The sequence below is a fragment of the Peromyscus eremicus genome, chromosome 1 (assembly GCF_949786415.1).
Source record: "Peromyscus eremicus chromosome 1, PerEre_H2_v1, whole genome shotgun sequence".
Classification (NCBI taxonomy): Eukaryota; Metazoa; Chordata; class Mammalia; order Rodentia; family Cricetidae; genus Peromyscus; species Peromyscus eremicus.
Genome location: NC_081416.1, coordinates 185,481,257 through 185,545,782, shown reverse-complemented (window position 1 = coordinate 185,545,782; position 64,526 = coordinate 185,481,257). Strand labels below are relative to the sequence as shown.

The following is a 64,526-nucleotide window of genomic DNA, read 5'->3' as shown; positions in this document are numbered from 1 at the left end:
TCCTATCTGAATCCACCTCATTTCTATCTCTCATTGGAAAACAGTCAGGTTTCTAGGGGATAAAAATAAAAAATATGCTATGATAAAGAAAATCTAACACATTTGAATTGGTCAAAATAGGCAACATAAGGAAAAGAGCCCAAGAGAAGGCATGAGAATTAAACACATGTGTTTGTACATTCAGGAATCCCCCCTAAAACTTACCTTGAACCCATACCATTTATGCAGGCAATGTGTAGGTTAAAAGTGAGTAGAAATATCTCTATCTCTATCTCTATATATACATCTCATGACAAACCTGTAAAAGTGGGGACAAAGGGGGAACTCTGACACAATACTATGAGACAAAGACCTCCAATAATGAAGTTAACTGAATTTTCTGTTCCCATCTATTTCTGGGCATGCAGTCCACCCTTAAAAGTACTTTGATTCTCTACTGAGACTCCTTTGATGGAAAGTAAATTCTCATTAGCTGGTGATTATCAATTGGAGATTGCTTCTGTTTAGGGATAAGGCTTGTGATCACTTCTACTTTCAGGTCTGGGATTTAGTGCAACCATTTCCCCAGCTATCTTTCATCAGGATATTATTGTAGATCAAAGGGTTTTTGGATATGTTGGCATTTTCAGTTCTCATTTGGTAATGTCCAGTGTACATTTCAGTACCTAAGACACTAGAATACAGGGTAAAATATCAATTAAGGCACCATTTCCACATCTGCATGTTCAATCTGTTGTGAAAGTGAAGTTGTGAAGGTCTTATTAACGGGTCCTTGTCATCAGTCTGTGGAGGACAACCTTCAATCCTGGCCAGAGCCTGGGATGCCTGGTGACTCCCATGGGATCCTTTTAGGCAACAACTTGATTAGATGTGAACCAAACTTCATTTGGTGATGAAGTGGCCAGTTGGGGCTCTGTCTCCCTTATTACTTAGTGAATTCATTCAGATGTTCTTTAGGCATGTATATAATTTATGAAGCTCCTATTGTATTAGATTTACACAGTGCTCATCAAGTGGCCCTTAATTTTAGCCATCTCTCCACACATTTCTCACTCCTCCTTCCCCCCAGTCCCCTCCCTACTTGATCTTGTTTTAATTTGCACTTCCTTGGTGGCTAAAGATGTTGAACATTCTTAAGTGTTGCTCAGCCATGTGTGTTTCATCTTTTTGGAACTTTTAGTTTTCACCTTTTCAAAATTGAGCTAACTTTTTTCTTGTTGAGATTTTCCATTCTTTTACATTATAGATATGTTAATCTTTCATTCGAAGGGTGCCAAAAGTATATGTTTAGCTGCTGTGTCTTTTCCATTGGTGTGTTTTACACTTATGTCAAAGATAAGTTGGCTATATCTGTGCACCCTAATTATGGGTTTTCTTATCCATTGAAATAGTGTAGTATCAGTATATTATGGTCCTCTGTAACTATAACACTAGAGTGTAGTGGAACATAATTATTATAATAACTCCAGCTTTGTTGTTTTTATTCTTCATTGCTTGATCCATCCAGAGTCTGTTTTTCTATTTGAATTTTATGATGTTTTGTCATAGTTCTGATTTTTCTTTATATTATGGTGGAATTTTGATAGATATTGTACAAAATATTAGCATACTGTTCATGGTATAAGCATGTATTTTTCAAACATTATTAATTATATCAATCCAGAACATGAAGGATAGTTTGCATTGTCTGTCAGTTTCTTTCCTCAGTGTTATAAAATGTCCACCATGAAGTATCGGTGAAATTATTAAGCCACTCCATGTAGTTAAAAGGGAGGTTTATTTAGTGGCATAACCTACAAATGAAGGGATAGGTAGGTTGCAGTGTCTGGGAAAGATGTAGCACAGTCTGGCGGTGTTCTCTTGAGAACTCTGCTCGATCTACCTTCAGTGTCCAGGGTCCAGGAACCAAGCAAGGCAGCGCATCTGGATCTCGGGTGTTCAGGGTCCTCTCTTAGCCCTGCCTTGTAGGTCTGACAGTTACCGAAGCCTAAATGGGGGTTGGAACTTCCAGATCAAAGTTGGAATCGCTACCCACTACATCTCCTCCTTTTGTCTAAATAAGAAGGCTCTAACCTAATACAAGACTATATACAAAGGAATGGTTATCAAATATTGTCCAGGAATAATGAGGGATAATGACCTAGATAAGATGGAACTACAAAAAATGTGAACAATATCAGGCAAGAAACACATACTAAAATCCAGAGAAGTCTAGAGTGTAGGTAAATGGCATATTACAAAGATCATTCCAAAAGGTGTCCCTATCCTAAAGAACCTGAATCTAATACTTAATATGTTCTATCTAAGATTATATATATACTAAGTTGTAACTGTAGACAGCTGGCAGCCTGGATAGTCACCTAATGTTTCTCAGCATTGTTGGTGCATTCAAATTGACTACAGGCCCAGAGTATCTGACAGACCATTTTCAGAAGCAGGAATTCTGAAAGACCATCTTACCCTGTGTTGGCAGAGTTCAGAAGTCACTTTCCTTGTGTCCCCCTTGTCCAGAAGGACAGCACTCGTATATCAGCAGTTGAGGTAAGGACAGTTCTTTGCTCAATAGGCCATTTTGTGCCAAGAAGACAAACTTCCAAATGGAAATGTCTTAGAAGCTCAATGTTCTCTCGGGATCAAATTGGTGCTGTCAGGAGCAATTGTGTCTCATGTCAACAGAATTCTAAGTTATTTAAATGCCGTGTCCTCTAGGTCTATGAAGTGTTTGAAGATTACCTTTCCATCTGACCTATGTATCTATAAATCTGGATAACCTAATGTAACTATAGAGATGACAAGCATAGGTGACTATAAATCTGTAAGTCTTATCTACCGAAATAACCTAAAGACTAAGGCTTCATGTAAACCGTGTAAACAGTCTATAAGCAAATGCACAGTAAAGGACGATGACTACAAAATTGTGACAATACACAAGATATTCATAACAAAGGTAGGAATGTATAGTGTGATATGCAATACGACAATAATCTTAAATATATATCAATCCTAAACAGAAGTAGAACACACATACAGTATGACAGATATAAATTACATTTGTATCAATGTATATATATTTCAAATAAGACTAGAAATATATGTACATTATAACAAATATAGTTCTGTCTTTATATCAATATACAAATTACCTTAAACAGGAACATAAAAATAGTTTACATTTGTATCAACAGGATAGCAAATAAATACTTGTCTCATCATGTTTATTTCATTAATATTCAGAATATTCTAGATACGGAATCAATCTTTATGCCACTCAAAAGATGAGGAAATAGAAGATTTCAGCTAAAATTTTGTTATTTTTATTTTGATCTGTACAGAAATTCATTATTTTTATTTGCAATGATTTCTTAGAATTTTGATAGTTTTATTCCATCAATTACTATACTTAAATATATAAACGGTGATTTTTAACTAAGCCATATACACAGATTTTACAGAAGTTTAAGTAAATAGATTCTATATAATTCATAAATGCTTGGAACCAAAGTTAAATTAAACAAATAAGATTACTGGGTCCAGACTACTTTTAGACACATTGGAATTCAGAGGAAAATCTCACAGGATTTATTTACACACAATGTACTTATTCTCAGCCTGGAAATATTAAATGATGTCATTAGCAAGAAATGGGGCAGAATTGGGACGTCACCATGTTATCTAAACAGACAGACTCTAGAATTTCAGTCTTTTCACAGACTCTATATAAATTTATATGACAATCTGTGTGTTTGTGTGTATGGGATTGTGAGTTTGTATGTACATATGCTGGACTTGTGGATAGGTGTTGTTCAAACCCATCCACAAATCCAGCACTACAGAAAGCACTAGAAGGAAAATTCCAACCTAAGGAAGTCAGATACACCCACGTAAACACAGGCAATAGATAACACCACAGCAGTAAACCCCAAAGGAGAGAAGTACACACACACTACCACCAAAAGATAACAGGAACTAACAATCACTGGTCATTAATATCCCTTAATATCAATGGACTTAATTCACTTATAAAAAGAAACAGGCTTACAGAATGGATACAAAAGCAGGACCCATTTTTCTGGTGCACACAAGAAACACACCTCAAATTCAAAGATAGACACTACCTCAGAATAAAAGACTGGGAAAAGACTTTCCAATCAAACAGACTTAAGAAACAAGCTGTTGTAGCCATCCTAATATCCAGCAAAATAGACTTCACACTAAAATCAATCAAAAGACATCAAGAAGAACGTTACATACTCATCATAGGAAAGATCCACCAAGATGAATTTTAAATTCTGAACATTTATGCTCCAAACACAAGGGCACCCACATTTGTAAAAGAAACATTACTAAAGTAGAAATAACACATAAAACCCCAAATATTAATAGTGGGAGACTTCAACACCTGACTCTTACTACTGGACGGATCAGCCAAATTGAAACTTGACAGAGAAATAAGGGACTTAGCTGTTGTTATGACTCAAATGGACTTAGTAGATATCTACAGAACATTCCATCCTAACAAAAAAGAATATACCTTCTTCTCAGCACCCCACGGAATCTTCTCTAAAATCGACCACATACTTGGCCACAAAGCAAATCTCAACAGATGCAAAACAATTGGAATAACCTCCTGTGTTCTATCAGACCACCCTGGTTTAAAGTCAGATTTCAACAACAACAAAAATTACAGAAAGCCTACAATCTCATGGAAACTGAATAATGCTCAACTGAATGTGTACATGTGCATGTTTTTGTGTATGTTCACATATATGCAAATATTTTACTCAAAAATGAAGGAGAAGTAGTTTTTGAGAATTGAAGGCCTTAAGGAACTTGGGATAGGGTACCATGTGAATCCAATATAAGGAAAATATCACATTTGTGTCATTAATGCAAGATGCACCCACATAAACACAAACACATGTCATAAATTCAGAAGGAAACTATGTAGACTGAGGAATGGAATGAGTGGTAAGATGAGCAACAGATGTGAGTGAAAGAGGGGAAAATACCACAAAAAGGACATGCTACATGTGTCGCTTGCCAGAATATAAAGTATATTACTTTTTTAAAATAATAATTATTTGATACCATGCTAAAACTGTAGCATGGGAATTTTTATTTGCACTCTGCATGAAAGGTGAATTATCTGTCTTCCTACAAAAGACTCTTCCGGTCACATTTCTGTATTTTCACATCCAAGGCCCCCAGGATGCCTCATCATAGAACCATAGGTCATACAGTGTTTAAATGTTTATTATTAAATGAACAATAAGATCCACATGAGAACACTAAACCTGTGTGCCTTGTCTCCCATACTAAATAAGACACATCACTAACCCCAGTAAACACTGGCCCTACTTTGTTCTGCTTTCTGTGCAGTCCCAAACCACTGAAAAAGCTTCATCAGCCCACACTCATCAGAACACTCTCACACTGGCATTTCAGGTTCTAGAATGCAAACAAAAACAGAAAGCTAGGAAAATTTTATAAGAGCAATTTACAAATTAAACTGAGGATCACTTCAGAGTTTCTATTTACTTCTAAGATACTCAAAAAAGACTTCTATGCAGCCACTACCACTAGTAGATTTTAAAATGAACAAAAAGAATGTAGGAAATTAAAGATGAAGCAGAAGAAATGGGTCAACACATGGAATTAAACTATTAGGACTGAGGCTTGAGATGAAGATAATGTTTAGAAATCAAATATTTGCCTTATCTTCTGTTTAATAATGTTTGCATTGGAGGATCGGTGATAGATTTTATTTTGTATTTGAAATATATGACAGAACTTAAGAAACTTATTGAATATTTTAAAAATATTTTTGCAATGCTGTAAATGTAACAAAGGCTCTATGTAGAGCTGGATAGTTGTAGAACAGTAGGATTCAGGACATTTTGTAATTTGGCCTGATTATTGGTTCACAAAAGATTGGAATAACAGGATTTCGTTAGCTATCCTGTGACTGTCACAGGTGTAGCATAGGCTCCACTATGCAAGCTGTGTGGAACTCACTTGCTGTAAACATGGAGCTGCTTTTCCCTACAGGGCTTTTGTGCTACAATTCCCACTATGTAACTGTGAGTTCTAACTTTGTGAGTTCTCTCTGAACATTGTTACTTATCTCAATGTGGATCATCTGCCAAAATCTACTGACATCATTTCTGAAGGAATTAATATAAACAGATTGTTCAGACAATCCGGGGACCAAATTTTCTCAAAATGAAATCCTCCAAAGACCTTGAAATTTTACAAATATGAGTGATGTCATAAAACTACCTGAGGTCTCCTCATATATACTTATAAACCAAATTTAATCACATGGACATCAGCTGCAGAGCCCCAGGGAAGAGACTGTCATAGATTCCTACAGAGGGGCTGAATCATCTGGAAGAAAGGAATCATGAACACACAAGTAGCCTCTCCTACAGAAATAAAAGCAGATTGGAATATATAGGTGCCCATATAATGTGCTGATCTTAACAGCACTTCACAATACACACTGATCAGGCTTCAAGTTGGACAAAGATGTTCACTTTGATTTTTCTCTTCTTGCTCCTGAACATTCCACTTCTTGTGTCCAGTATCACCCATCCCAAGTGCTTTTGGAGAATGAAGCAGAACAATGACAAGGATGGAGATTTGTTGACAGGCTGTATCTTCTTCCTTTTCAGAGTGCAGTGGCCTGTGGAGAAAGATTATTTCAACCACATTCTGAATACACTGTAAGTTTCTTTCTATTTTCTATGTACGTAATCATGAATATTTCATGGTGGGGAGTAAGATGAGAATCAGAGAACGTTTTGAGTCTCTGTTCTGTTACTCAATCTGCCAACCAAGAAACAACCCCAGATTCTTTTAGAGACTCAATGCTCTTTTTCTACTTTTAATTTGTCCAGAGAGTTTTGTTATTCTTCCAGTTATCCTCCTACTTAACAGGCTGAAAGGGCTCTCTCAATTGTTCCATCACATGTAGCCCTCCTCTTGACAGTTTCCACAGCACAGTAGCTGGAGGTGTCTTACTGAAGGAAACCCCAATCTATTCAATGACTATCATTCTAAATGTAAGTAAATGACTGTCAAGTAGAGTCTGTGATGACCATTTGATCACCGTGTCACTCCTAATGCATGTGCTAGGACAACTAATATTTGTGGTACCCCCAGCCCCAGAGAATTTTTCCATAGCTATTCAGTTACTCTCTAAGATGCTCTGCATGTGGTCACATTGTGCCTTCTAAAGCTGCATCAAGAATGAAAGTAGGAGACCTGCCCACTGTGAACTTCACATGGGTTCCTGTTCCCCATTCTTCACCCATATACATGTATAACTACAGGCCTTTAATTTCAAAGTCTAGTTCTTCACTCTCTCTTTAGGGTAAAGAAGGAATGTGTAGACTGAAAACGACATGCTTGCATTCTTTGGAATGTAGGGTGAGTAATAGTGGTGATTACTTACTTTCTTTGTCCCTGGCCTGAGTGACAACAGTGGCATGTGATACTTGGCCACACTTGAGAACAGTTACCTACTAGTCCATCTTTGATATTGTTTAAGAAGCATGTGTCTCTTCTCCTTATGTCTAAGCTGTTTATTCTGTGATACTTATGTCACATTTAACTCATATGTTTCTCTTTCTGTAATTTTACTAGTTATAGCTGGCTGCATATTTTACCAATTTGGGCAATATACACATTTTGATTTTGTGTACTGCGGATAGTTTTTTAACGTAGCACTTTAGTCCAGTAGTTTGCTCTAACAGTTCAAGTAATTGATGTTTCTTAGTGTTTAGTGTGCAGGAGTTAGTGTTTGAGATTCATAAGTCACAATATCGAATTCTTGTTGAGTGTTACTGACAATTTCAATTATATTTTTCCATATAGTAATAAAGGATATAATAAGATAGTTTTTATTTAAAAATGCATAGATGTATGTCTGTATTTGTACCCAAAGATACCACAGTGGTACAATTTCTAAGTGGGATACAGATTGTATTTATCTCTGAGTGAATCATTCTGAATAAAAGAGTATTTCTGAGTTTGAAGCTTTTTGGTCAGATAATACGAAATGAGTTACAAGACAAGAGTGTTACTCTTCTTCCATACCCATAAGCATAAAATGATATTGTTCTATGCTTACTAACTTTATGACGATATTTATTTTCAAAATTCGTAAATATTTCCCATACATTGCACACTTTATAATCTTTTAGTATACAAAAATGTAATGCTGACACAAATAATTCTCACTTCAATTTCCAGAAGTCCCTAGTTTTCAATACAATGCCAGTGTTGTGCATTTGTAAGTTAAAAATATATACAAAATGTGCTCTCTATGAGATAATTTATGTTGGTCAGATATATCAAGTATGATTACATTGAACATACTTTTATAAACATAAAATAGGTGAACAGTACTGGAGTACATGCTCTTAATATCACCATTTGGGAAATGGAATAGGGGTATCCCTGTGCATTTGATGCCAGGCCAGTCTAAAGCCAATTGTCACTCAAAAGCATGGTATCTGTTGCCTCTTTATGGCCTAGATGAGTAGTTGTCACATCCACAAACACATAGATGCATATATTTACCAGACATACTCTGATATTTAAAATTATTATTTTAAATAAATAAATAAATCTTTTCAAAATTTTGTGCTTGCAGTCGACAAACAAGAAAAAAAAAAGAACAAGATAGGGATAGACATGAGGGAAAATGTTAACTATGTTACCAAATAATTATAATAAATTGTAAGGACTTGAGCCAAATATATCTCAGAAAGACTATTGTGCATTAAACTGTCATGTTTTGATGCCATATCCAATTGAGTTTATTTCATAAAAATTACCAGAAAGTTTGCTCATGTACCATATATATTTTTCACACTGTTCAATAATTTCAAAATGAATTCATGATCAGATTATCCATTTTGTCAAAGACTGTGCCCATGTATTTACCTTCTGAGCAAGTATGCAAAACCAGAGATGGGCAGCCCTCTCTGTGGAAAATGCAAAGTCTCATCTTATGTTTGATAGATGCACTCTCATCAACTTTTAATGATTTTTCAAACTTCCAGCTTCTCTGTCATTGCAATCTCACAACACAATATATTTATTTCAGTCATAGTAGATGGTTGGGAATACCATCCAGTACAGTATAAGCCCCATTCTGACTGCAAATGATCATCACTAGATTTCTGTCCAAAATAAACAGTGTTCCATTTACAGAGCACCAACTGTAGACTATAAGTTTGTTCTGGCCTTGACTATTTCTGTTGTTGAAGTCAACAGGAACCCTGAGCTTTTATAAAATATGACTCTATTATTTCCATACCAACAGGGGTATAATACTGTGTCACAATTACACAATTTTTTATTTTTTGAACAAAATTGTGAAACTCCCCCTAATTATGTCTCTAACAAAGACATCAGGTGTACAGTGGTACTTAAAGAACCTTACCGGGCAGCATCTGTCATCATTGGGACATTCCTAGAAATCTACAAATCTCAGCAGGTGAGTTTTATTTGGGGTGATTTTGTAAGAAACCCTGTATTCACTGGTGGCTTTCCCAGATGCCAAGAAGAACGTGAGGAGGAGACTGACTTCACAGTCATGTCCAACTTTGTAGTTCAAGGGTACAATTCAGAGACTTGATGGTGCTTCCACAATTCCTTGTGTGAAACAGATGATGGAAAAAGTAAGAAGTAAGGGGATTTTCTAGAATACTCAGCAGAAGTGTGCTTACATGTTTTTAGGTGTTCATGATACTTATGCTGCTTCCTGTGTCCTAGGTCATTTAGCTTACTTATGGACCCTTCCGTCCTATCCTGAATGATCATGATCACTTTTCCTGTCTGTGTCAGATGCCTCCCAAAGACACAGCTCTAGGAGAGGCCATGATCTCTTTGATGCTTTACTTCAACTGGCTCTGGATTTGACTGTCCATCTTAGAAAATGATCAGATTACTTTATTTCTTTCACATTTGAGAACAGACATGAAAAATATGTTCTGTTTCACCTTTGTGATCATGATCCCAGGCAAGAAGTAATTTTACATGTCAAGAGCTGAAGTGTGTTATAAACAAATCATAACATATCCATAAATGCAGTTGTCATTTATAGTGACACAAACAGTTTTCTAGCTGTGAGCCTTAGAATGTTGGATCTCTAGGTATACAAAGAATATGGGCTACCACTTCACAGTGGGATCTCACTACAAGTAAGAGAAGTTTCACACTTGACTCATCTCTTGGGACTCTAGCTTTAGCACACCACTATGCTGAGATTTCTGGTTTTAAAATTTAGTCAAGACATTGATCCATCTCAAATACTCAGATGATTACCTGGAAAGGCTGGGTGGATTAATTTTAACTGTGAGGTCTTGGAATCTGATTGAAAATCTAACTAAAAAGCTGCTCATCCAATGCCTAGTTGGAATGGCTAATGGTCAGGACTATTGACATGGCCTTTACTTGTGGCAATGACACTGTATACAATGCTGTTCATGCTGTGTCCCTTGCCCTGCATGCGATGCTTCTTTAATAAGAAGATAATCAGCCAATGGACAATAGCAAAAAACCTGTTATTAACTGTATTAAGGTAGTGTTTCCTCTATTGGGTGATATTTGGTCTCATCAATGTCATTGTGCTTAAGAGATTCTCAGATGCTCAAATCTAGTGTATTAAGAAATATTCACCAAATAGAAAGACTTCTGAACATTTTTCTTTCTGAAGAAATAAATCAAAAGTGTGCTGTAAGTCTCTACTGCAAAGCCAATTAAGTGGAAGAAACAATTTATCAATGGAAATTAGTGATTATGTTACAAAGCCTCAAATAATATCAGCCTATCCTAATACTGAAAATATATCAGTCCTTAGTTATTAATGCTCTCCATGTTGAAAAGATGAGCCCTCATATATTAATTCTCAAATATGTTGTAATCAGTTTAGGAGATGGTTTTTACAAGTGTCCTTATCTGATTCTACTCCCTTCTAGGCTTTGGGGATCTCACTTAGATCTCTGAGAGTAATTATGCATGAAATTGTGCTGTGATTCAGTACATGCATATTCATGTATGTGAATGGATGCTTCTCACTGTATGTATGTATGTTTGTGTGTTCCTGTGTGTCTGTGTATGTATCTGTATTGCTTTACATATATGTAGGTTTGTGTCTACCTGTGTATCTGTATTTGTCAGTGTATATGTCTGCGTGTACCTGTATAGGTATTTTGCATGTTTCTGTGTAGTGGTTGCACATACGTATGTCTGTGTTGGTGTATATGGGTGTGTATGTGCGTGTCTGTTGGTATGTCTTTGGATGTGGGCATAAATCTGTCTGTGTCAGTGTCTCTAAGTGTGGTTGTTTGTATCTGTGTATCTCTCTCTGTGTGTATATTTCTGAGAACATGCATATTTCTGTGGGCCTAGGTATGTTTTGATTGTTTCTCTTTTTGTGTGTCTATTTGGGTGTATATGTCTCTCTGTCTACATGTGCCAGTACGTTTTTCTGTGTGTCTTAGTATGTATGGAAGTGTGTGTAAATGAGTATATTGCTGTATTATGTATGAATTTTTGTATGGATATGAGTATCTCTGTGTGTAGGAATGTGTGTGTATGTGTATGTGTGTAGTTGTAACCTCTTGATCTAATTCAACAGTGTTACTGATCTTACTTAATCTTCAAATTTTGTATTGCATAGATATAGAAAGAATAGACAGCCTTGTCTTCTTCCTTATTTTAGTGGAATTGGTTTGAGTTTCTCTCCATTTAATTAGATGTTGACAACAGGATTGATGTGAATTGCCTGTATTATGTTGAGGTATGTTCCCTGTATTCCTTCTTTTCCCAAGACTTTTATCATGAAGGGCTGTTGAATTTTGTCAAAGGCTATTTCAGCATCTAATGAGATTACCATGTGGTGTTTTTCTTTCAGTTTGTTTATATGGTGGATTACATTGATTGATTTTCATATGTTGAACTATTCCTCAAAATCTGGGATAAAGTCTATTTGGTCATGATGGATGATCATATTGATGTGTTCTTGGATTCAGTTTGCACTTATTTGATTGAGTGTTTTACATCTATGTTCATAAGGGGAATTTGTTTGTAATTTCTTTCATTGTGGAATTATTTGTGGTTTGTGTATCAGATGAGTGTGGCTTCATAAAGTGAAATTAGCAATCATTCTTCTGTTTGTATTTTGTGGAATAATTTGAAGAGAATTGATGTTAGCTCTTACTGGAATGTCTGGTAGATATCTATCCTAAAGCCATCTGTATCTGGGATTTATTTGTTTTGGAGACTGTGAAAGACTGCTTCTATTTCCTTAGGGTTTTTAGGTGCATTTCTACTGTTTGTCTGATCTTGATTAAATTTGGGAAGATGTGTCTATTGAGAAAATTATCCAACTCTTTTATATTTTCCAATTTTTTAATTACAAGTTTTCAAGTATGACCTAATGATTATTCAGATTTCCTTGATGTCTATTATTATGCCTCCCTTTTAAATTCTGATTTTGTTAATTTGGATATGCTGTCTATCTTTTTGTTAATTTGATAAGATTTTTTTAAATTTTTTTAGAGATCCAATTTTTGTTACATTTACTCTTTTTATTGTTCTCTTTTTTTCTATCTTATTTATTTCAGACTTTAGTTTGATTATAATAGTGTCTATTCCTCTTGGACAGGGCTGAATTCCTTTTGTTCTAGAGCATTCAAGTCTGTTGTAAATTGCTAGAATCAGTTCTCTCCATTTTTTTTGTAAACAGCAAAAAAAAAAAAAAAAGATTTTTTTTTTTTTACCAGAACTGCCACTTTGTCCCATAAGTTTGGGTGTATGCTCTATTCATATTCATTTGGTTCTCAGGAGTCATTAATTTCTTTGTTCTTGCCTTAGATCCCTTAGTCATTCATTTAAGACTTCAGTTACAATGACATGGAAAGCTTTCTGTTTTTTCTCTTATTGTTGAGGTTCAGTTTTAATCTGTGTTAGTCTGATCGGATGCAGTGTCTTATTTCAATTTTCACACATCAATTAAGACTTGTTTTGTGACCATCCATGTGGTCAGTTTTGGAGAAAGTTCCATGAGGTCCAGAAAAGAAGAAATACTTTTTGTATTTGAGTGCAATGTTCTGTAGATATTTGTTAGGTCCTTTGATTTATAATGTCTAATAACTTGAGTATTTCTCGGCTTAACTTTTGTCTAGATGACCTGTCCTTTGGACAGAGTGGGATATTGAAATCTCTGACTATCAATGTCTAACAATGAATTTGTGCTTTAAATTTCAGTTATGTTTCTTTTACAAATGTGAGTGCCCTTGCATTTAGAGTGTAGATGTTGAGAAGTGAAATGTTATCATTGTGGATTTCTCATATGATAGATATGTAGTATCCTTTCTCATATCCTTTCATTAATTTTTGTTTGGAGTGCATTTTGTTAGATGTTAGAATGGCTTCACTATCTTGTACTCTAAGTCATTTTGCTTAAAATATTTTGCTAGTGATTAGCTCTGAAGTATGACTGTTTTGATTTTGAGGTATACTTATTATTTCCAGAAGAAGGATGAATAATTTTTTCCAAATCCATTCTGTCAGTCTGTATATTTTTTTTCGGAGTTGATATTACTGATATATCAACGACCAATTTTTTTGCTAATTTTTAAATTGCTATTGTTGATGGTAGTGTTTGTGTGTGTTTTGCTTCTTTGCTTTGCTGGTAAGAGATTACTTATTTCCTGTATTTTCATGGGTGAAGTTAACTTCTCTAGTTTGAGTTCTTCTATTACCTTCTGTTACTTTCTGTAGTGCTGTATATGTGGGTAGATATTGTTTAAATTGGAATTTATTATGGAGTATCACATTTTCTCCTTTTATGAGGATTGAATGTTTTGCTGGGTATAGTGGTATGGTTTATCATCTGTTATGTCTTAGCTTTTGAAGGAAACCTGACCACATCATTCTGGATTTTATAGTTTCCATTGAAAAGTCAGATGAAATTCAGATAGGTCTGCCTATATATGTTACTACATCTTTTTCATTGCAGTATTTAGTATTCTTTCTTTTTAGGTATATTTAATGTTTTGATTATTTTGCAAGGGCATCCGTTTTCTGTTACAATCTACTTGGTGTTTTTTAAATTTTTTTATAGGCTTCTCCTTTCCTAAGTTAGGAAAATCTTCTTCTCCAATTTTGAAAAAAAAAAAACTATTGTGGAGATTTGTAATGTGATTCTTCTCATTCTTCTACTCCTATTATTCTTATGATTGGCTATTTGATAGTGTTCAAGTATTCATGGATGTTTTGTGTCAATAATTTTTTTGGATTTAACATTTCGTTTGATAATTGTATCTATTTCTTCCAACATATCTGAATGCCTCAGATTCTCATCTCATCTCCTGTATTCTGTGGTGATTCTTATGTGTGTAGTTTCTGTTTGCTTACCTAGATTTTCCTTTTTCAGAATTAACTCAGTTTGTGTTTTCTTTATTATTTCTAATTCATTTTTCAGATTTTTTAAAAGAAATTATTTATTCATTTTACATACCATTGATTCCCTTCTCTTTCTTCTTTTTGCCCTCCAGCATTTCTCATTTCTCATTTCTCATTCCCTCCTCTGACAAGGTAAGGCTTCCTATGGGAAGTCAGCAGAGTTTGGTACATTCAATTGAGGCAAGTCCTACTCTCCCACCCCTTCATCAGGGATGTGCAAGGTATCCAACTGTAGGTAGTGGGCTCCATAAAGCTGGTCATGCATCATGGATCATCCTGATCCTACTGCCAAGGGGCCTCTTAAACAGATCAAGGTACACAACTGCCTTGCTTATGCAGAGGGCCTAGTTGATTCCCATGGAGGATCTACAGGTGTTGGTTTAAAGTTTATCTTGGTTTGGCAGTCTCTGTAGATTTCCCATCATTACCATGATGCCTCTTGCTCATAGAATCCCTCTTCTCATTCTTCAATTAGTCTCCTGGAGCTCGGACTTTGCTTGACTTTAAAGGATTTACTCATTTCCTACACTGCTTCATTTGTCTTTTCTTGTATTTCTTTCAGAGATTTATTAATTTCCTCCTTAAGGTCTTCAACCAACTCCAAAAAGATGGTTTTAAGGTCTTTTTTATTCTACTTCAGCTGTGTTGGAATAGTCAGGGCTTGCTGTAGTAAGATAGCTGGCATTGTTAGTGACATATTGCCTCAGCTGTTGTTGATTGTATACTACACTTGTGTCTAGGCATCTAAGTTTGTGGTGAATATAAGCCAAGATGCTTATTTATAAGTTCTTATTTGGATGTGTTTTGTTCCTGTTTCTGTTTTCTATTTTTTTCCCTCCAGTGTGGCCTGAGGTTCTTCAAGGCATCTCCACTTGATTTGGAGGAAAAAATTCTGGTGTCTGAATTGACCTCTGGTCCATCAGGGGGGACTCTTTCCAAGTTGGTGCTGGGGAACTTTGATGCACAGGGATTTGTGATCGTGGATAGAGTGGGACACCAACATGTGAGATAGTATAGAGGTGAGCCTCCAATATGGACATCTTATAGTCCTTCATGTTCTCCAGTTGAGCAGATACTCACTCACAGTGAGTCCCTGGGGCTTTGTGGTCTGGAGAGCTTTGGAGTCTGGGGCATTGTGGTCTGGACAGTTATGGATGGGTGATAGCATTTGGGGGACAAAAACAGTGGAAGTTATTCAAGGATGGGTGGCCTACCTAGAATTCTGGTGACCTTTGTTGACTCTGGTAGAGATGGTTATCTACCCCATTTGGGGGTTGGGATAAAGTAGAAACAGATATGGAAAGCAGGGAATAGACTAGGCTGTCACTAAGAGAGAGACCTGGAGAGTTCAACATGCAAGTGACCTACATAGATTTTTGCTGGCAGGCGTGTTAAAGGGTAGAGACTTGATTGACAAGTGTATGGTTGGGTTCAATCATTGACTCGCTCTGTCACTGGTGCTTTATCTGTGGTTAACAGTCATTCGTTCATTTGCCCAGGAACCCACAATGTTCAAAGTACATGTGAAAACCGTAAAACTTTTCTGAACAGTCAATTAGCAAATAGTAAGGAAATATTAAAAGCAAAATTACTCAGATGCTTCTTACACTGCTACACAAGTTGCATCATGGGATTATGTTACAACCTCTGTTATAAACACACATCAAGTTTACTTTGTACCATGTGTTCCTTTAAATCATGCATGCTAATAGACTAACTGCAGATCATTACCTTTTCCTCCATTCCAACAAATCCAATCCCACAATCTATTCCCCAGATCAGCAGCAGGCTACATGTTGGGCAATCAGTTCTCTACCTCTGCCCCTGTTGCCAGTGGAACTTAGAAATCTTCCCCTCCTAACTTTCCTCCTGTCATTCATTGCTTTAACACAGCCCCAAGTTTGAGGAGACTATCCCTAGATACTTATGGTGTATACTTATGGTGTACTTATACTTCCCAGGAAGGGAAGTATAACACCTAATCACAAATGTTCACCTCTCCTTCAGTTTCTCAAAATACCAATGCCATGTCATATACCCAGTTATGTAGCCAGGCACCTACTTCAGCCCAGCCACATCAACTTCTCTAGTGAATCACACAGATCTTCCCCACCAAACTTCCTTGTCAATACTCTATGCTTTTATCCTAGTCATGCAACCTGAGCAACAATACCTAGGAAACACTCAGAAAACTATGGCCAGAGAAGCAGATTGGCAATCCACAGGTATTCACCTCTCCTTCCATTCTTCCCCTGTCAAATCACACATTACCATCCTCAGTTTTATAACAGACTTTCTACTCTGGCCTTTCCTGAGTCTCTATTGTATTCATAGGGGACTAAGACACACTGGAGTAAAACCTAATTTCCTTGCTTGAAAGGAACCAACCCTTCCCATACCCCTACATGGCCCTTCTTCATTAATCAGTCTCACCTCCTGGTACCTAAAATATATTTCACATGGGAACCTCTGTGAACAGGCCTCTCAGGACAGCAGAAATTTTTCTACCAAGCAACATACCAAAAACAATGACAAAATCAAAGTAACAGGAAAAAAATACATTCCTGGGGCATCAGCAGGCTTTTTGGAATCCAATACCTATGATGGGAGACATTGCACAGCCTTGACCCAGGGGAAGGGGCTTGGACTTGCTTCTACTGCATGTGCCACTCCATGAAAGGCCTTGCCTTCTTGTGGGGGAGAGTGGGGAGTGGGTTGTGAGGGGGAGGCCAGGGGGCTGGAGCAGGGAAGAGGGGGATCTTTGATTCATGCGTAAAATGAATGGAAAAAATTTTTAATTAAAAAAACCATGCTCATTCATATCTCTTAATGGTAATGGTCTCAAATCCCTAATAAAAAGGGGCTGGAGAGATGGCTCAGAGGTTAAGAGCACTGGCTGCTCTTCCAGAGGTCCTGAGTTCAATTCCCAGCAACCACATGGTGGCTCACAACCATCTGTAATGAGCTCTGGTGCCCTCTTCTGGCCTGCAGGGATATGTGCAGACAGACCACTGTATACATAATAAATAAATAAAATCTTAAAAAAAAAGCCTCAGAATAATAGAATAGACCCATCTAATTACAGCATCCAACAAAGACTCCTCAATGTCAAGGACAGACATTACCTCAGGTTAGGAGGTTGGAAAAAGATATTCCTTAAAAATGAACCTAAAAACATGTTAGTTTATTCACTTCAATATATAAAAAATAGTATTCAAATCAGAACTAATCTGAAGAAATAGAGGAGGATGCTATATACTCATCAGAGTTAATACCCATGAAGGTGACATTTCAATTCTTAACATGTATGCCCCCAAAACTAGGGTATTTAAGTTTGCCAAATAATTACTACTATAGTTTCACATATTGACCCTCACACATTTATAGTGGGAGATTTCAATACCCCACTCTAAACAATGGCCAGGTCAGTCACACAAAAAATGAGAAATACTGGAAATAACAGACTTTTTATACTAAATAGACATAACAGATATTAACAGAACATTTCACACAAACAAAAAATATGAAGTCTACTTTTCACTTCAGAGATCTTTCTTCAAAATTGCCCATATACTTAGACATATAGCAAGTCACAGTACTTATAAGAAAATTAAAAAAAAAAACTCATTACATTCCTACGGATCATCATGAATTAAAGCTGGATATAAAAAAAAACCCAACAGCAACAACTTGAACCTTGCAATATCATGGAAACTCAAAAATTCTCTAATGAATGAAAAATGGATCAAAATAGAAATGAAGAAATTTAAGACATTCTAGCATTCAATGAATCTGAACACACACTACACCCAAACATATTGGACATAATGATAGACTTTGTAAGAGGCAAGTTTATGTCACTATGTGCTTGCCTAAAAAATATGTATTTTCATATTAGTTATTTAACAACACACTAGAAAGCTCTAGAACAAAAAGAAATAATGACACCAAAGTGTAGTAGACAGAAAGTCATAATCAAACTGAGAGATGAAATCAGTAAAATATAATCAATGAGAATAATACAAAAGGAATCAAGAGAAAGAGAAAAATCAATATGGTCAATACATATTCCAAATTATGTAAAATATAGAGAGTGTATATTGAAATTAACAAAATCAGAAATGTAAGTAGAGGGGTGTTAACAACAGATAATGAGAAAAATCCAGATAATCATATGGGAAACCTTTAAAAATCTGTACACCACCAAAGAGCAAATTCAAAATAGATAATTTCTTCAATACATTCATATAAAAAATTTATACAGGACTTAAAGAACTAGTGAAATAGAAGCAGTCATTAATATTCTCATAATCAAAAAAGGCTGAGCCAAATAATTTTAGTAGAGAATTCTTCCAGACTTTCAAAATGAGTTATTGCCAATACTCCTAAATTGTGCACAGAAGAAGGGACATTGCTCAATTCACCTTATGAGGTCACCATCACAGTGATAGTCAAATTACATTATGACATTAACAACTAAAAGGAATTACATACTAATTTACCTTATGAACATTGATACAAAAATACAATAACAAGTCTAGGAATACATAAAAAATATTTACTGTTATATTTAGTAGGCTTCTTCCCTGAGCTTCCAGGATGTTCCAATATATGAAAATCAATAAGTGTATTCCACAAAAGTGAAAAAACCGAAGTCATTGCATCAGTTGCAGAAAAGACCTTTGGCAAAATCCAACATGCCTTCATTACAAAAGTCCTGGAAAAATTAGGGATACAAGGGACATACCTCTACACAATAATAGTAGTTTACAGCAAGCCAATAACCTACATCAATTTAAATGGAAAGAAAATAAAATAATTTCCACTAAAATCAGAAAGAGGGCAAAGTTGTCCAATCTCTACATACAAAATAGTATTTGAAGTCTTACCTAGAACTACAGGAGATCTGAATGAGATTAGAGGGAAAAATTCAAATAGAAGAATTAAAGTAATTATTTGCTAATGCTATGAAACAATACGTTAATGACCCTGAAAATTTCACTGGGGAACTCCTACATCTGACAAACAATTTCAGCAAAGTAGGTGACATACAAAATTCGCAACAATCAGTAGCCCTTGTATACACAAATACCAAATGAGTCCCAGGAGGGATTAAGAAAGAAATCAGGGAAAAAATAACTATCACAATAGCAAAAAAAAAAAAAAACAACAAAACAAAAAACCCTGAAATTTCTTGGAGTAACCCTAATGAAGCAAGTGAAAGACTTGTATAATAAAAGCTTCAAGTCTTTGAAATAAGAAATTGAAGAAGGAATCAAAATTTAAAAAGATCTCACATGCTCATGAAATAAAAAGATTAACATAAAAATTGACAGCTTACAGAAAGCAATCTACTGATTCAATTCAATGCCCATCAAAATTTTGACACAATTGTTTCCAGATCTAAAGAGGAAAATTTAGGTTTTAGAAAGCCTGAGCTGACCTTCTCTGGTGATCAGATGGCTGAACACCCTAACTGTCATGATAGAACTCTCATCCAGTGACTAATGGAAGTAGATGCAGAGATCCATGGCCAGTCCCCAGGTGGAGCTCCAGGAGTCCAATTGGTGAGAGAGAGGAGGGATTCTATGAGCAAGAGATATTGAGACCATGATTGGAAAAAGCACAGGGACAAATAGCCAAAGTACTGAAAACTCATGAACTATAAACCAATAGCTGAGGAGCCCCCATGGAACTGTATCAGGTCCTCTGGATATGTGAGACAGTTGATTAGCTTGAACGATTTAGGAAGCCCCCAGACAGTGGGATTGGGACCTTAGTGCATGAGCTGGCTTTTTGGAACCTAGAGCCTATGCTGAGAAACTTTGCTCATCCTTGGTCTAGGGAGGAGGGGACTAGACCTGCCTCAACTGAATCTACCAGGCTGAGCTGAAATCCCAGGGGAGACCTTGCCTTGGAGGAGGTGGGAATGGGGGGTGTATTGGGGGAGAAGGTGGTGGTGGGGTGGGAGAAGGGTGGACAGGGGAATCCGTGGCTGATATGTAAAATGAAATTAATTATAAAATAAAATTTTAAAAAATTCAGAAAATTCAAGTTAGCTAAAATAGTTCTTTAAAACAAATCATGAAGTCAGAAATACCAACAGAAATAAAGACAGCATCCTCAACAAATAGTGCTGATCGACCTGGATATTTGTATGTAGAAGAATGAATAGTGATTCATCTTTAACAACCTTCACAAAGTCTAAGAATAAATGAATTAAAACTTCAAAATAAAACCAGATACAATAAAGCTGATAGAGGAGAAAGTGGGGTATAGCCTTGAACTCACTAACACAGGAGATGAGTTTTGAAACAGAATAATGATATGGCAGGCACTAAGATCAACAATTCATAAATGTAACGTTAGGAAAATAAAAGCATCTCTGAGGTAAATAACATTGTTATTCAGACAAAACAGTAGCTTACAGAATGGAGAAAAGGTTTTATCAACTCCACATCTGACAGAAGCTAGTGTCCAAAGTATAGAAAGAAGCCTACAAAAATTCCCAGGTAACCAACAGTCCATGCCTACCAGAAATCAAGGTAGAATACCTGCAGTCCTTATTTTTCTCTTTTTTTGCCCCAGATCCAACCCTCAAATTCTGGTCATAAGCTTTGCAACAGATCTCCTGTGGCAGACTTCACAGCCTCACTGTTTTCATTTCCTGTGAATCCCACAGATCTTCCCTTTCTAACATTCCTTTTACAGCTCATTGCTGTATGAGAGCACCCAAATACAGCAGGCATGTGTTGCTTAACCAAAGTCCACACCTCCCCAAATATCAGCAAGGTTTCCCATAAATCTTTTTCCTCCCATACTTCCCCCATATCCAATTACCCCAACTCAGCCTAAGATCTGCAGCAGAACATCCCCAGGTGCCTGCTCACTGACCTTCTGCTCCTGCCAACTATGCAAGCCAGAGATCTTTCACTTATAATCTGTGTAACCCCACTTGTAGTTCTTCATCAGCCTCCAACCTCATGTGGTATCCCCAGATAACCCAAAGTCTGCTTCTCCCAGGGTGAGTAGGCTGAAAGCAGACTCATAACTCTCCTACTACAGCTGAGATCAAATCACCCAGGACTTGTTCCTGCAATAGAGCTGAAAACTTGCTTTGGTCTCTGTTTTTCTTTTGGACCTCACCCTCAACATATAACAAAGGCTTTCTCCTCCAACTTTCTTAATACCAAGTTATCCCACTATTCTGTGTTGCTGTGCATGTGTGTGTCTGTGGGTATGTCTTTGGAAGTTGGCATAAATTTGTCTGTGTCAATGTCTCTCTGTGTAGTTGTTTCTATTTGCATATCTCTCACTCTGTGTATTTCGGCGATTATGCATGTTTGTGTTGGCCTGTGGATGTATTTTGGGTGTTTAATTTTCTGAGTGTCTGTTTGAATGTGTATGTCTCTCTGTGTGTGCCAATATGTTTATCTGTTTGTCTGGGCATGTACCTGAGTATGTAGAAATGAGTATATGCTTGTATTATTTATGTATCTCTGTATGGATGCCAGTATGTCTGTATGTAGCAGTGTGTGTGTGTGTGTGTGTGTGTGTGTGTGTGTGTGTGTGTGTGTGTGTTTGTAACATCATGATCTCCTTCAGTAATTTTACTGTTCTTGCTAAATCTTCAAATACTATCTTGAATAAATAGAAAGAGAATAGACAGCTTTGTCTTCTTCCTGATTTTATTGGGATTACTTTGGTTTTCTTTCTTTCTATTTAATTTGCTGTTGGCTATGGAACTGATGTAAATTGCCTTTATTATGTTGAAGTATGTTCCCTGTATTCCTACTTCCCCCAAGACTTCTTTTTGAGAAAAAATGTGTTTTTTATTCTGTTATTTGCTTAATATGATTAAGACAAATATTCCAATTGCATTTAATTTCCTACCAAAAAAAATCCACAAAAATTATCTTCATTTTTTTACTACTGAAAAACTTCATGCTTGTATACTATATTTTTCTCATTCAATTCTCTGTTGTTGGACACCAAGTTTGATTTACTTATTTATTTATTCACACCCATTTTAATACTTAGATTTTAAAAGGAAAATAAAACATTCACCAAGACTTTTAACATAATGCGCTGTTGGATTTTCTCAAAGGCCTTTGAGAAGCATCTAATGAGATTATTACATGGTGTTTTTCTTTCAGTTTCTTTACATGATGGATTACATTGACAGATTTTTCGGATATTGAACCATATCTCAATCTCTGGGATAAAGCCTATTTAGTCATAATGGATGATCTTTTTCATGTTTTCTTGGATTCTACTTGAAAATATTTTATTGAATATTTTACATCTATGTTCATAAGGGGAATTTGTTTGTAATCTTATTTTATGTTTGGATTATTTGTGGTTTTTGAATCAGGTGACTGTGGCCTCATAAAATGAAGGTGGCAGTCTTTCTTCTGTTTTTATTTTGTGGAATAATTTGAAGAAAACTGGTGTTAGCTCTGACTGGAATTTCTGGTAAAACTTTGTGCTAAAACCATCTGGCTCTAAGTTTTATTTGGTTGGGAGAGTATTACAGATTGTTTCTATTTCCTTAGGAGTTATAGGTGTGTTGCAATTATTTATCTCTTTATTTAACTTGGTAAGAGGTAACTATTGAGAAAATGATCCATTTCTGTTTGATTTTCCAATTTTGTTAATTACAAGTTTTAAAAATATGACCTAATGATTATTCAGATTCACTCGATGTCTAATATTATGTCTCCTTTTTCTTTTCTGATTACGTTAATTTGACTATTCTATTTTTATTTAACTTGGATAAGGGTTTGTCTATCTTGTTGATTTTATCAAACAATTCTTTGTTTCATTGACTCTTTTTATTGTTCTCTTTTTTTCTGTCTTATTGATTATAGACTTCAGTTTGATTATACTAGAGTCTATTCTTATGGACATGCTTTCTTCATTTTGTTCTAGAGCATTCAGGTGTGTTGAAAATTCCTAATATCAGATCTCTCCAATTTATTTTGTAAAAAGCTAGGTGAATGTAGAAGTAATCATCTTATTAAATAAGAAAAACAGAGCCAATGCAGAGATGAAAGCTCAAGAGGTCAGAACTAAGAGCCTTACCCGTCACTTCTGCAGCTATCCTCTTCAGCCCAGAGACCTACTTCCTTTGTGTTTGTCTTTGTATAGACTTTCTGTTCTGCCTTCTCATTGGCTGTAAACCCAACCACATGACTGCCTCATCACTGCCTGTCAGTACAGACCTCCAGTTCTTCTATGGTTGGTATTGAGATTACAGGTATGTGTCTCCAATGCTGGCTGTATCCTTGAACACACAGAGATCTACCTAGCTCTACCTACCAAGTGCTGGGATTAAAGGCGTGCATCACCACCGCCCAGCCTTTGCTATAGCTCTAATAGGTCTGACCCCCAGGCAACTTTATTTATTAACATACAAATCACATTTTAGTGCAAATAAAATATCACCATAAATGAACCTTATTTTTCCACCACTTTCACTTTGTCCTATAAGTTTGGGTGTATGTTCTATTCATATTCATTTAATTCTATGAAGTCTTTAATTTCTTTATTATTGTCTTAATTTCCTAGTCATTCATTAGAGAGCAGTTCATTTTCCATGAGTTTGAAACTTCTCTGTTTTTTCTCTTATTGTTGATGTTTAGGTTTAATCTGTGGTAGTCTGGTAGGATTCAAGGGGTTGTTTCAATGTTCTTACATTGTTTGAGACTTGTTTTGTGACCAAGTATTTGGTCAATTTTGGAAAAAGTTCGATGAAGTTCTGAAAAGAAGAAATACTCTTTTGTGTTTGAGTGCAATGTTCTGTAGCTATCTGTTAGGTATTTTGTTTATAATGTCTGTTAGCAAGAGTGTTACTCTGCTTTGCTTTTGTCCTGATGACTAGTCCTCAGGAGAGAGTGGGATTTTGAAATCTCCTACTATCAATGTCTAAGAGTCAATGTGTGATTTAAGCTTTAGTCACATTTCTTTTTCTTTCTTTTTAAGTTATGTTTCTTTTAGTAATGTGAGTGACCTTGCATTTAGAGCATTGATGTTGAGAAGTGAAATGTTATCTCTATGGATTTCTCTTATATAAATATGTAGTATATATTCTCATCCTCTTTGATTAATTTGGGTTTGAAGTGTACTTTGTTAGATGTTAGAAATGCTTCCCTATCTTGTTTTTTAAATAATTTTGCTTAAAAAATTTTCTAGTCATATTAGTCTATCTGTTACATTCTACGATACTAGAAACTTAACCCAGGACAGAAAAAGGACTTGACTCTGTCTGTCTATTTTAAAGAGTGAGACACTAAAAGATACGCTATAGCACTACAGAGGTTATACCCGTGTGTGATTGATTCAAGAATAGGAGAGATGATGAGCATAGAAGTTATAGTTGAGAAGCACAATCAAGCACGTAACGTATCACTATCTTACAATGGAAGCATGAAGTTGGGGGGAGTCTATACATATCCCTGGGTTCTGTTGTTTTTTGGGTGAGTGTTTGTTTGTTTTTTAATAGGGTCCTATTGTGCTGGCCTTGTGTTTCAGCCTTCTGAGCCTTGGGATTAAGGGCAGTGCTGTCATACCTGAGGAACCGGTACATTTTAACAAATAATACTAAGCAATTGGGACGCAATTTGAAGAAATAAGAAATTCATTCATAATATCATAAAACAACTCTAAGTGATTAAGGAATCACCTGGAGAACCAAATAAATAATAAGTTTCTAAACTGTCTCTAGACAAAAAATGTGGGACAGAGGAGAAAATTTCATTATCAAAGTAAATCGTGTCCATTCTAGAATATTTAAAACATACAGGGAAAGAAGGTGTGATGGAAAAAATAATGGCATTTTTTGGAAGCAAGAATTTTTTATTAAAATATTTATACACCTAAAAAAATTTTCTAGTTATTAACTCTGAGGTATGACTATCTTTGTTTTTGAGGTATATTTATTATTTGCAGAATAGATACTCTTTTCACATCCATTCTGGCAGTCTGTTACTTTTTATATTGGATCTGATACTACTGACATATCAATGAAAATTATTGTAAATTTCTGTTTTGTTGTTGTATTTTGTTGGTGATGGTGATGTTTGTGAGTGTTTCCCTTGTTTTGATTTTTTTGGTAAGAGATTGTTTTGTTTCTTGTGTTTTCATGGATGAAGTTAACTTCTCTTGTTTGAATTTTCCCTCTATTACCTTCTGTGGTGCTGCATTTGTTGATAGAAATCATTTAAATTTGATTTATAATAGAGTATCCTGTTGTCTCCTTCTATAAGGACTGAAAGTTTTTCTGCATGTAGTGGTATGGGTTGACATCTGAGCTCTTTTAGCATCTTCAGGACAACTGACCACATCATTCTGGCTTTTATAGCCTCCATTGAAAATCAGATGATATTCAGATAGGTCTACATTTATATATTACTTCACCTTTTTCCTCATACCATTTAATATTCTTCCTTTCTTCTGTGTATTTAATGTTTTGATTATATTGAGAGGGCATCCTTTTTCTGTTACAATCTATTTGGTGTTTTGTAAACTTTTTTGTACCTTTGTAGGTTTTTCCTTTTCTAAATTAGGAAAACTTTCTTCTATGATTTTGGGAAAAATATATTGTGGGCATTTGTGATGGGATTCTTCTCATTCCTCTATTTCCGTTATTCTTATGTTTGACCTTGTCATAGTGTTTGAGAGTTCCTGGAAGTTTTGCGTCAAGGATTTTTAGATTTAACATTTCCTTTGATAATTGTATCTATTTTGTCTCTTGTATCTCAATGATTTAGATTCTCTATTCCATCTCTTGTATTCCTGTTTGCCACCTGGATTTTTCTTTTCCAAAAGTTCCTCAGTTTGTGTTTTCTTCACAGATTGTTTCCTTTTTCAGAACTCATACAGTCTTTTTCATTTCTTTCAATTGAATGTTTTTCCTTTCCTTTCGTTAAGGGATTTACTCATTTCCTACTCATTTTTGTTTGTCTTTTCCTCAATTTCTTTCAGTGATTTATTAATTCCCTCTTTAACATCCTCAACCATTTCTAACAATTTGGCTTTAAGGTCTTTTTATTATGCTTCAGCTGTGTTAGAATAGTCATGGTTTGCTGTAGTAAGATAGCTGGCATTGGGAGTGACATAATGCCTCTGCTGTTGTTGATAGTATACTTACACTTTTGTTTCTAGGCATCTGAGTTTGTGGTAATTATAGGTCTAGATGCTTATTTATAATTTCTTCTTATTTGTATATGTGTTTGGTTCCTTTGTTTCTGTTTTCTCTTTTGTCTTCTGGCCAGTGTGACCTGAGGTTCTTCAAGGCATCTCCACACAACTTGTGGGAAAAACGTCTGGTGGCCAGATTGGCTTCTGTTCTAGAGGGGGAACTCTCCCCAAGTTGGGCATGAACACTTTGAAGCAGAGATGATTGAGATTGTGGATATGATACGGGTGGGGGCACCAAAATGTGAGATAGTAAAGAGGATGGCCAACAACGTGGACTTTTTACAATCATGCATGTTCTCTGGTTGAGTAGGTAAACACCCACAGTGTTACTGGTCTGAAGCACTGTGGTCTGCAGTGTTGGGGATGGGCAATAGCATTTTGTGGACAAGGAAAGTGGGGGAGATTCAAGGATGGCCTACCTGGAATTCTGGGGGCCACTGTGGTCTCTGGTAGAGCTGGGAGAATCTGACATCAGTGGACCTGTGATATCGTTGAAAGGGGAAAAATGGAAAAGTGGGAATGGGGTAGGCTGTCATCAAGAGAATGAAAGAACTTGGGGGGTTCACCATGCAAATGGCCTACATAGATTTTTGTTGGCAGGTATGTTAAAGGGTAGAGACTTGATTGACAAGTGTAGGGTTGTGTTGACTCATTGACTTGTTCTGTCACTGGTGCTTTATCTGTGGTGAATAGTCATATGTTCATCTGCCCAGGAAATCTTCACACAATGTTCAAAACACATGTGGCAATAACAAGGCTTTGTAAACAGTCAATTAGAAAAAAAAATTAAGTACAAATTAATTAAAAGTAAAAGTACTCAGATGTGCCTTATAGTGCTTCCCAAGCTGCTTTATGGGCCTGTGTTGCAACCTCTGTTATAAACACACATCAAGTGTATTTTGCACCATGTGTTCCATCAAACCTTGCATGCTATTTGACAAAATGTGGGTCTTTACCTTCCTTCTGTCCCACCAAATCCAATCTCACAATTCCTTCCCCAGCTCAGCAGCACCCTACCTGCTGTGGACTCAGTTCTCTACCTTTGGCCCTTTTGCCAGTGGAACACAGAAATCTTCTAATTATAACTTCCCTACTGTCACTCATTGCATTAACACAGCCCCAAATTCCAGGAGACGTTTCCTGGATACTCACAGCCCACTCCAGCCAGGGAAACATAAAAGGTAACTGTAAATGTTCACCTTTCCTTCAGCTCCTCAAAAAATGCAATGCCATGTCATGTGCCCAGGTCTGTAGCTGTATAACCTCTTCTGCTAGCCACATCAACGTCTCCAGTGGTTCACAAAGATCTTCCCAACCAAACCTCCTTTTCTATACTCTATGGTTTATTCCGGTCATGCAACCTGAACAACTAAACCTAGGAAACACTCAGGACACTGTGGCCAGAGAAGCTTACTGGCTATCCATAGATATTTACTTCTCCTTCCATTCTTCCCATTCAAATTACCCATTACAAAACTCAGTTTTATAACAGACATTCTGAGCTGCACTTTCCTGACTCTATAATGCATTCCTATGGGACAAAGAAATACTGATTGGAAAACCTGATATCTTTGCTTCAAGGGATCTCTTCAGATCCCCCCAAAATGTCCCATCTTCATTAATCAGTTTCAGCTCCCAATATCTAAAAATATATTTTACATGGGAACTCACTGGACAATTCTATCAGGATGTCCAAATTTTTTCTACCAGGCAACTCACAGCCTCCAAAAACTACAATGACAAAATCACAATAACAGAAATCAACACTCACTGCTTATTCATATCTCTCAAAAGGAATGGTCTCAAATCCCTTAAAAAGATACTCAGAATAACAGAATGGATGTGAAAATATGACCCATCTGTTTGTAGAATCTAATAAAGAATCCTCAATATCCAGGATTGGCATTACCCTAGGGTAAAAGCTTGGACAAAGATATTCCTAGAAAATGGACCTAAAAAACAACTGTGTATTCACTTCAATATAAAACAAAACAGAATTTAAATCAGAACTATTCTGAAGAAATAGGAAATGGCATAACATACTCATCAGAGGAAATACCTACCAAGATGACATTTCTAACCTTAACATGTTTGGCCTCAAAACAAGGGTATCCAAGTTTGCAAAATAATTACTACTATAGTTTCACATACTGACCCTCACACACTTACGGTGGGAGACTTCTATACCCCACTTTTACGAGTGGCCAGGTCAGTCACACAAAAGATAAACAGGGAAATCCTGGAGCTAACAGAATTTGTAAACCAATTAGACATAACAGATATTACAGAGCATTCACAAAACCAAAAAATAGTGTACACTCTTTTTGGAACCTCAACGATCTTTCTCCAAAATTGATGATATGCTTAGAAAAAAATGAAGTCACAACACATACATGAATATTAAAAAAAACCTCACCATATTCTGTCAGATCATTATGGATTAAAGCTGGATAGAAAACAACAGCAACAACATAAAGCTTACAATATCATGGAAACTTAACAGTTCTCTAATGAATTAAAAATGGATCAAAATAGAAAAATGAAACTGAAGACATTCTAGAATTCAAGTTTATGTCACTAAGTACCTACATAAAAAGAATTATTTTCATATTAGTTATTTAACAGCACACTAGAAAGCTCTAGAACAAAAAGAAATAATGACACCACAGAGTAGTAGACAGAAGACATAATCAAACTGAGTGATGAAATCAATAAAACATAATCAAAGGAAATAATATAGAAAGAGTCAATGAAAGAAAGAAAAAATCAGTATGGACCATCCATATTCCAAATTATGTAAAATGTGAAGCATGTATATAAAAAATTAACAAAATCTGAAATATAAGGGGAGGAGACTTAACAACAGATAAAGAGAAAGTCCTGATAATCATAAGGACATACTTCAAAAACTTGCAATCCCCCAAATATAACATCCAAAATAAATGGATAATGTCCTCAATGCATTTGTTTCACTTACCAGACTTAAATCAAAGTCAGATAAGCAGTTTATATAGGACTTAAAGAAATAGTGAAATAGAAGCAGTCATTAAAATTCTCCTAACTAAAAAAATGCAGAGCCAAGTAATTTTAATAGAGAATTTTACCAGACATTCAAAAAGAGTTAATGCCAATATTCCTAAATTATACCAAAACAGAGAAGGAACATTGCTCAATTTACTTTATGAATCTATAATCACAGTGATACTCAAACCAAATTAAGACATAACAATGACAGAGAATTACATACTAATTTATCTTGTAAACATTGATACAAAAATATTCATTAAAATAAATCCAAACCAAATCCAAGAATACATCAAGATATTAACTATCATGTTCAGTAGGCTTCATCCCAGAGATGCCAGAATGTTTCAATATATGAAAATCAACAAATGTATTCCATAAATCTCAGAAAAATAAAAACAAAGCATCATTGCCTCAGCTACAAAAAGGACACTTGACAAGCTTTCAACATACTTTCATGATAAAAGTCCTGGAAAAATTGGGGTTACATGGGATATACATCTACATAATGATGGTACTTTACAGCAGGCCTATAGCCCATAACAATTTAAATAGAAAGAAACTCAAATTAATCCCACTAAAATCAGAAAGAGGACAAAGTTGCATACTTTTTCAATGTAGCATTTGATGTCTTACCTAGTATTACTGGTAAACTGAATGAGATTAGGGGATAGAAATTCTAAATGAAGAATTTAAAAACAAATATTTGCTGATGATATGAAATAATACATAAATGACCCTAAAAATTCCACTGGGAATCTCCTACATTTGCTAAATACTTTCAGCAAAGAAGAAGGAGATATAATCAACTCACAACAATCAGTAGTTTTTCTATATACAAATGTCAAATGGGCTAAGAAAGAAACCAGGGAAACACTAACTATTACAATAGCCAAAGGTATAAAATTTCCTAGGGTAACCCTAAGCAAGTGAAAGACTTCTATAATAAAAACTTCAAGTAATTGAAATAAGAAATTGAAGAAGGTATCAAAAGGTCAAAAGATCTCACATACTCATGAATCGTAAGGATTAATATAGTAAACACTGACAGTTTACAGAAATAATCTACAAATTTAACTTAATCCCCATCAAAATTTGGACACAATTATTTCCAGATCTAAAAAGGAAAATTCTAAGTATCATTGAAAATATAGAAATATTATGATAGCTAAAACAGTCTTGAAAAATACATAATGAAGTCATGCTGTGGAATGTTGTTCTCTATGCAGTGAATATGTGTTGCTCTGATTGGCTAATAAATAAAATGCTAATTGACCAGTAGCCAGGCAGGAAGTATAGGCAGGGTGAGGAAAAGAGGAGAATTCTGGGAAGAAGAAGGCTGAGTCTGGAGACGCCATCCTGTCTTCCAGGGAGAGCATGTAATGGCACAGAGGTAAAGCCATGGAAAGCATGGCAATATATAGATGAACAGAAATGGGCTAAGTTTAAGTGTAAAAACTAGTCAGTAGTAAGCCTGAGCTAATGGCCAAACAGTTTTAGTTAATACAAATTTCTGAGTGACTATTTTATCAGTGGGCCACAGGACTACAGGAAACCTAACAAGACTGGAGAAATCGTCCAACTGCATTTGACATACCAACATAGGACCCTCAATTTCCATAAGGCCTAAAAGAGTTTAAAAAGAACTTCTAATCACACAATACTTGAGGGTTGAAACAGTATGGCAGATTCCCATTGTGGTACACAGAAGCATCTCCAATCCAAGCAGTATGCTGCATGGGGATTTAGCTTTTGCTAGTACAGAAAAAAGAAGAGATTTCTGGGATATATGCTGCTGGATGGAGACATGGACCCACTGCCTCACAGAGTCAGCAGAAAACATGGCATCCAGGGCATATTTGGAAGCTGAGGTGGGTGGAGTCAGTAACCAAGGCTGATGCTTTCTGTACTAGCCATGCAGTTTAAAAATTTAAAATCCCTCCTGGTTAGAGAAAGATTATAGATTCACAATAAGACAGATTCAGATGAACTAGAACTCTAAACTGTTAAAAATGTGTGTAAAAATGTACACAGGCTTGGAAGAGAAAAGAAAATGAATATAGACAGTTAAACAAAGAAATAGTTTTAAAAATTAAAGTCTTTAAAGAGATAGTAAAGCTAGTATAAAAATAAAGCATGTAAAGATGGATATTAATTACACAGAGAATGTGGAGTGTATTGTCTTTGGGATTTTTAACTGCAGAAAGACATTTGATTATAAATGCTTCTCAGTTAAATCAATATGTATATTCCAAAGGTGCCTTTATTTCAAAATTTGTGTTTAAGGATATGTTGCTTTGGAAAAGAAGTTCTGTTTTAGTTTTCACAGAAGATGAGTACCTATGGATTGCTTTCAGCCTAATATAGTTTGATCAAGGAAGACCCCCTGAAAGGTCTCCAGATGTTCCAACATTCAGATCAGCTTCAAGACAACTGGCTCAGAAAATAAAATGTCACAGACTATTCCAGTCAGTACTTGACTGTAATTTTTAATTTTCTTAGAATCACCATAAGAATACAGTGCCCTCAAACAGCAGGAAGTAGCCTCGATCACTATGCCCACATTCACCCAAAATGGATCATGGATATTTGTCTTTGCTAGAGATTGGTTACATATTGTTATTGGTCATAGTCAATATCTTTCTAAAAGTAAAAAGAGGGATTTGATATAGATGTGATAGGATGAAAGGGTAGATTATTAAACTTACTTTTAGAGAGCAACTTGTTTTAAATTGCTATAGATTTTAGTTTATTGATACAAATTTAAAGTTAATTTTGTTATACTGTACATATATTTTTATTTTTGTTTAAGGTATTAGGTTTGCACAGCTCATTTAAAATTGTAATGGATAATTAAAAAATACAGATTAATAATTAGTGTTTTATGATAGCCAAATTTATAGTCATGTTAAGTTTTCTAGGTATACATGGATATAATTCAATTATGTGGGTAATCTCCAAACATTTCAAAGGCCTACAGAATATGGCATTTAAAAGTTTTAAAAACTTCGACTTTCTGGACAATGAGACAAGTCTGCTCCTGACAATATTGATTTATTTCAAAGAAGAAGATGGGCATTGAAGACATTCCATACGAAGTTTATCTTCTTCTTGGCAAAAATAGCCATTTGGGCAAGAAATTGCTCTTACCTGGACTGCTTGAGGAAATGAATAACTGGACATGCAAGATCCATGGAAAGGTGACCATTAAACTTTGCAAGGCAAGATGGTCCTTCAGGTTCCTGCTTCACAGAAGAAACTGCCAGAAATTCTACAGGACACAGAGAGAAGTGATTGAGAGACTCTAGGCTATGGGTCAAAGAAGGATGCCCTAAAGTTGCAAAGGAACTTTGGATGACTGTCCAGGCATCTGGCTGTCTCTGTCATTCTAGATTTTTGGAAGTTGCTTACAATGCTTTTCCTGTTTACTTAGGTAATATTATATCCTTCTGAGTTCTTTGATGTAGTTGAAGACTTGATAGTTATAATTATAATTTTCCTTGTTTATGATAAAAGATAAGTTAGATATGAAACCTTAGACTCACAAATATAGAATAAATAGAATATTTTCTTTAATTTTGCAAATACAAATAAACTAGATATTATAACTGTAATTCATGCTCAATAATTGTTTTGTTATATGTGATTTTACTATATTAAAGTTAAAACCTTCATTTTTGATTAGACAGTAAAGGGGAAGTGCTGTGGAATGTTGTTCTCTATGCTGTGAATTATGTGTTGCTCTGATTGGTTGATAAATAAAATGCCGATTGACCAATAACCTGGCAGGAAATATAGGTGGGGTGAGGAAAAGATGAGAATTCTGGGAAGAGAAAGGCTGAGTCATAAGACAAGCCCACAGTCCAGGGAGCAGCATGTAATGGCACATGGGTAAAGCCATGGAAAATGTAGCTACATATAGATGAACAGAAATGGGCTGAGTTTAAGTGTTAAACCTAGTCAGTGGAGGGCTGAGATAATAGCTGAGGAGTTTTAATTAATATACACCACTGTGTGTTTACTTGGGTTTGATCAGCTGCAGACCAGGAAGGACACAGGAAAACTTCAGCTACAGAGTCAGAATACAAACAGGAATAAAATTTAGCATCTTCAACAAATAGTGCTGATCAAGCTGAATGTCTATATGTAGAAGAAGGCAGATAGATCCATCTTTAATAAGCTTTACAAAGTCTAGTACAAATGGATGAAAACCTCTAAATAAATCCAGCTACACTAAACCTTATAGAGGAAGAAGTGGGGTATAGCCTTGAAATCACTGGCACAAGAGATGACTTTTTGCACAGAATGATTATATGGAGGGCACTAAGATCAACAATTCATGAATTGGACCTTAGGAATCTTAAAAGCTTCTCTGAGGTAAATAGCACTGTTATTCTGACAAAAAAAGTAGATTACAAAAAAGAAAATGTTTTATCAACTCCACAACTGACAGAAGCTAATATCCAAAGTATAGAAAGAAGGTTAGAAAAATTCTCCATTAACCAATAGGCCATGGCTGTCAGAAATCAATGTAGACTACCTACAGACTTCTCTTCTTTCTTCCAGATCCAACCCAATTCTGGTCATAAACTTTGCAACAGATCTCCTGTGGCAGCCTTCACAACCCGACTCTTCCCATTTACTTTGAATCCCACAGATAGTCCCCTTCTAACATTGTTTTCACCACACACTGCTGTATCACAGCACCCAAATACAGCAGGGTCCACACCTTCAGGAATACCAGCAAGGCTTCCCATAAACCTTTTTTTCTCACAGTTTCCTTATATCCAATTGCCCAGACTCAGCCCAAGCAACAGAACACCTGTGGGGGCCTGCTCCCTGGTCTGCTGCCCTTATTAACTAGGGACCCCAAAGATCTTTCACTTATAAGCTCCAAACCCTAACTTGTTACATTTTATCAGTCCCCAACATTATGTGGCATCCCCAGATAACCAAGGGCTGCTTCTCCTAGGGCAACAAGTGGGTTGAAAGCAGACCCACAACTCTCATACTGCTCCTGACTTCCAATCACCCAGGTCTGGTTCTTGCAACATTGTTGAAAACTTGTTTTTGTCTCTAGTTTCCTCTTGGGCCCTCTACCCAAGAGATCACAAAGACTTTTCTCGTCCAAATTTCTTTCCCCCAAATTATCCCAGTATTCTGGCCTCCAACACAAGCAGTCATTCCATGTGAACATAACAGACTGAGCATGTCAGAAAAACAACTAGCACACTGACATCTTTCTTCCCAAAAATCTAGAGTGGAAAGAGAAACTAAGGAACAAAACACTCACCTAAAAAGATAAAAATCTAGAAATTGGCACCCATATCTATAAACTTTCTAGACCAAGACGCCCAGAAGCAAGCATAAAAACAAGCTATAAAGGCAAGCGAGATAAATCTCCAACTAGAGCCCAGTTATGCTATCACAATAGGTTCTAAATATTTCAAGATAGATGAAGCCCATGAAAAGTACCTTAAAACAAACTATATAAAGTTGATACAGATCTATGAAGAGGAAATGAATAAACATGACAAAGAAACCCAGGAAAACACAAAGAGAAATTGGAGGAAGTGAAGAAACCCCATAAACAAATCAAGAATATACAAATACAGTGGTGAAGGAAAATAATATAACTGTTAACAACATGAAAATGAAAAGAGCAATAATAAAGAAAGCACACATTGAGGAAATTGTGGAAATAAAAAACTTAGGAATTTGAATAGGAACTACTGATGCAAGATTCTACAAAAAAAAGAAGAGATGAAAAATAAAATCTTAGGCATTGAAGACATGGTAGAAGAAATGGAAACATTGGTCAAAGAAAATATTATATCTGAAAAAAACTGCCAAATAAAACATTGAGTAAATTTGGGACACTATAAAAAAAACAATTAAATGCAAAAAAGCAGAGTAAAGGCCCAGAAAAATATTTCCAACAAAATCAGAAGAAAATTTTAACCTACAATAAGAGATGCCTCTCAAGTACAAGAGGCATACAGAAAACCAATAGAAAACCAACATTAGAACCAGAAGAGAAACTTCCCTAAGCACATAATAATAAAAAAAACAAACATACAAAACAAAGAAAGCATATTAAAAGCAAAAGGGGAAAATACCAAATAATGCTGGGCGGTGGTGGCGCACGCCATTAATCCCAGCACTCGGGAGGCAGAGCCAGGAGGATCTCTGTGAGTTTGAGGCAAGCCTGGTCTACCAAGTGAGTTCCAGGAAAGGCGCAAAGCTACACAGGGAAACCCTGTCTCGAAAAAACCAAAAAAAAAAACAAAAACAAATAACATATACAGACAGTACTGACTTGCAAAGGGAGACTCTAAAAGTCAGAAAGGCCAAGACTGATGTGCTGTAGACTCTAAAAGACCAGAGAGGGCAGTCAGGCTACTATATCCAGCAAAGGATTCAATTGCTATAGATGGAGAACATAAGATATTCCATGATAATTCAAAATATAAATAATATGTTTCTACAAATACAGGCATAAAGAAGTTTCTAGAATAAAACCGCCAACCAAAGGATTTAATTACGTTCATGAAAACACAAGGTATAAATAATCTCAGACCAGAAATAAAATAAGAAACACATACACACACACACACACACACACACACACACACACACACAGCACCAACAAAATATCAGGATTCAACAACCATTGGTCATTGATATCTCTCACTATCAATGGTCTCAATTCACTAATAAAAAGACACACCCTGACAGAATGAATGGAAAAACAGAATTCACCCTTTTACTGCATACAAGAAACACACCACAACATCAAGGATAGTCATTACCTCTGGATAAATTGTTGGATTAAGTTATTTCAAGTAAATGCACCTAAGAAGCAAGGTTGTGTAGACATTTTAATATTTGACAAAAAAAGACTTCAAACCAAAACTAGTCAAAAGTGTTAGGAAGGCCACTGCATACTCATCAAAGGAAAAATCCACAGAAATGATATTTCAATTTTTTACATCTATGCCCCCAAGACAAGGTCTCCAAAGTTCATCAGAGGAACACCAATACTGCTTAAATCATGTATTGAACACACACATTGATAGTGGGAGAATTGATTACACATTCTCACCAATAGATAGGTCATCCAGACAAAAACTTAAAGGAGAAATACCTGCATTAACTAATGTTGTAAATGAAATGGGCCTAAGAGATATTTGTAGAACATTGCACCAAATCACAAAAGAATATATCTTCTATGTGCATCATGGTACTTTCTCCAAAATTAACTACATTCTCAGAAACAAAGCAAGTCTCAACAGATAGAGGAAAATTGAAATAACTTTCTGCATTATATCAGACCATCATGAATTAAGGTAAGATATAAAAAACAGCAACAGAATTCTCACAAATTCATGGAAACTGAATAACTCTCTAGTGAATGAAAAGTACATTGGGACAAATAAAACATATGACATCCTAGACTTCAGTGAAAATGAATATACTGCATACCCATAATTGTGAGACTCAAGAAGAATGTGGTACTAAGAGGAAAGTTCATAGCACTAATTGTCTACATAAAAATACTGGAAAGATCTCACACTAACAACTTTACAACATGCCTAAAGTCTCTTGCAAAAAAGGAAGTAATGTTACCCCAGAGGAGAAGAGAAAAAATATATAATCATATTTATGTTTGAAATCAATAAAATAGCATCAAAGTGAAAAAAATAAAAAAAAATAAATGTATTGAAGAGCTGATTTTTGGGAAAAGTTAGCAGGATAAACAAATCCTTGTCTAGTCTAAATAAAGAAAGAGAGAGAATTATCAGATTAAAAAATAAATGACAGCCGGGCGTTGGTGGCACACGCCTTTAATCCCAGCACTCGGGAGGCAGAGCCAGGTGGATCTCTGTGAGTTCAAGGCCAGCCTGGGCTACTAAGTGAGTTCCAGGAAAAGGCGCAAAGCTGTACAGAGAAACCCTGTCTCGAAAAACCAATAAATAAATAAATAAATAAATAAATAAATAAATAAATAAATAAATAAATAAATAAATAAATAAATGACAAATGACAGGGGTGCAAACAATAGACACCAAGGAAATCTAGAGAATCGTAGGAACATACTTTTACAACATATACTCCACCAAACTGGAAAATCTAAAATAAATGGATAATTTTCTCGGTAGATCTCCCTTTCAAACTTAACTCAATATCAGATATACAATTTAAATGGACCTATAAATCCTAGTGAAATGGAAGCAGTCATTATATGTCTCCCAAGGGGAGGAGGAAGCCCACAGTCATAGGGTTTTAGTGCAAAATTGAACTAGATGTTCAAAGATGAGTTAACATAAATTCTTTTAAAATTATTCTACAAGACAGAAACAAAATCAATATTACCTAATTCATATTATGAGATAGAGTTAACCTGATCACCAAACCACAGGTGAGCCTAATAAAGAGAGAATGGCAGAACAATTTTCCTGATGAACATCAATGCAGAAATACTCAATAAAATACTTGTAAACCTAGTTCCATATCTCATCAAAGTGATCATCCCAGAGATGCAGGGATGGTTCAATTGGTGGAAACCTACTAAGGTATCAACCATATAAACAAAATGAAAAAAGGAAAGAACACATGATCATCTCATTAGATGACAAAATCCAACACCATTTCATCATAAAAGTCCTGAACAGAATAGGGATGTAAGGGATCTGCCTCAACATGATGAATGTGATTTTCAACAAGTATATGGCCAACGCTAAAATTAGTAATGCTGATTTCTTTAAAACCCGTATTTTTTACTTTCCTTTTTAAAATTATATAAGACAACATGAGTGTGAAAGTACATTTGAATGTTTTAGCTATAATAATGGAAAACCACAGTTAAGATATCCCACTTTACAGTGAGAATGAATAGTTGAAAAAAGACCAAGCCGGGCAGTGGTGGTGCACACCTTTAATCCCAGCACTCGGGAGGCAGAGTCAGGTGGATCTCTGTGAGTTTGAGGCCAGCCTTGTCTACAGGGTGAGTTCCAGGAAAGGTGCAAAGCTACACAGAGAAACGTTGTCTCAGAAAACCAAAAAAAAAAAAAAAGCCCAAATAAATTAATGAGCATGTTTTTTTGTTTTTAGTATGAGCAAAAACTAAGGTCCTCATTGTGGTAAGTACATACATCTAATTTAGTCAGTAAATGCAGCAATATCTTAAGGTCCATCTACACCCTCTATGGAACATTCTGAAAGTAGATAAATCTGCATAGCACATAGACACTTGTCTGCCCATGTTTATTTCAGCATTATTCAGAATACAGAAGATATGGAATCAACCTTTGATGCTCCTTAACAGAAGAGGAAATAAAGAAAATACCTCCTATAAAATTTTGTTTTTATTTCATATAAACAAGGATTCATTATTGCTATTTCCAATTCATTCATAGAATTTGAAATGTTTCATTTCATTAATTAGCACAATTAAATATATACACAGTGATTTCTTTTTTTGCCTTTTTGAGAGAGGGTTTCTTTGTGTAACAGTCCTATCTGTCCTGAAACTCATGCTATAGAACAGGCTAGCCTTGATCTCACAGAGATCCACTTGCCTCTGCCTCCAGAGTGCTGGGTTTAAAGGAGTGTGCTACTACCATCTGACCAAGTGATTTTAAACTATACCATATACATTGATTTTAGAGAACTTTAAATAAATAGCTTATATGAAATTCATAAATGATTAAACCAGTGATGAAAATTAACAAATATGATTACTGGGTACAGAATGCTTTTAGGCATACACAAATTCAGAAGAAAGCCTCAAAAGATTTATATATACATAGTGGAGTTGTCCCCAATTTGAAATAAGTAGATTATGTCATTAGCAGGAATTGAGGATGGAGAAGGATGTTGTGTTAACTAAAGAGACAGACTCTGGAGATTCAGATTTTTCACAGATTATAGATGTGTCAGTGTGCATCTCTTTGGGTGTGCATATATACACACATGACTGCATAAAGAAAGTAGGAGAGGTATTATTTGAGAACAAAAGGCCTGAAGAAATTGGTACTGGTATACTACATGAAGTAAGTATGAAGAAAATATCACACATCTCATAAATTAAACAAGCACTCATAATCATAAAGTGAAAAAAAGTGTTCTAACTAAGAAATGAAATCAGTATTTACATGAGCAATAGATGTGGGTGACGGAGGGGCAAATACCAACAAATGACATGCTACACATGTGTTAATGGCCACAATAAAAGCATTTATGATGTATATTAATTAAAAATCATTATTACACCAAAAACAAAATTGGATACAATCCTGAATCTGGACCACTGGAATTTTAATTTGCACCCTTTAAGAAAGGTGAATTTGCTCTCTCTTCATATGAAAGAATCTACCCTTCACATTCCCCCATATCCACATCTTAGGATGATAGCTCATCCCAGGACCAGAGGTCATGTACATTTTAAATATTTCTATTTGAATGTATAATAAGATGTAGAAGAGGACAGTAGTCCCATTTGCCTCATCTCAAGTACTAAATAAGACCTATCACCACACACAGCAAAGACTTTACCCATATTTTCCTACTTTTCCTGCAGTCCATGTCCACTGAAAGAGGCTCATCATTCCATGCTCATCAGAATACTCTCACACGGGCAGTACATGTTCTAGAATGCAGACTAAGTAGATGACTAGGAAAATGGTGTAAGGAGGTCACATCCCAGTTTCTATTTGCTCATCAGATACTCAAAATAGTCTTCTTTGCAGCCACTACTGGATTGTAAAATGAGCAAAAACAAATTAGGAAATCAAAGATAAAGAAGATGAAACTGATTTTTTGAAATGTATTGATTTGTGAGAACTGAGGATCATGGAGGAATATCATGTTTTAGAAATCAAATATTCAGCTTGTCTTTTCATTAATAATGTTTGATTGCGAGGAGGAGAAATGCTATGTCTTACATAATATATGAAATGAGGAAGAGTGGTCTGGTGTTTTCTCTGGATCTTGTTAAATATTTAAAAATCAACATTTAATGTAAAAATGAACTGTGATTCTTTGATGAACTGGATAGTTTTGGAACAGCAGAATTCAGGAAATTTCTGAATGTGGCCTGATTACTGGTTCTCAAGAGAGTAGAAACACAGGATTTAGTAAATATTCTGTACCTGTCATTTTTGTAGCATAGGCCCCACTGTACATGTTCTGTGGAACTCAATTGCTACAAATAAGAATTTGCTTTACCCTGACAAGAACTTTGTGATACAATGCCCAGTGTGTAACCACGGATTCTGACTTTTTGAGTAGTCCTCCTGAACTAATAATGCATGTCTCACTGTGGATCATCTATTAAATTCCATGACAACCCATTTAAGGCATTAACATTAATGGGTTGTTGAGGCAGTCATGGTCCAAATTTTCCCAAGATGGCATCCTGCCAGGGGCATTAGTTATCACAAAGATGAGTGATGTCATGACACTGCGTGAACTCTCCTCATATATATTTATCAACCAAATTTAATCACGTGGACTGACGATATCAGATGAAGAGAAGAGAGTGTCAGAGATTGCTCAAGCAGTGAGGAAACACCAGCAAAACCAAAAAGCATCATAAATGCACAGGTGTCTCCTCATCGTCCACAGAAAGAAAAGCAGATGGGCATACATGACTGCACATTTGATGTGCTTATCTGCATGGCATGTCAGAATTGGTACTGCTCAGGCATACAGCTGGACATATATGTTCATTTTTACTTTCCTCTTCTTGCTCGTGAGCATTCCACTTCTTGTGTCCAGTTTCATTCATCGCAGATGCTCCTGGAGAAGAAAGCAGAAAGAAGAGAAGGATGGAGACGTGGTGCAGGTTGTGTCTTCTCCCTGGCAGCAGTGCCTTGGCCAGTGGAAAAAGAGTATTTCAACAATGTTTTGAATATTCTTTTGTATGTACTCTGAAACGTTACCATGAATATTTTATGAGGGCTAGAAGAAGTGGATCAGAGCAAAGCTTTGAATCTTCTCCCCTATTTTCCCAACCTGCCCATCAATAAACAACCCAAAAATATTTTAGAGACTCAATGCTATTTTGTAATTTTATTTTGTCCAGAGTGTTTCTTGTTTTTCTCTCAGTTACAGCTCCAACTTACATGGCTGGAAGCTGAGTTAAGAAAAAATGCTCTACCTTGTTCTATCACATATAGCCCTCCTCTTCACAGTTTCCATAGCACAGGAGCAAGTGATGACTTATCAAATGGATCACCATTTTATATCAATTAGTATCATCCTAAGTGGATACAAGTAAACAGCCATAGAGTAGAGTCAGCTGATGGTCCTTCCATCAGTGTGTAGGGCCTAATACATATGCTAGGACAACTAATATTTGTGGCACATTTAGCTGCAGAGAATTTTCACACAGATATACAGTTCCTATTTCTGATGCTCTGAATGTGGTTACACTATGTCTTCTGAAGCCTCATTGAGAACAGAAGTAGGAGACATGTTCATTGTGAACATCATGTTTTCCTATTCCTCCGTGCTTCACTTACATACATGAACAACCCCTGGCCTTTAATTTCAAAGTCCAGTTCTTCACTCTCTCTTTAGTAAAGGAGGAATGTGTGAACTGTATATGATATGTTTGCATTCTTTGAAAAGTGAGTCTGTCACTTCTCTTGTCACTTGCCTGAGTGACAGCTGTGGCATGAGGTACTTGGCAACACTCAAGAACAGGGTTAGAGAAGGTACCTACTTGCACATCTTTGCCATTATTTAAGAAGCATGGGTCTTTTCTCTTTGTATCTAAGTTTTTTATTCTCTGACACTTACATTCCAATTACCTCTTATGTTTGCTTTTGATAATTTTGCTAAATATATCTGCGTATTTTGCCAAACTTGGCGTAATACACATTTCATTTTGTAGATTGTTGATGGCTGTTATCAAACAGAGCACTTCAGTTCACTGGGCCACTCTGACGGCTCAGGTACTTGGTGTTTCTGAATGTTTAGTGTGTAGGAGTTAGTGTTTGAGCTTCACAAGTTCTAGTCTCAAATTCCTGTTGTGTGATACTGAAATTTTCAATTTTTTTGTGTTACAATAAAGAATATATTAAAATTATTTTTATTTTTAAAATGTACAGGTAAATTTCTATTTTTATACATAAAAAACACGGTGGTACAGCTTTGAAGTGGAAATGAGATTGTATTTAACTCTGAGTGAATCATTCAGAATGAAGGAGTATGTTTGATATTTATTGGTCAGTTGATATGAAATGACTATAAAGAAACATAAGTTATTATTCTTCCCACATAACAGAAACACAAATTGGTATTGTTCACTCACAACTGACTTGTAACTCATTTTGTATTACAAAAATACCCTCATAAACATTTTTCATACATTTTACACTTTATAGTCTTCTATTTTACAAAGATTTAATATTGGCATATACAAATTTCAGTAGGATGCTGATTCTGTGTTAGTGTAAGTGGAAAGACAGTCATGAGATGTTTTCTAGAAAAAACATTATGTTGATCAAATATAACAAGTGTGAATATATGGCATGCCTAGGTAAACATAAAATAGGTGAACAATACTGGGGAGGTAGTAAATGCCCTTAATCTCTGCACTCAGGACCTAGAGAAGGTTTATCCCTGTACATTTGAGGCCAGTCTGCTCTAGAACAAAGTATCATTCAAAAGCATATAATCCATTCCTCACTATGGCCTATGTAAGCATTAGTCCTGTCCATACATACAGGTGAATAGTGACATATGTCTTTACCAAATACATCTCTGGTAGTTAGATTAAATTAAAAATAAATCTCTAAAGGAAAGATTTTACATCTGCACTAAATAAACCAGAAAAACAAAAGAACAAGGCAAAGTGGATATGAGGGTATATGTTAACTAGATTGCCCACTGATTATAAAAAATTATAAGCACAAGAGCCACATGCTGTGCAAACTATTATGTGTTCAAAAGACATTATTTGACTGCCTTAGCCAATTTAGTGACTATCATAAGAAAATATCATAGTCTCATGGATTCACACATTACATGTGTTTTTCATATTGCTTGATAATTCCAAAATGAAGACACGATCAGGATTGCTGTTTGATTAAGTCTGTGTCTTTGTCTTTATCTGCTATGTAAGCACTCCCAAAGCAGAAATGGACACTACTCTTGTGGAAGATGCCAATGGCTCATGCTATTTATGGGAGATACACCCTCATGAATTTAAAAGCTTTTGTAAGCTTCCAGCTTCTTATGTCATTCCATCCTCTGTAGCTAGAGTTTTCCTGCCTGGCCCACAGTCAGGACAAATCTTTGTCACCTGCCAGTCCCATAGCTGTCAGACCCAACCAAGTAAACACAGAGACTTATATTGCTTACAAACTGTATGGCCGTGGCAGGCTTTTTGCTAACTGTTCTTACAGCTTAAATTAATCCATTTCTATAAATCTATAGCTTGCCACATGGCTCGTGGCTTACCAGCATCTTCACATGTTCTTTGTCATCGTGGCGGCTGGCAGTGTCTCCTTCTGCCTTCCTGTTCTTTCTTTTCTCCTCTCTGTTAGTCCCACCTATACTTCCTGCCTAGCCACTGGCCAATCAGTGTTTAATTTATTGACCAATCAGAGCAACACATTTGCCATACAGAACATCCCACAGCAATCCTCAAAGCACAAGACAGTTGTTTCAGTATTATTAAGGGGTGGTTGGGAATACCATCCAGTTCGGGTTGGTCCTTCTATTGACTACAAAAGATTATCTGTAAATCTCTGTCTGTAATAAACACCATACCCTTTTACAGAACACCAACTGAAAACAAACACTTTCCATTGGCCTTGGCTTTTTCCCTGGATGAAGTCAATAGGAACCCTGATCTTTTGCCAAATATGTCATTCGTATTTGAATTCTCTGAAAGTGGTTGTAAGACTCTGTCAGAATTATACAGTCTCATGCCTTTATTTGAAGAAAAGGAAGATCTTCCCCCTAATTATAATTGTAATGAAGAGACTACGTGTATAGTGATGCTGACAGGACCAATCTGGGAAACATCTGCGATGGTTGGGACAAGCCTGGACCCCTACAGATCTCAAGAGGTGAGACATTTGTGGTGTGGGTTTGCAAGAAATCGTGACTCTGTTGGTACCACTCCCAGATGCTAAGAAGAGTGTGAGGAGGATACTAGCCTCACACTTATGTCAGACAATGTGGCTCAAGGGATTTTCAGAGACTTGATGGGGCTTCATTTTCTTTTTTGAAATTGAGATGAGGAAAGAAATAACAGGTAAGAGGATTTTATGGAACTCTTTGTGGAAAGTTGTTTACAAGTTCTTAGGAGTACATGCTACCTCATGCTTCCCACTGTGTCCCAGGTCCTCCAGCTTACCTATGGACCTTTCCATACCATCCTGAGTGATCATGAAAAATTTCGCTATCTGTATCAGATGGCCCCCAAGGACACAGCCCTACCCCTGGCCATGGTTTCTTTGATGCTTCACTTCAATTGGAACTGGATAGGACTGGCCATCTTAGACAATGATCAGGGTACCCAATTTCTATCACATTTGAGAAGAGAGATGGAAAAAAATATAGTCTGCTTTGCCTTTGTGAGCATGATCCCAGTCAAGATGGATTTATACATGTCAAGAGCTGAAGTATATTATAACCAAGTCATGACATCATCCACAAATGTTGTTATCATTTATGGTGACACAGACAGTACTCTAGCTGTGTGCTTTAGAATGTGGGAATCTCTAGGTATACAGAGAATATGGGTGACCACATCACAGTGGGATGTCACTACAAGTAAGAAAGACTTCACCTTTGACTCATCCCATGGGACACTAGCTTTTGCACACCACCATTCTGAGATTTCTGGTTTTAAAACTTTTGTCCAGACACTGAACCCTCTGAAATGCTCAGATGAATACCTCACAAGGCTGGGATGGATGAACTTTAACTGTGAGGTCTCAGCTTCTAAGTGTGAGACACTGAAGAATTGTTCATCCAATGCCTCATTGCAATGGCTAATGGGACAGACTTTTGACATGGCTTTTAGTGATGACAGTTATGACATATATAATGCTGTATATACTGTGGCCCATGCTGTTCATGAGATGCTTCTTCAACAAGTGGATGATGGGAAAGGACACTATGGTAACTGCTTGAAGGTAGTGTGTCTTCTATTGGATTAAATGCTGTGTCATCAATACCATCGCCTTACAGTCTGTCAGATGCCCTGATTTACTTTATAAATATTTAATAAAATAGAAATACTTCTGAAATATTTTCCTGGTAAGGATGTAATCCATAAGTTGATATAAATCTTAATGCAAAACAATGGAGTGGAAAACACAGTTTATCAAGGAATATCAGTGATTATCTTACAGAGCATCTGAATATCATCACCCCTGCTCTATCACTGGAAACATAACAGTCCTTCCTCATTAATCCTCTCCATGAGAAGAAGAGCCCTACTTCATCAATTGTGAAATATGTGGTAATCAGTGTATCAGATGGTTTTTACAAGTGTTCTCAATAGATTCTGCCCCACTGTAGGCTCTGGGGAACGTCTTTGGCACTTTGAGAGTAATTTCACAGGAAACAGTGCTATAATTCATTTCAGAACATACATTTGTATACATGTGTGTGAATGGATTGTTCTCATTGTGGATGGGAGTATGTTTCTGTATCTATGTGTATATCTGTGTTGCTGTGTATATATGTGTTTCTTGCACATATATCTGCATATCTATCTGTCTGTGGAACTGAGCATAATTTTGTCTCATGTCAGTGTCTTTCTGTATGGGAGTTTGCTTCTATGTATAACTTCTGTGTTTGTGTGTGTGTTTTACATTATATGTGTCTGCATGCGACTATTTGTCTATTTTGCATATTGCTTGCACATATGTGTATCTGTGTTTCTTTGTGTCTGTCTGTCTCTTTGTCAATTTGTGTTTGGATGTGAGGATAAATTTGTCTATGAGAATGTCTCTCTCTATGGGTGTTTCAGTCTGTGTATGTCTCCTTGTGTGTATTTTTCTATAAAAGTGTGCATTTGTGTGTGAGCCTGTGTGTTTGGCAGGTTTCTGTTTCTGTGTGTCTATTTGGATTCATGTGCCTGTTTATGACTGTATTTTCATGTGTGTGTCTGACACGCATATATAAGTATGTGTATATTGTATATAGCCGTGTGATATACGTATGTCTCTTTGGATGTGAGTCTTTCTCTCTGTCCATGTGTCTCTCTCTCACTCTGTGTGTGTGCATTTTTCATATCAATGTTTGGCATCTTTATGTATGTCTGTGTTTCTTTTTGGTAGTTTCCTCTGAAAGAATTTAAATTCTAGGAAGGTTATGATACTTTTATTTATCCACTTACTTTTATTACATTTATCCTCTGGGCACCTTCAATAACATTGCTTTTAAGAAGAAATCAGTATATTTTCTAACTTCAAGAACAGGCACATTCACTGTAGAATGCTGTCTCTCTTTCAGTTGCACTCCTTTCTGAGGAAGACTCACTTCACTAATCCTGTTGGAGAAAAAGTGAATATGAACCAGAGAGAAAATCTACAGGCAGAGTATGACATTTTCCAGGTTTGGAATTTCCCAAACGGATTGGGACTTAAGGTGAAAATAGGAGAATTTAGTCCATATTTTCCACATGGTCAACAGCTCCATTTATATGAAGACGTGATTGAGTGGACCACAGGAAGTAGACAGGTGGGTCTGACCTAACTGTAATCATTTCTGATACACAGTGGTAACACAGTCATGTGGGCCCATATCTCCTGCCTTGTAACTAGTGAAAGGAAACAGACTGCCACAATAGGATGCTCTTTCTAGCCTCCCTCTTTATGTTTTTTCTTTTCAGTTTTTGATGTGACATTTTATTAATTCTTTGAAGGTCTCAGACATGCATGCTACCCATACAGTGAATTTTTCTCCTTGCAGAAAATGTTTCTGGTATTTAATATAAAAAGAAAATTGATTGTTACCACTGTATTATATTATTTCCAGTAAAGTGAGCAATATCCTCTTGATGCCATTCTGATTATTACACAATGCTTCTCCTTTTTTTCTGCTGAAAATTTGACATAGATGCTGAAATACTGAGGCTAAATGTGAGGAGGATTAAAGTAAACATTTGCAAACCATTAATTATTATTATATAATTTGCCTTGAGACTTTTTACCAACAGGTTCCTAAATGGTCAACATCTCTAACCACACATTAAGATAATATTTTCATAACCCATTTAAATACCCTATAAATGATAACTTTGTTCTTTCTTTTTTTCCTTCTTTTTCCTATTAAATATCTATGGATGTCTTGTCTGCATGTATCCCTCTGCAACACTGGTATGCCTGGTGCATATAAATGTCAAAATAATGATTTGGATCCCTGGGAATTGGAAATAGTTCAGGGCCACACAGTGGGTGCTAAAAATCAAACTTGGGCCTTTTATCTGATCAGGAATTGTTATAGATAACTGAGCCAATTCTCCAGCCATGAAGCATGTCCTGTGTAAAAGAAATTACTCATTAGAGGAATATTTCTTGATCCCACTTATTCTTTCACAGTTCATCTAAACAAGAGTGTATCTAATTTTCTTATGTGTGTGGAGAGGAGGTAGTAGAAGAAAAATAAATGACTTCTTAAAATTTATAAATGATTTATTCTACTAAAAGTCTAAGGTATGTTATAGGTATGAATTCTGATGTGGGTAGTTTCATGGTATTCAATTCCAAATTTCTGAGTATAAAGTAGCATGAAACTTAAAGGAGTAAACTTCAGAAAAGTTCTCAAGTTTGAAATAAAGTTGTATCTCATAGAGACCAGATAGTTTAAATTCTACAAAATATTCTTTTTTTCAGATTAACAAGGAAAGTTACTATCAGGGAAGAGGACATATGAGCTGAAGGTACAGAAACTGAACTTTCTATCCATTCAGAGAGCAGCAATGAAATTTCAAGTGTGCTCTAACCAAGCTCACTTGAGCATTACAAAAAACATCCAGTGGAGGCATACAGAAGATTAGGAACAATGCAAGCAGTGCTCTACTCTCAGATATTAAATTTTCAATGCAGAAAAAGGAACAAAAATATAAAGAAATCAAATCAATACAAATCCAAATGTCAGACTCATAGGCTTAAATGTGAATATGTTCAAAGACATACTAAAAAAAGAATCCAAAGAATGATTATAACAGTATTCCAGAATATCAAGCAGGACACAAATCACCTCCAGCAGAATGCAATGAGATCACAAAACCTTGCATAAAATAAGGAAATGAGTGAGCATGTGACTAACACCTTTGAAAATGTATAAAATGATGAAAAATTCAAACTAAAATATGTAAAGGAAAGAAAATAAATCAAAAAAATTCTAGTAAAAATTCTCACTAACAAAATATTTCAAGTTGAAGATAATATGGCATACTTGAAAAAAAGGCAAAAGAATTAGAAAACTGATACTGTGACAAAGGTAAAAATAAGGACAAGTGAAAGATATATGGGACTGGGGGGATAGGATTAAAGGATCAAATTTACAAACAATGAGCAGAAGAGAAGGACTTACCAAGACATCTACAGTATATCCAGTAAAATACAATGGGAATTTTCTACAATATAGGAAGACATGTGGACATCTAGAGACAGGAAGCATTTAAATTCTAAACACATATCAGATAGAAACCTCCCCATGACATATTTTACTTAAAATTTGAATTATAAAGATAAAGAAAGAAAACTGAAGGCTGCAGAGAGAGAAACCCATTTCTTAGAAAGGTCCCTTCTAGATAACAGCAGATTCCTTCATGAACTCTGTTAAAAAGGGAGAGTATGAATGATGCAATTCAAGTAGGTAGAGATATAGCTGCCAAACCCTCTTATTATACTCAACAAAGTTATCCTTTATAATCAAAGGAGGCTCCTCATGGGTATAAACTTGACTACATCTGGAATTTACTATTATCGGGTTTTTTTGAGACAGGGTTTCTCTGTGTAGTTATGATGCCTGTCCTGCATCTTGTTCTCTAGTCCAGGCTAGCCTCAAACTCACAGATTTCTGCCTGGCTCTGCCTCCCTAGTGCTGGTATGAAAGGCATGTGCCACTGCCAATCGGCTCATCTCAAATTTATTAAACCTCAAAAATGGAAGGCATACTTGAGAGGTGTTTTTTTATTACTTAATTTCAAGTAGGAAAATACACTTTTGAAAAATATTCAGATCTTTAAGATAGGAAGACATGCCTTATATCGAGTGATGGTGGTACATGCCTTTAATCCCAGCGCTCAGAAGGCAGAGGAAGGTGCATCTTTGAGTTCCAGGGCAGCCCCTGGAATTGTTGAGACCAAGGTTGGATAAAGCACAGGGACAAACAGCCAAACGAATGGAAACACATGAACTATGAAACAATGGCTGAGGGGTCACCAACTGGATCAGGCCCTCTGAATGGGTGAGACAGTTGATTGGCTTGATCTGTTTGGGAGGCATCTAGGCAGTGGGACCGGGTCCTGTGCTCATTGCATGAGTTGGCCGTTTGAAACCTGGGGCCTATGCAGGATCGCTTGGCTCAGCCTGGGAGGAGGGGACTGGACCTACCTGGACTGAGTCTACCAGGTTGATCTCAGTCTGTGGGGAAGGCTTTGCCCTGGAGGAGGTGGGAATGGGGGGTGGGCTGGGGGGAAGGTGAGGGGGGCGGGAGGGGGGAGAACAAGGGAATCTGTGGCTGATATGTAGAACTGAATTGTATTGCAAAATAAAAATAAAAATAAATAAATAAGTAAATAAAAATTAACAGTAATTTATAAAGAGAAAAAAAAAAGAAAAGAAAACCACAACATAAAAGGAATATTTATAGGTAATCATATTGTGTAGAAAGTGAAAGAGGCCATGCATAGGAGACACTGTGATTTTTGACACAGAACTCAATACTGAACAAAGGATGCAGAGTGAGAGTGCAACAATTAGCAACTGTCTTCAGAAGTATATAGATCCCTATCACCAGGTTTTGATTATACAAAGTCTTTTTTTATTATAAACTTTAAGAAATCCTTTAATTAACTTAAACTATCTAACCTTTATTCGAGTTCCCCAAATACTTGCAGCCTTTATAAGACATTTTGATCTCAGGAAACTGTGGGAGCCCGATCTCGGGTTCCTCGTGGCTTTATGCAGCAGGTCCGCATAGAGGATGATTAGGGCCACGGGTCTGAGTACAGGTCTCTGAGATGGTCTGCACTTGGCTGTGCTGGGGGAGGAGGTCTTTTGCTCCACCCCTTGGCTTCTCTATAAAAACCCTGGGGCAGAGACAGTCAGGGCCCATTGGAATAAGTTCCAGGCCCTCTCGAGGATATCCTTTATTTTCTATCTGTTTATCTCCACAAGATTCTCTGCAATAAATCCTTCTATCTAATATTTCCTGCTGCTTGCACTCAAGAAAACTCTGGGGAACTGTGGGGGTGGTGGGTAAACACCCCACAGAATGGCGCCATGAACAGGGACTAAAGAAAAGAAGAAAAGAGACTAAAGAAAAGAAAGGCGGGACTAAAATAAGGGGGGAACAAAGACAAATGAACAGGGACTAAAGACAAAGTAATAGGGACTAAAGATAAAGGAAAATAATAGTTTTATTACAGTGTTTTTGGCGAAAGTGTGGGTCAGCCCTGCCAGTGGAAAGGCATGCCGGTGTTATGGAAAATATATATTATATATATCTATCTATCTCTCTCTATATATATTATTGAGAGGCAGTGGTTTTATCCTCGTGAGAAAAGGAAAGCAGACTGGAAGGATGTCCAATGCTGCAGTAAAATTCTCTTCTGTCAAAATTTTCTATATTCTATCCCTTTCTCAATTTCTATCTGTGAAAAATAAGTATAAGGCATAGCATAGTAATATAGTGTAGGAAAAACTTAGAAGTATAAGATCATGTAGAAAAAAAATAAGGCAACTAGACAGATAAACTCTACAATTTACTAACTTTGGGGGCTATAAACGCAAACAGAAAAAATCTTTCTTTGGGCTTTTTGGGTAGTAAAAAAGATCTTCTTTGAGCTTATGGGGAAGAATAAGTTTCCTATGGAAGCTTTTGACCTGGGGACAGCTGAAATGCAAAGTCCGAGCAGCAAGAGAAAGTAATTTCTTCCTGAGGCAAAAATGGGGGTGCAAGAAGTCAAAGTTTAAAGTTGGGAAGTTTTGGGAAAAGTTGGTCTTTCTTTCTACAGGGGAAAAAAAATCTTTCTCCTAAACTATAAAGCTCTTCTTGGAAAACTTGGGGGAAAAATCTCTCTAAAAGCCTTAATCTTTCTCAAACTAAAAGCTCTCAAACTTAAAAACTAAAGCCTTTAACTTTCTCTCTCAGAAGGACAAAAATCAGAATCACCTGAAGATATTAGTATGGGGACCACCTGTGATTAGCTCTAAAGGAAAACAACAAACCTCTTAAGACAGCAAAACCTAAATTCTTTCAAGCTTTAAAAATTCTCCCTGCAATGCAGGAGGCAGGGACAAGTTCCTAAAAACCTCTTCTAAGCCCTGTCTCTTCAAACTAGTAAAAGACAGTGGGTCAGAGTACCCTGAGGGAAACGCTTGGGAGAGTGTGGGTAAAAAGCTACAGAGAGCCCAAAAGGGCAGGAAACTTTACCTGAGAAAAGCAAAAAAGCCAAGCTTTTCAGTTACAGCTGAGCTGAGGCATCAAGGGTTTTGTTTCTGAGTGAGCATTTCAGAATGACAAACAAGGTGCTCCTAATGGTCCTAATGCAAAGATCCCCTGAAGCAATGCAAACTGTTAACATTGTATCCTTGCTTCTGAGCAAAAACCCAGAGGCGACTGGCCAGCGTCTCTGAGTTGGAGTGCATTTCGGGGATACTAGGGTTCCTGCAGTGGTAAACTTCCCGGAGCACAGAGCTGAGGCAGGAAGGTGGAGGACCCAGGGAAAGATTGCTAATGAACAACCAAAGCTAAAGCCGGTGGGAATGGCACAGTTGTCCACTTTCCTACAAGTCCTGGGTTGATAGGTCCACAGCTGCAAAAAGGAAATCTGAGAAAAACCTTTCCTATCAGAGTAAGGACCTTCCTGGGAAAACAGTAAAGCTGAACTGTATCTGAAGCAGTTGTGCTGCTGAGTCAGAATGCTTACTGGGGAAAGAGCCCAGCCAGGGCAGAACAGAAGTATCCAGGAGTAAAGCTTTCTTTTCTGTCAGAGAAAGCATCTCTTTGAGAAAAGCTTTGTTTCAACTGACTCCCTGAGATGAGGGAGTGTAGCCCTAAGGGGTGATTGCCTCTGGCATAAGCTCTGTCCTTGAGCACCCAGACAAACACAACCCACTGGGGGACTGGGCCAGTTGAAGGTCTAATGAAACAAAACACCTGTCTTAATGTGAGTTTAGAGGTGGCAAAAACCTCCCTTGTTAGATTTTCAGTCTGTATGCAAACCAGACCCCAAAAACAGAAACAGACAAAAAGTCCCTACCTTCAGTAGCAGGGAAAGCCGCCACTGTAGTGTCGGAAACTGTTTCTGGGGTAGAGGGGATAAACTGAGACCAAACTGGGATGTGTCTGGGAGAAAGACTCTGAAGAAACAGAAAAGGGACATAATCCTCCCCAGAAAATGCATGACCTTAAAAAGCTGCTAGAATTTGAGGCAGATTTGTGGGGAGAAAAAAAAAGCCCCTACCTCCAAAAGCAGCTAGCAGAGGTACAGAACTGCAGACAGATATCTGAAGCTCTGCATCTGTAGGGCAAGGAACAAGTAAAATTAGAATAAAATCAGTGGGAGAAAATCTCTCTGAAGGAGCTATGGAAAAGCTGTTGTAAATGCTTTGGTTTTTCACTGACTGGCTAAGACAAGCACAAGCCCTGAGGAAAGTTGCTATCAGAAATACCAGCCTCAATGTGTGCTACCTAGGCAGGTGCAGTTCTGATTTGGGGGCCAGTGTCAAATGAAGGAGAGACACCTGTTGAAGCCAGTTGAGGAGAGATTAGAAATCTCCCAATGTGCAATAGCTGAAAATGTAAAATGCTTGTTCCAATCTCCTGTTTCAAAAGGAAAAAACTTTGTTCAAACCTCCCAGGCAAGAATTTGTAAGCAAGTCTGGTAAAAAAGAACTTAGAAGTTGACTCTCAGACCCAAAAAGAACTATGGGAAATGAAGTCCAAAAGCTAGCTTGCAATAAGGGACTGATATAAGGGAAATGCATTCTGGGAAATGTAGTATTTCAGCTAAAGATGGTGATACTGTTCAAAAACTTTTCATCTCAGAATGAAGTTTCTTCTCAAAGCAATGCTAGAAAGCTTAATCTTACCTCTTGAGAACTCAGATCAGACAAAAAGCTACCTTTACGAGCAAACAAGCCCCTTTAAAATTCTTGAGAAAGCAGTTTATACACTGAAAGTTGTCTTAGATATGAAGAAACTTATGTTGAAATTAAAAAAAGTTCTTTGCCTTTTGAAAAACTGCCTGCAATGAGTAATTCCTTTGCAAATCTAATAAGGAGACAAGGACACAAGCATTCAAAAAGAAATGACTGCTTTATAGGTGGGAAACAAACTTCAGAAAATGTAGCTGTCTTAAAAAGAGTTGCTTCATCTGAAAGTTCCTTATTAGAAATCAGTGCTAAATATCACAGCTGCTAATATCAGGAGTTAAAGCTAATGAAGTGAAAATACTAAATACAGTTTGGAGCTGTGCCACTTGTGACTTTACTAGCTCCTTTAGAAAAATACTTTATATCACCTAATAGCTGTGCAGTATTTGGTGAAGAGCTTTCCAGCAGTTAAATACAGTAATTTCACCCTCAGCGTGAAGTGACGTTTTTCTGTAGAACAAACCAAAAGTACTGCTGTAATAGAAACGTTTGTCTGAATTGAAGTACTTAGGGGAGCTATTATGAATTTGGGTGAAGGGACAGCCTCTAGTTAAAAACCATTTACTGCTGACAGTGCATCTCTGCCAATTCAGAAAGGCTGAGAGAACTCGGCAACTTTGGAGTGTGGCTTCATTCTGGGAAAGTTACAGTCCCCTAGCAACAACTATCACAATTCTAACAACAGCACTCACTAAATTCCAGTGCTTTATAACAAAGCTGACTATAAACTCTAAACTTTAGAAATGATGTATGTACTTCCTGTCTAGTTAAGAGAATCTTTCTAATACAGATAGTGATAATAATTAAGAGTAAGAAGTAGAAAAAAAGATGAAAATAAGATATGTGAGTTTGTAAAAATTCTCTTGTTAGATCTCTGTTAAGAAATCTTTAGGTGTTTGCAAAGTTAAATATATGCCAATGGTAGCCCTATATAAGTTTGTAAAATAGATCTATAGAGTTCCTTTAATAATATAAGCTTGCAAGAAGAATCTAAGGTAGTCCTAAGACATGTAGTAATAAGCTTGTAAGAAGTAAAGATGCTAGTTGTAAATGTAAGTTTAAATAGGAAATAAGATGGAATGAACATAAGAAATACATAAGAAGTAATAAGAAATATATTTGCTAAAGTTGTTCTATAGTTTCCTTAAGGAGTATAAATAAGTAGATATTAATACGTTATATGTGAGTTTGTAAAAAAAGTGTAAATGTTGAATGTGAGTCTAAATGCTTTGGAAGGCAAAAAAATGTTATATGTGAGTTTGTGAAAAAGTGTAAATGTTAAGTATGAGTCTGTTAATGTATATGGTGAAAGAACCTGGGACACAGAAGGTAGTGTCCTAGCAGACTGCAAAGCAGGCAGTCTGAGCGGTTTTAAAAAAGTTCCAGAAGCCGCTAAGAAGCTAAGAATGGCAGACGCCAGAACCAGCACAAGGCATCCGCAGCTGAGATCCGTGGAAAACCGAGGCAACACAGAAAAACCTGAGCTAACATCAAAAACTGTGCGGTTTAGAATATTACTGTGTCTAAAAAGGTCTCTGTGAGGATAAAAGTTGCAGAGATGCTTGTTTGAACTAAAATTGTTAACAGCAAAAAGTTTTGGTTGTAAAACATCTCTTCATATTTGGAAGTGAAAGCCTGATACCAGAATTTACTTTTTTAAACATTTTGAACTTAAAATAATGAGATAAAACTACAAAAAGATTTTTGTTATGAATTTCTTCATATTTGGAAGGCTAGTATCAGAATTTATCATTTGAATTTTGGGACTTAATGAAATAAATAGAGATTTCATTGCAATGGGACAATTTTGAGTTTATTCATAGTAATGACCTAGGAACTGTTTGCTGGAATTGGGTTAAAAATGGAACTGTTTAAATGAAGAAATTTATTTCTACCTAGAATCAAGATGCAGTTTTGTGTATGCATATATGCTTTATTAACTGGTGATTCATGAATTGTTTTGTGGAACTGTTTATGTAAAAATGGAATTACTTATGGAACTGGTTTTGTGTTACAAATGGAAGTGTTTAAATAAAAGTTTGGGTTTTATAACTAGGTTTGAGATTTTGCTTAAATTATAAAGGGGAGAGTTAATATTCCTTAGTCTAATTTCAAAAATTGAGTGGATTAATGTCATGTTTTGTTAGTAAGAAATGCAAATGGGGTATATTAAGAGACTACTTTTAAAGTGTAAAAAGCTTTTTTAAGAAACTGCTTTTGGATGTTCTGCTAAGTTTTCAAAGTGTTAATGGTTAGATTGAGAAGATTGCTTTTCAAGATGGGTTTGTAGGAATTGTATGAGTTTGGGTTCCTCTAACTAGGTTTGAGATTTTGTTTTAAATTATAAAGAAAAGGAGGAGTTATGAGTGGAATTAAGGTTGAATTATGTTTGCAGAAATTATGTTTAACCTATTGATATTAATGCACCCTGGTTTTGTGGAGTTAAGGAAATATTTAAGCTTGATGTGAATACATCGAAGTTTTTCCTGTGTTCTGTTAGCAAGAAAATTCAAATGATTGAGTTAAAGTTGTAAGACGGAGAAAATTGTTAACTATATATAGCACCATATATGCTAATTCAAATGGTTCTCTTAAGAGTTTGCTTTGAGTTGTAAGATTGAGAGAATTGTGACTATGTATAGCAATATTTATGTTAACCTGCTAATGGTAATGATGAAGCTAAGGGATTCTTTAAGTTTGTAGTCACCTTAAGAGTATTTGGTTTAGAAAGGGCTTGAGGCAGCTAAGACTGGTGTAGTCACCTTGGACCTAGTTCAAAAGAGAAATGCCATCTTTATCATCCTCTACTCCCATACTGGGAGGTGTAACAGCTTGGAGATTGCTGTAAGCCATTAATAGTTATTTTTTATATATTAAGAAAGGGGGACCTGTGGGAGCCCGTTCTCGGGTTCCTCGTGACTTTACCCAGCAGGTCCACATAGAGGATGATTAGGACCACGGGCCTGAGTGCAGGTGTCTGAGATGGTCTGCACTTGGCTGTGCTGGGGGAGGAGGTCTTTTGCTCCTCCCCTTGGCTTCTCTATAAAAACCCTGGGGCAGAGACAGTCAGGGCCCATTGGAATAGGTTCCAGGCCCTCTCGAGGCTATCCTTTATTTTCTATCTGTTTATCTCCACAAGATTCTCTGCAATAATTCCTTCATTCTAATATTTCCTGCTGCTTGCACTCAAGAAAACTCTGGGGAACTGTGGGGGTGGTGGGTAAATGCCCCACAGGAAACATTCCACCTAAAGCTCCATACATATCAATCCAGCACTTCCTCACCACAAATGCACCAGGCTCTGCCTATTTAGCTGTTTTACTCTTCTTCATTTTGTTTGTCATGCTTTGCAGTGGTATTTACTGGAGTTCATGTTTCCTATCAGAGATTTGAAGAGATATTTCCCACGTTTCAGATCTTCATTTATCCCAGCTTGCTGCACTAACCATAAGCAAACTGAGGAGGAAGGGTTAGTTAGGCTCATGGGTTACAATAAAGGAAGACAAAGTAGAAACCTGGAGACTGCAACTAACCTCTTTAGGAACAGTGTTTACTGGCTTGCTCTGCTAGATATCTCCTACAGGCCTGCCTAGGGACAGCACTCCCCACAGTGGACTGGGCACTCCTACATCAATTACCCATTAGTAAAAATGCATAAATAATATGACAGCAGCTAGTTCCTTGGAGAGATATATTTTAGTTAGGTTTCCCTCTAACATTTCAATGGTCGTTCTGTCAAGGTGATGAAAATTAACTAGAAAAATAAGTTTACACTCCATGATGTTTGCTCACAGCAACAACCCATTTTTTCCCCTAAATTTCTAAGATTCAGAAGCTACCCAACTTCACATCAGATTGTTTTCATACATTTACTTGTTGGGCATTATAAAACATACTACGTTTAATGTGGTCACTCATTTGGTGTATGTAAAATAAGCTTATCAATATTTAAAAATGCTAATATTATATAATTATGGAAGGAGTAGGTAAAACTCCTGATATCACCATGTGTCTAATTTTCCTCAGATGCCACCCTCTGTGTGCAGTGCTGATTGTGGTCCTGGACTGAGGAAATTCTTGCAGGAGGGAATTGCAGCCTGCTGTTTTGATTGCATCCCCTGCCCAGAAAATGAAGTTTCTAATGAGACAAGTGAGTGTTTGCTGCTAAGATAAATCTTTCACGTAGATCATCTTCTCCCAAACACACTGGGATGATCAAAGGTTCTAAAAGACATCTGTAAAAATAAACCATATCACTTTCTCAAGTTAGTTTTTATTGGACTATGATCATTAACAATGTCACTTTAAATAACATGTTATGCCGACATACATCTTTGACTCATTGAAAATCATTGTAGATGATCTTTTCTCAAAGAAACAGTTTTGATAATAAAACTATAACGTGAGGGAATTCTGCACAATGTCTTAACTAGTGACTAATCTTTTCTGGAACTACATGTAGATTTGTTTCCAGTCATAAACCTTCAATAATACTTTTTCTATTTCTATGTCTGTATGTGTCCTTACATAAGATTATAGGTTCCATGTACATGCAGGAAATCAATGGAGAACAGACTAGTGTATCAGATACATTGAGCTCTTTCATGTGGGTACTAGAAACAAAATCTAAGTCCTCTGTAAGATTAATGAAGAGTGGAAATAATTACTTGTAATATTATAAGAAACTGTTCTCTATGATAAAGAAGATTTCAAGCAATATCCAGAGAGCCCCCTTTTCAAAGGTTCAATGTCATTTGTAATCTAGGGAATTGTGGATAAGTGTTAGCACATAATGTAGAAGTATTGAGTCCTATAGTCAATTTGTTTATATAGAGCACACAGTTAATAATGCCAAAAGTAGAAGATTAAAATGGTTTTGTATGAAAGCAACAAGCCACAGTTATTTCAAATGGTGTTGTCACCTACACAGCCCATACTTGTCAAATGATTATTTGTTTAGAGGTGGTTACATAAAAATGGCAGCTACATAGATTTTCTCTCATTTTGCCTGTTATCCTATATAATGAAAGACCTTAAAGGACATTTATGGCCATTAAGGTGCTTCAGAAATAGTATCCCTTGCTCCTAAATCTGATAATGAGTTCATTCCTAGGACACATGTAGCAGGAAGAGGTTTCCAACCCCTAGAGGCTGTGTTCTGATCTTTATGGACTCACACATACAACATACTCCAAATTAATTACACACTATAATGAAACTGTTTTAAATATAAAACTGTATAAGAGTAAAGGGTATTTACAACAATAAATAAAACAACAATTAACCAAAAATTTAATTATTTCTTTAATTATGTATATGTATGTGAGATGGGTGGTTATGCATACACAATTGCAGGTGCATGTGAGAGGCATCCAAGGCCCCCTTATTTAGAGTTACAGCCAGTTGTGAGACACCCAAGATATGTTCTTGGAACTGAATACAGTTCTTCTGCAAGAGCAGTACATTCTCCTCACAACTGAGACAACTTTCCATTCCACTAAACAAATTAACCAATAACATGGGTCCATAAATGCATTGTTCAAGAAAAAAAGACTTAAAACCTAGAAGCATGTCATCAATCTATTCAATTATTTGATGATTCAGAGCAAATATAGTCTCATTTCAAAAAATTTCCACGGTAAAATTTACAACTTATGGATGCGAAACTATTCCTCAAAACAAACCTTCTGTGCTATCATTCTTGCTTGAGTGTTCTTCTTTTATTATGATCATGGTGTTATATCAATATCTACTTCACACTTGAGTACACTCACATAGTCTGGGTCTCATATAGACAGAAATTAGTGAAGGATGAAAGTGGTTGTCTATTCCCAAAGGTGATGGAATCAAGAGGTAAGGCTTTTAAATAAGTATATACACAGGTTTCTACCTTCAAGATAGGGTTACTCCTATTTATGAACAAGACTCAGGGATAAAGCATTCCCAATGCCAGGTGAAAACACCAACTGAGGACGTATTTATTTATTTATTTATTTATTTATTTATTTATTTATTTATTTTCACTTTAAAACATTAAAATTATATTTATGTAACATTTGTCTCTCATTTTCATTTTCCTGTTTTCTTCATATAAATCCAATCACTCTCATATTTGAGCTCTGTTGTTACTTTTACATGTAGATACACATATACATATACAACACACACACACACACACACACACACACACACACACACACACACACATAGATTTTGAAGGAACTCTAGTGAGACTGATTATGGCAAATATGGTTCTAGCAAGTTCTGCACTTCTCCTCCATTCCTTTTTCCTTGCTAAGATCCATTAGATTCCAGTGATAGTTTGAATGAAATTGGCCCCATCAGAGGGTGTGGTCTTGTTAGAGAAGGTGTAGTCTTATTGGAGGAAGTGTGTCACTATGGATGCAGACTTCAAGGCTTCTTAAAATCTTAAGCCATACACAATGAGAGAGCTTACTTTATATTGCCTATGGATCAAAATATGTAAAATACTCAGCTTCTTCTCCAACACCATGTCTGCATAGCAACATGCCCTACCATCATGGTAACAGACTGAGCCTTTGAATTGTAAGCCACTCATTTAAATGTTTTCCTTCATAAGAACTATTGTGTCTTGTATAATATTAGAAGGACTAGCCTTAATATTATACATCCCAGGGACTCAGGAGAGAGAACTAGAAACAGCAAGAACTATTTTCGGGAAATAGAATCTCAGTACACTGAGCTCTTAGTCCAGGTTTATTCTTTCCAATCTTCTCCATCTTCCATGTCCTGGGAGTCCCAGTATACTTACAAGCAGTAGTCCCTTGGCTTCCAGGCTTCCAGGGTCAAATGGAGGGGTGATAAGAATCATATAGGGGGGCAGAAATTGTTAATTATCAATTGCAACCCAAAAGGGAAGTGACTAATGGGGAAATGAATTAACTAAATGCTAAGTTTAAGTAATATCTAAGAAGAGGGATCTTATGTGCTCAACTATAATCTTAAACTTGATTGGTAGAAATGTTAAGAATTGATAAGTTACTAGGTCAATGGGAGAAAATAAAACTACTTCCTTTGTTCCTGTGGCTCCTGTCTGTCCAAACTATCTGCTGTTTTTTCTGCAGGGTCCGGGAAAGTGTGATCAGTTGCTAGGCAACCTGTGTACATCTAGATGCCTCTGATGATAGTCAAAGAGAGATCTGGAACTAGAGGTAAGATTTTGGAAAGCAGGTAGTGAAGCTTATTTGGCATATCTGCCAGGCCTTCTCAAACAGCTACTCTGGATGCTTAAGTCTGTTCTTAGAGAGTACAGAGGTATCTCTGATAAGGTACTTTCCTTGATCTGTGAATGGACCTGGCCGGATGCTGCCAATGATGACAATTACAAGGAGGCTTCAACTGGGGTTCTGACTGTGCATAGCTGTCAGCACATAAGGTTATTTTAATATTCCTAGAAGTGATTAGGTAAGGAGTTAGAGTTCTATAAAGCTAGGAAGGCTGTAAGAAAAGGAAGGTCTGAGCTAAATTGTGTGAAGCTATTACTTAAGATCCACCAGAGCTAGGCGGTGTCTCTGTGTAGAAATGACCTTAATTTAGGATACTTACTGTGTGGTGGTTTGGACTGTTGTTCCTGTTAGTCCTTTAATGTGGTTAAGGGGGAATATCTGGTTCTAGTGCAGAAAGGGAAGAAATGGATGGGCTGAAGGGAAGGAAGCCTTTTCTGGAGATGGTCTCTAGATACCTTGAATGTATATGTCCAAAAAGGAATCAGTTCACACTGTTAACAATTCTTAGGGAAAAATCAATTGGGAAAACTATGAAAGCACACATGATTCTCATAAGAGAAGACAGCTGATATATAACAAGCCAAATAATACCAAATGCTCCTTGGAATTTGGCTTCCTCTGAAGGAATTCATTGATCCCTTCAGGTGGTGGCTTTGCCATAACCAGCTGAGTTCTTATAATATATTCCTCTGGCCCATAGCAACTGTGGTCATGGTTCACTTTATAGCAACAGAAATGAGGCTACATTCCTAAAGATAGCCACCAGGGTCTATTCCCTTATTTGGTGCTTTCTCCTCCTGAGACTGACTATCAAGGTCTAGCTACTAAAGTATTGAAGTACAATTAGCAAAAACTGCCTTGTGGCTCTCCTAATTAATATATCCAATCAGAATTAAACACTTCATCATAACATGGGGTTCCCATTTTTTCTTTATACACTGCCTTTTTCCTAAAGGCTACATCTCTGTCCTCTCTATTCAGAGGCAGTTCTTTGTCCTCCCTGTCCAAAAACCCCTTCCCCAACTCTCCTGTTGCCTTATCCTTCTCTTTCATTCTCTATCTCATGATTTTGCTTCCTATTTCCTGACCATTGACATGTGGTGCAAACAAATATACTTTGTGTTGAGAACTTGGTCTTGACATGTCATGTGCAGATGCCAAGGGTCACTACTGATTCTGTCTAGTATTTCCTCTATGTCGATGGGTTTGGGCTGGTAAATTGATACTAGAAAGTGTACTAGAGGACCTGTCCAAATAGAAAACACAGTCTCCTTCAATTACAAAAACAACATTCATAAAACAGAGAAAAAGACATCAGGAGGCACTACAACCATGGAATCTAAGACTTTACAATAATGGTTAATGATTTTACTCTCTGTCAATTTACCAGTTGAATTTTTTTCTTCATAGCATTCAGAATGTACTGAAATGACATGTGCTTTCTGATAATATAGCAAATGGCATCCTCAACACAGTTAAATAGACAACATAATGATTGTTTAATTTAAATCCTCATAAAATAATGAGTGAGTATTTTGAAATGGAAGCATTGGTATGCAGCAATGTACTTCAATTACATCATCAGAAACAAATGAAGATATTGCAATGCTTCTTCAACACACTTAATTGTAATATGTGAAGAAATGACTGAAGCTGTATTAATCATATTTTTCTTTCTCCATCAGATGTGGATAAATGTGTGAAGTGTCCAGAGGACCAGTATGCCAACAGAGAGCAGGACCTGTGCATTCACAAATCTGTGATCTTTCTGAACTACAAAGATCCCTTGGGGATGACTCTTGCCTCAATGGCCTTGTGATTCACTGCATTCACATTTCTTGTTCTGGGGGTCTTTGTTAAGCACCATGACACTCCCATTGTGAAGGCCAATAATCGTAATCTTAGTTATATATTGCTCATCTCACTCATGTTTTGTTTCTTGTGCTCCTTTCTTTTTATTGGCCAACCCAACACAGCTACCTGTGTCCTGCAACAAACCACATTTGGAGTTGTATTCACTGTGGCTGTTTCCACTGTGTTGGCCAAAACAGTGACTGTGCTTTTGGCTTTCACAGTCACAGCCCCTGGAAGAAGGATGAGGTTCTTCATGATTTCAAGGGCACCCAACTACATCATTGCCATATGTACTCTCATCCAAATTATTCTTTGTGCAATCTGGCTGCTAATTTCTCCTCCCTTTATTGACACTGATTCACACTCTGAGCATGGCCAAATCATCATTGTGTGCAACAAGGGCTCAGTTACTGCATTCTACTGTGTCTTGGGATACCATGGCTCCCTTGCCTTAGGGAGTTTCATTGTGGCTTTCTTGGCCAGGAATCTCCCTGACAAATTCAATGAAGCCAAGTTGCTGACCTTCAGCATTTTGTTGTTCTGCAGTGTCTGGGTCACTTTTCTTCCTGTCTACCATAGCACCAAGGGCAAGGTCATGGTGGTAGTGGAGGTCTTCTCCATTTTGTCCTCAAGTGCAGGTCTGCTGGGATGCATCTTTATCCCCAAGTGCTACATAATTTTGTTAAGACCAGAGAGAAATTCTCTTCAAAAGTTAAGGGAGAAATCATCTTACTGAATACTCATTTCATAAATTGTTACTGAAAACTGTAGTGATGGTACCTGTTGTGATATAAAGCAGGATGTATGCATTAGCCAGTGATTATCATTGTTTCTTCTAATGATAATGCCCCGAAATATCATGTATACTACTTTACTGTATATTGTGTTCTATAATCTTCCACTCAGACACATATTTTACAAGACGTGATTCTTGGATATTAGTGCATAACCGGTGTGTTCTCATATTTTTCCAATGCAAAGTAGTATTTAAAATAAACTCCAAGGAATTCTTTTAATAACTAAATTTCTTAGTGTCTTTTAATGTAAGAGAAACAGAGAAAGTTTGTTTTAGAGGAAATGAATGTTTTCAGATGATGAGACTAATTACCCCTTGTGGAAGTGACAAGAGAAGCCTGTTGCATCCTGGGAGTTAGAGGAGTAAAATTTAGGAGAAAGAAAGATATTTTGTTAAATAGATAGAAAAAATATCATGAAAAATGGAGAGATGTATCAGCATTTAAAATCATATATGGCTTTTTCAGAGGAGATGAGTTCACTATCAAATCCACATATCTTACAATTCATAGGCACCTCTAACAATAGTGCCAAT

General features: G+C 36.4%; 1 protein-coding gene across 1 annotated transcript; it reads left to right on the top strand.

The window, feature by feature from the left end:
- The first annotated feature begins 6,528 nt into the window (after window positions 1–6,528).
- LOC131902657 (vomeronasal type-2 receptor 116-like) lies at window positions 6,529–64,144 on the top strand. The gene is made up of 6 exons (XM_059253671.1): window positions 6,529–6,725; window positions 44,504–44,795; window positions 45,072–45,869; window positions 47,197–47,424; window positions 58,101–58,227; window positions 63,181–64,144. The coding sequence occupies exons 1-6, from the start codon at window positions 6,529–6,531 to the stop codon at window positions 63,930–63,932; spliced, it is 2,394 nt and encodes a 797-aa protein (XP_059109654.1). The 3' UTR covers window positions 63,933–64,144.
- Window positions 64,145–64,526: the final 382 nt, after the last annotated feature.

What these genes read in the sequence shown, in the direction of transcription:
- LOC131902657 (XM_059253671.1), top strand. Translation starts at nt 6,529, where the DNA reads ATGTTCACTTTGATTTTTCTCTTCTTGCTCCTGAACATTCCACTTCTT. An exon ending in ACCCCTACAGATCTCAAGAG is followed by an intron (nt 44,796 to 45,071) that starts GTGAGACATTTG and finishes ACTGTGTCCCAG; the next exon opens with GTCCTCCAGCTTACCTATGG. An exon ending in ACTATGGTAACTGCTTGAAG is followed by an intron (nt 45,870 to 47,196) that starts GTAGTGTGTCTT and finishes TCTCTCTTTCAG; the next exon opens with TTGCACTCCTTTCTGAGGAA.